Source organism: Macaca fascicularis, chromosome 5 (genome assembly GCF_037993035.2).
Source record: "Macaca fascicularis isolate 582-1 chromosome 5, T2T-MFA8v1.1".
In the NCBI taxonomy this organism is placed as follows: domain Eukaryota; kingdom Metazoa; phylum Chordata; class Mammalia; order Primates; family Cercopithecidae; genus Macaca; species Macaca fascicularis.
Window position 1 is genome coordinate 4,425,027 of NC_088379.1, and position 69,825 is coordinate 4,494,851.

At 55.2% G+C, this 69,825-nt stretch overlaps 2 protein-coding genes across 8 annotated transcripts; both read right to left on the reverse strand.

Moving 5' to 3' along the window:
• Positions 1 to 14,194: 14,194 nt before the first annotated feature.
• Positions 14,195 to 43,750, reverse strand: CPZ (carboxypeptidase Z). 5 transcript variants are annotated; one of them, XR_012435302.1, is made up of 11 exons: positions 43,593 to 43,750; positions 37,210 to 37,242; positions 35,165 to 35,539; positions 32,475 to 32,687; positions 29,223 to 29,419; positions 28,498 to 28,682; positions 27,964 to 28,122; positions 21,943 to 22,078; positions 19,703 to 19,842; positions 15,412 to 15,511; positions 14,195 to 14,686 (listed from the first exon to the last, which is right to left on the reverse strand). XR_012435302.1 is itself a non-coding variant. In XM_005554378.4 (11 exons), the coding sequence occupies exons 1-11, from the start codon at positions 43,678 to 43,680 to the stop codon at positions 14,331 to 14,333; spliced, it is 1,959 nt and encodes a 652-aa protein (XP_005554435.3). In that variant the 5' UTR covers positions 43,681 to 43,750; the 3' UTR covers positions 14,195 to 14,330. The 5 variants fall into 5 exon arrangements, 4 of the variants coding, with proteins under 4 accessions (XP_005554435.3, XP_073897026.1, XP_073897025.1 ...); XM_005554378.4 differs by having other exon boundaries at positions 28,498 to 28,659; XM_074040925.1 differs by having other exon boundaries at positions 28,498 to 28,659; positions 37,113 to 37,242.
• A 2,723-nt stretch (positions 43,751 to 46,473) lies between these two features.
• GPR78 (G protein-coupled receptor 78) lies at positions 46,474 to 55,367 on the reverse strand. 3 transcript variants are annotated; one of them, XM_045392064.3, is made up of 4 exons: positions 54,136 to 55,367; positions 53,137 to 53,250; positions 48,513 to 48,735; positions 46,474 to 47,215 (listed from the first exon to the last, which is right to left on the reverse strand). In XM_045392064.3, the coding sequence occupies exons 1-4, from the start codon at positions 54,801 to 54,803 to the stop codon at positions 47,189 to 47,191; spliced, it is 1,032 nt and encodes a 343-aa protein (XP_045247999.2). In that variant the 5' UTR covers positions 54,804 to 55,367; the 3' UTR covers positions 46,474 to 47,188. The 3 variants fall into 3 exon arrangements, with proteins under 3 accessions (XP_045247999.2, XP_045248000.1, XP_005554437.3); XM_045392065.3 differs by lacking the exon at positions 48,513 to 48,735; XM_005554380.5 differs by having other exon boundaries at positions 46,474 to 48,735.
• Between the last annotated feature and the right edge of the window lie 14,458 nt (positions 55,368 to 69,825).

Sequence of the window (69,825 nt, forward strand, 5' to 3'; positions counted from 1 at the left end):
AAAAGGCCATTTCAGCCGCGGGCCCGCCTCGCAGGCCACTTAGCAAAGCCCGGCTGGTGTCCTCTGCGGGGCTGGGCTGCAAAATGCCCTTTTGGATTTTTCTTAAGCTAACGTTAGTAAATTGCATATAAATTGAATCTCAGCTAAAAGGTAAAGATAGCCCACGGCCAAAGGGCAGGGCCACCACCCACAGCAATGGCTGTGCTTTATAACCAGTCAGACACAAACTAAGAGGGGAAATACGGTTCCCTCGACTAATCAATTACATTTGGGTAATTGATCGTATATTATTATTGATGAAAGCCCATAATATGTGAGTTAGAAGGGAGAGGGTTCTCCAAAGATTAGATTTGTATACGAAAATGGAAGAGAAAAAACGACTCTCATAAAATCATTTGCGAGTGCTTTTTGGTGTCATGCCTGGCGGAACACGGGGCCTGGCCCCGATCATTCGTGAGTGTTTTATGGTGTCATGCTTGGTGGAACACGGGACCCGGCCCTACACGGCTTCTGTCTGCTCCCTGTGCCCTGTCCACCTGGGAGAAGAGAACGGGACATTTAGCAGAGAGGAAAGTTGTAAGGCCACAGGATATGCCCAGCGGTCAAAACATTGTCACAGGGAAGAGAGAGGATGTGGCCAGTGCAGCTGCCGAGGGCCACATTCCGTGGACGGTTCAAAGAAGAAATGGGTTCCATGTAAGGAAGTGCTTTTTCACAACGAGAAAAATCCAGTAGCAACAGCTTCCCAAGGGGCTGATCACCCCATTTCACCCCATCCCTGAAGGCAGCCGGCAAGGGTGGTGAGAGTGGCCCCCAGGGACGCTGGAGAGGGCATCGGGCTGTGTGCAGGTGCATCTGGGTGAAGGCAGCTGGCAAAGGTGGTTAGAGAGCTCCCTCCCACCCCCCGGGACTCTGGAGAGGACATCCAACTGGGTGCAGGTGCATCTAGGTGAAGACAGCTGGGAAGGGTGGTGAGAGCGGCCCCCGGGTCTCTGGAGAGGGCATTCAACTGGGTGCAGGTGCATCTAGGTGAAGGCAATTGGGAAGGGTGGTGAGAGCGGCCCCCGGGACTCTGGAGAGGACATCCAGCTGGGTGGAGGTGCGTCTAGGTGAAGGCAGCTGGCAAGGGTGGTTAGAGAGGCTCCCTGCCTGAGACGCCAGAGAGGATATCAAGCTGGGTGAAGGTTTCTCTAGGTGCCCTTCAAGACCGCTTCAAAATCAAGACTCCAGGCGTCTCGAGACTGCCAAGCCCGCGCTGGGGCGGGGGACTGGAGGGGCCTGAGATGGGACTCAGTGAAGCCTCTGGCCCTGCAAGGCCCCCAGGTCTTGTTCAGCTGCTGCCCATATCCAGGGGTAGTTCCCCCGACCCCCACTCTCCCACCTCCCCTCACTCTCCCACCTCCTCTCATTCTCCCACCTCCACTCACTCTCCCATCAACTCCCACACTCTCCCACCACCTCCCTCACTCGCCCACCACCTCCCTCACTCGCCCACCACCTCCCTCACTCTCCCATCTCCCCTCACTCTCCCACCACCTCCCTCACTCTCCCACCACCTCCCTCACTCGCCCACCACCTCCCTCACTCGCCCACCACCTCCCTCACTCTCCCATCTCCCCTCACTTTCCCACCACCTCCCTCACTCTCCCACCACCTCCCTCACTCGCCCACCACCTCCCTCACTCTCCCATCTCCCCTCACTCTCCCACCGCCTCCCTCACTCTCCCACCACCTCCCTCACTCTCCCACCACCTCCCTCACTCTCCCACCACCTCCCTCACTCTCCCACCACCTCCCTCACTCGCCCACCACCTCCCTCACTCTCCCATCTCCCCTCACTCTCCCACCACCTCCCTCACTCTCCCACCACCTCCCTCACTCTCCCACCACCTCCCTCACTCTCCCACCACCTCCCTCACTCTCCCACCACCTCCCTCACTCACCCACCACCTCCCTCACTCTCCCACCACCTCCCTCACTCTCCCATCTCCCCTCACTCGCCCACCACCTCCCCTCACTCGCCCACCACCTCCCCTCACTCTCCCACCACCTCCCTCACTCTCCCACCACCTCCCTCACTCTCCCACCACCTCCCTCACTCTCCCACCACCTCCCTCACTCTCCCATCTCCCCTCACTCGCCCACCACCTCCCCTCACTCGCCCACCACCTCCCTCACTCTCCCACCACCTCCCTCACTCTCCCACCACCCCCCTCACTCGCCCACCACCTCCCCTCACTCGCCCACCACCTCCCCTCACTCGCCCACCACCTCCCCTCACTCGCCCACCACCTCCCTCACTCTCCCACCACCTCCCTCACTCTCCCACCACCTCCCTCACTCTCCCACCACCCCCCTCACTCTCCCACCACCCCCTCACTCTCCCACCACCTCCCTCACTCTCCCACCACCTCCCTCACTCTCCCACCACCCCCCTCACTCTCCCACCACCTCCCTCACTCACCCACCACCTCCCTCACTCTCCCACCACCTCCCTCACTCTCCCACCACCCCCCTCACTCTCCCACCACCTCCCCTCACTCGCCCACCACCTCCCCTCACTCGCCCACCACCTCCCCTCACTCGCCCACCACCTCCCCTCACTCGCCCACCACCTCCCTCACTCGCCCACCACCTCCCTCACTCTCCCATCTCCCCTCACTCTCCCATCTCCCCTCACTCGCCCATCTCCCCTCACTCGCCCACCACCCCCCTCACTCTCCCACCTCCCTCACTCTCCCACCACCTCCCTCACTCTCCCACCACCTCCCTCACTCGCCCACCACCTCCCTCACTCTCCCACCACCCCCCTCACTCTCCCACCTCCCTCACTCTCCCACCACCTCCCTCACTCTCCCACCACCTCCCTCACTCTCCCACCACCTCCCTCACTCTCCCACCACCCCCCTCACTCTCCCACCACCTCCCTCACTCTCCCACCACCTCCCTCACTCTCCCACCACCTCCCTCACTCTCCCACCACCCCCCTCACTCTCCCACCACCTCCCTCACTCTCCCACCACCTCCCTCACTCTCCCACCACCTCCCTCACTCGCCCACCACCTCCCTCACTCGCCCACCACCCCCCTCACTCTCCCACCTCCCTCACTCTCCCACCACCTCCCTCACTCTCCCACCACCTCCCTCACTCTCCCACCACCCCCTCACTCTCCCACCTCCCTCACTCTCCCACCACCTCCCCTCACTCTCCCACCACCTCCCTCACTCTCCCACCACCTCCCTCACTCTCCCACCACCTCCCTCACTCTCCCACCACCTCCCTCACTCTCCCACCACCCCCCTCACTCTCCCACCACCTCCCTCACTCTCCCACCACCTCCCTCACTCTCCCACCACCTCCCTCACTCGCCCACCACCTCCCTCACTCTCCCACCACCCCCCTCACTCTCCCACCTCCCTCACTCTCCCACCACCTCCCTCACTCTCCCACCACCTCCCTCACTCTCCCACCACCTCCCTCACTCTCCCACCACCTCCCTCACTCTCCCACCACCTCCCTCACTCGCCCACCACCTCCCTCACTCGCCCACCACCTCCCTCACTCGCCCACCACCTCCCTCACTCTCCCACCACCTCCCTCACTCTCCCACCACCTCCCTCACTCTCCCACCACCTCCCTCACTCTCCCACCACCTCCCTCACTCTCCCACCTCCCTCACTCTCCCACCACCTCCCTCACTCTCCCATCTCCCCTCACTCGCCCACCACCTCCCTCACTCTCCCACCACCCCCCTCACTCTCCCACCACCTCCCCTCACTCTCCCACCTCCCTCACTCTCCCACCACCTCCCCTCACTCTCCCACCACCTCCCTCACTCTCCCACCACCTCCCTCACTCTCCCACCACCTCCCTCACTCTCCCACCACCTCCCTCACTCGCCCACCACCTCCCTCACTCTCCCACCACCCCCCTCACTCTCCCACCTCCCTCACTCTCCCACCACCTCCCTCACTCTCCCACCACCTCCCTCACTCTCCCACCACCTCCCTCACTCTCCCACCACCTCCCTCACTCTCCCACCACCTCCCTCACTCGCCCACCACCTCCCTCACTCTCCCACCACCTCCCTCACTCTCCCACCACCTCCCTCACTCGCCCACCACCTCCCTCACTCTCCCACCACCTCCCTCACTCTCCCACCGCCTCCCTCACTCTCCCACCACCTCCCTCACTCTCCCACCACCTCCCTCACTCTCCCACCACCTCCCTCACTCTCCCACCACCTCCCTCACTCTCCCACCTCCCTCACTCTCCCACCACCTCCCTCACTCTCCCATCTCCCCTCACTCGCCCACCACCTCCCTCACTCTCCCACCACCCCCCTCACTCTCCCACCACCCCCCTCACTCTCCCACCTCCCTCACTCTCCCACCACCTCCCCTCACTCTCCCACCACCTCCCTCACTCTCCCACCACCTCCCTCACTCTCCCACCACCTCCCTCACTCTCCCACCACCTCCCTCACTCGCCCACCACCTCCCTCACTCTCCCACCACCCCCTCACTCTCCCACCTCCCTCACTCTCCCACCACCTCCCTCACTCTCCCACCACCTCCCTCACTCTCCCACCACCCCCCTCACTCTCCCACCTCCCTCACTCTCCCACCACCTCCCCTCACTCTCCCACCACCTCCCTCACTCTCCCACCACCTCCCTCACTCTCCCACCACCTCCCCTCACTCTCCCACCACCTCCCTCACTCTCCCACCACCTCCCTCACTCTCCCACCACCTCCCTCACTCTCCCACCACCTCCCCTCACTCTCCCACCACCTCCCTCACTCTCCCACCACCTCCCTCACTCTCCCACCACCTCCCTCACTCTCCCACCACCTCCCTCACTCTCCCACCACCTCCCTCACTCTCCCACCACCTCCCTCACTCTCCCACCACCTCCCTCACTCTCCCACCACCTCCCCTCACTCTCCCACCACCTCCCTCACTCTCCCACCACCTCCCTCACTCTCCCACCACCTCCCTCACTCTCCCACCACCTCCCTCACTCTCCCACCACCTCCCTCACTCTCCCACCACCTCCCTCACTCTCCCACCACCTCCCTCACTCTCCCACCACCTCCCCTCACTCTCCCACCTCCCTCACTCTCCCACCACCTCCCTCACTCTCCCACCACCCCCTCACTCTCCCACCACCTCCCTCACTCTCCCACCACCTCCCTCACTCTCCCACCACCTCCCTCACTCTCCCACCACCTCCCTCACTCTCCCATCTCCCCTCACTCGCCCACCACCCCCCTCACTCTCCCACCACCCCCCTCACTCTCCCACCACCCCCCTCACTCTCCCACCACCTCCCTCACTCTCCCACCACCTCCCTCACTCTCCCACCACCTCCCTCACTCACCCACCACCTCCCTCACTCTCCCACCACCTCCCTCACTCTCCCATCTCCCCTCACTCGCCCACCACCTCCCTCACTCTCCCACCACCCCCCTCACTCTCCCACCACCTCCCCTCACTCTCCCACTACCTCCCTCACTCACCCACCACCTCCCTCACTCTCCCACCACCTCCCTCACTCTCCCATCTCCCCTCACTCTCCCACCACCTCCCTCACTCTCCCACCACCCCCCTCACTCTCCCACCACCCCCCTCACTCTCCCACCACCTCCCTCACTCTCCCACCACCTCCCTCACTCTCCCACCACCTCCCTCACTCACCCACCACCCCCCTCACTCTCCCACCACCTCCCTCACTCTCCCACCACCTCCCTCACTCTCCCACCACCCCCTCACTCTCCCACCACCCCCCTCACTCTCCCACCACCTCCCTTACTCTCCCACCACCTCCCTCACTCGCCTACCACCTCCCTCACTCGCCCACCACCTCCCTCACTCTCCCACCACCTCCCTCACTCTCCCACCACCCCCCTCACTCTCCCACCACCCCCCTCACTCTCCCACCACCCCCCTCACTCTCCCACCACCTCCCTCACTCTCCCACCTCCCTCACTCTCTGAGAACAGCTGTTTTCTTGCTGCTCAGAGAAAACAGAGGCCAGGAGGTGGCCAGGGTCTCCACTTCCAGCCTCCAGTCACCACACCCATTTCACCTTCCTTTCTGCTGCTCCAGCCCCCATGGCCCGGAGCCCCTGCAGGCGCTGAGGCCCACCCCTTCCCACCCCCTTACCCCCACCCCCCACCTCCCTTTCCCAATTCAGACTTCGGGCTGACAGCACGCGTGATTTAGAATCGTTTTGACCCCCCTTCCAGAAGATAAGCACCCTCCCTTGGCCTCCCCCACACCCCAGTGAGGGCCGGTACCCTGTTTCCCTCGCAGATGGCTCAGTCCACCCTCCACCATGCCCCAGAGACGCCTTTGACAAGTCTCTGTGACATCCACACCAGCAACGTCAACGGCCCATTTCCAGTTTTCATCCTGTTGCTTGTTCATTTATTCATTCATTTCATTCGTCGTCTCTTCTCTGCCCAGTGAGCATCAGGGTGGCCAGCTCTCTGCTCGGACCTGGATGCAGAGGGGGTCAGAAGGACACGGCTCGCTGCTCCCTCCCGCACAGCCTTACAGGTCAGCAGGGACCTCAGACAAGGCAAGCCAAGCACCCGGTGAGCCAAGCACCCGTGAGCCAAGCCGAGCACCCGGTGATGGGGACGATGGGAAGCCCTGGGTGCACACCAGACCCCACACGCGTGCTCTCTCAAATCCCCTCGCCCTAAACACTCCCACCAACACTGTTGCCTGGTTTCACTTCCTCCTCTCTGGTCTCTTCACAGAGCCTTCTCCCTGACTCCTTTTTATAAATTGAGACAAAATTCACGTAACTTAGTATTCACCATTTTAAAGTGCTATTCTTTGGGTTTTTGTATTTTACATTTGTACAACCTTCACCACTCTCTAACTTCAGAACTTTTTCGTCATCCCCCTAAAAACTGCGTCCCCATCACAGTCACACACACCCCAGCCCGGGCGGCCACATTCTCACCTCTTCTATGGTACACGAGCTGTTCACATCATCTACTTCATCTTAGGTCAATTTTACCCACTTCTATTTATATTTTAGTATATGTTACATATTTAATTCATATTGTTCTAGGAAGTCGTCTCTTTTTTTCTTGGTGTTCAACTTTAGTGAAGAGTTATATAAAGAGTTCTATGAAGTTTTTTAAAAAATATATTTTAAATCTCTTCCCATGTTTTAGTCACAACTCTTTTCTTGGTTTTCATTGTGTCTCTTTTGCTTTCTTTATTTCTTAATCAGGTTCATGACAGATGTGTCTGTTTTGTTGTGTCTTTAAAGAACCAATTCAGGGGCTTCTGAGTATTTTCTACCATTTTCGTTTGCTGTTTGCTTTCTATTTGTTTTGTCATTTTCATCTCTTTTTCTAATACTTTCTCTTTTTTTTTTTTTTTTTTTTTTTTTTTTTTTTTTTGAGACTGAGTCTCGCTTTGTTGCCCAGGCTGGAGTACAGTGGCATGATCTTGGCTCACTGCAACCTCCACCTCCGGGGTTCAAGAGATTCTCGTGTCCCAGCCTCCCAAGTAGCTGGGATTACAGGCACCCGCCATCACGCCCAGCTAATTTTTGTATTTTTGGTAGAGATGGGGTTTCACCATGTTGGCCAGGCTGGTCTCAAACTCCTGACCTCAAGTGATCCGCCTACCTCAGCCTCTCCAAGTGCTAAGATTACAGGCGTGAGCCACCGCGCCCTGCCTCTAATACTTTCTTAAAGTGATAGATCGATTCCTTTCTTACAGTCTTTCTTCTTCAATACCGAATGTATTTAAGGCTTTCTTGTTTCTCACTGAGGAGCTTCCCTTTTCGTGGCTGTCAGAATAGTTTCTAATTCCAGCTTTCATTCTCTTTTAATTCCAAGAATGTCATACAGAGTGATTCCTTTCCCAAATCTCCTCTCCCCTCTCCCTGTAGTGACAACACCCTTGGTGTTTACTGGGTCCACATTCACCCAGGATAAAAGGTGCATCTCCCAGCATCCCCTGAGTCAGCTGTGGCCATGTGACTATGTCTGGCCAATAGGGTATGAGCAGAAGTGATGGCGCCCTCCATGTCTGTCTGCTGGGGTACAGGTGTGACAGTGAGCCAGTTGGGACCATGTGGAGGAGGGCACCCCCTGAGATTGTGGACCAGCAGCATGATGAAGCCTAGGTACTCGGAGAGCACTTACTTTCCATATACTGAGAGTTTCTGGGGGGAGAGGAGCAAAAATTTATTATTTCTAATTTTTCTAGAATACAACTAGAAAAAAAAATCGACCTTTTTAACTTTCTTATGGTTTTCTTTGCAACTACAAACATCATCAATGTTTATAAATGATCAATGGGTCTTTGACAAACTGTATAATCTCTATGTGAAGCAGGGGATGTTTTACACATTTATTAAATCAAGTTTACTGGTTATGTGGCTCAATTCTCTAAAATATAATTTATTTATTTGTCATCTATTAAATTGGTCTGATTCTGAAGATGGTACCTAGCATGGGACCATCTGGGATCCTGCTTTTATTAAGTTCTTATATTTCTAAATAACTTGGCTTTTATAGAGTTAGCTGCTGAATTGATTCATGTATAATACAGATTTATTTTTTATCTTACTCACTACTTATTCACAATGTCTTTCCCACTTCATGCTTTGCTCTTCACCTCGCCTCCTCTGTACTAAAGCGTGCCTTGCTGTCCGGCCTGCGGCTGCTTGGCACTTTTTTTTTTTTTTTTTTTTTGACAGAGTCTCGCTCTGTTGCCAGGGTGGAGTGCAGTGGCGTGATCTCGGCTCACTGCAACCTCTGCCTCCCGGGTTCAAGCAATTCTCCTGCCTCAGCCTCCCAAGTAGTTGGGATTACAGGCACCACCACGCCCAGCTAATTTTTGTATTTTTAGTGGAGACATGGGTTCTCCAAGCTGACCAGGCTGGTCTCGAACTCCTGACCTCGTGATCCACCAGCCTCGGCCTCCCAGAGTGCTGGGATTACAGGCGTGAACCACCGCACCCGGCCGGCACCACTTTATTTGAAGCCTTGTTTATCACTGGCCCATAATCACGCTTCTTTAAAACGCGTGCAACGTGTTTTCAGCCCAGTCGGATGGTCTTTTTGCAGTTCCCTGGGTTTGCAGCGGGCTCAGGCTTCTCTCCTGGTTTACCCCGAGGGCTCTCCCCTGCTCAGGGTCCCTGCGTGGTCCCGGCGCTCCCGTGCCACCAGGCGGCGCTGTTCCCTTCCATCCTCAGCGTCAGACTCCCAGTCCTGCAGGACAGGAACCCAAACACCACCTCCACCAGCAACTGGGAGTCCCTTCTCCCCCATCATGCCTGAGCCCCCCGGGGGCTTCCGGCCACTTACACCCCCAGGCCCGGGAGGTCGGCCGTGGGATGCCTCTCGATCGCATGCTCCTCATTCCACATTCAAACCTCACTTTCCCGGGGCTCTCACGTGGCCTTGAATCTCTCAGGGAGCTGGGCAGCCCCTGCTTCCTCTTCCTCCTGCTGGCCCTGTGCTAAGTCCATGCTTGTCTGCTCAGAGGAGGGTCCGGGGGTCGCCTTCCCTTTATCCTTGCCAATCTGGACATGGCTTTCTTTCTCTGTGACCCACGAATTCTATCTGAAGAGGCAGTGAGAGAGTGACAGAGAACACAGTCCCAGCCCAAAGGCAGGTTTTCTGGTTTTTAACCCTGGCTGTGTGATGGTGCACAAGTCACTTGACCTGTCCGTGCCTGTGAGATGGGGATAATTCTAATGTGTCTCTCCTTAAGGAGAGGAAACAAGTTGAACAAGTTCAGACAACATTTAAGTTGTGCCTGGATAGGGAAAACAGTCCAAGGGTATCAGCTATTATTATATCATTTATTGTTAGTAGTAGTATTCATGCTGGGGTATAGAGTGTCAGGGCAGAGCCCTTTCCTCTGAACGCTTTGTAAACATCCATCAGTCTTCTTTTATTTGTTTGTTTATTTATTTTGGAGACAGGGTCTCGCTCTGTCACCCAGGGTGGAGTGCAGTGGCACAATCTCGGCTCACTGCAACCTCTGCCTCCTGGGTTCAAGCAATTCTCCTGCCTCAGCATCCTGAGTATAGCTGGGATTACAGGTGCCTGCCACCACACCCAGCTAATTTTTTGTATTTTTTTAGTAGAGATGGAGTGTCTCCATATTAGCCAGGCTGGTCTCGAACTCCTGACCTCAAGTGATCTGCCTGCCTCGGCCTCCCAAAGTGTAGGGATTACAGGCGTGAGCCATTGTGCCAGGTCTTTTTTCTATTACATTTTATTTCCCTGTTATTTGCATATGGGGCTACTGGATCTGTTCTCAAAATCTCTTTTCCCTCATAACTTCTTCAAGGCGATATTTTTGCTTTATATTTCAGTCAGGTAATTCCTCCATTTGTTCCTCCCCAACATGAATTTAGAACTCAGAGACAGGAGTCGCTCCTCTGATTCAACTCATAAATGGGTTTTTCTTTTACAAATAATGATTTCTAGTTCCAGAAATTGTTCATGCTACTGTTGAACGTATCACCTGTCTGTCCATTGTTGTAAGAGGCAGCACCTCTCCCTGAGACCAGTCCCCTGGGGACCCACTCCTCGGGGTCTCAGCTCTAGACACATGGCCTCCTGGCCAGGCGTGGTTTCTGGAGGGGCTGTGGCTCTCCATGGCACCTTGGTCTTCTCAGCTGCTAGGAATATTTAAAGTCAATCATCAGAGCTTATATGTAGCCCTAGTGGGTTATATCCCAGAACGAAAGGAACTTGAAGAAACAACTGGAGCTGTTTGCAGTGATTGCACTGTGGGTACGGGCTGGCCCTGGGCTGTGTGACTATCCTGTGTGCTTCGGATAAAGCAGGCACAGTTGTGTGACTTTCTACTCTGTCCCTCCCCTGCTTTGCCCTGAATCTGGAATTCTCTACACAGGAGAAGGTCATTCTGGTTTGGAATTGGAAGTAGCAACATGAACCCTCTGTGTTTTTTATTTTTGTTTCTGTTTTTGAGATGGAGTCTTGCTCTGTTGCCCAGGCTGTGGTCCAATGGCACAATCTCAGCTCACTGCAACCCCTGCCTCCCGGGTTCAAGCAATTCTTCTGCCTCAGCCTCCAAATTAGCCTGCCACCATGCCTAGCTAATTTTTTTTTCTTTTTTCTTTTTTTTTTTTTTTTTTGCATTTTTAGTAGAGACGGGGTTTCACCATGTTGGCCGGGCTGGTCTTGAACTCCTGACCTCAGGTGATCCACCGGCCTCAGCCTCCCAAAGTGCTGGGATTACAGGCATGAGCCACCACTCCCGGCCTTATGTGTTTTCCCTTTAAAAACAATTGGATATCTAGCTCTGTCCACGGACAGGCCTGGAAGCGGTGAGCACGCCTAGAGCAATAGGCAGCCCTGGTGTACGGCTCCGTTTTCCCGATGCCGCGTCCACACTAGCGTCCACCCGAACCACTGCCAGAGAGGCTCTCCAAATGAAAATGAGGTTCGCTCAGGAGTCGGGCGTTGCAGTGGAAATACGTATGCTGGAGTCTGCTGTGCGTATTCAGGGAGGTACAAGCACAGAGGCTTTCATGGGAAAGTGGGGAGAATCACATCATTGTTTTGGGATAATTATCCTTGCCACAGGAATCGATAACACGGGTGGTAACAGTCTGAGGCTGGGCAGGCGTCCTCGCAGAAGTGTTTTTGGTGTGAGGTTGTCATGGACTTTGCTCACGAGTGTGCTGTTTGCCGTCTTCTGTGATCGATTCATGGGGAATACCATCAGGGTTGTTCCCAGCTTTATTGGTTGGGGTTCTGGTTTGCTTTGTTTTTTAACACAGTGTCTCCATTTTGATTCTGACAGCTTTCACACTGGAAACCAGGGGACTGCGGAAAGTGAGAGGGGGCAGCAGGGCCCTGCCAGGGCGTCCTGCCAGAGGCAAGGATGTCACTACGGACTGCGCAGATTCTAGCAACAGGACACAGAGCCAGGCGTGGTGGCTCACTCCTGTAATCCCAGCATTTTGGGAGGCCGAGGTGGGTGGATCGCCTGAGGTCAGGGGTTCAAGACCAGCCTAGCCAACATGTTGAAACCCCATTTGTACTTAAAAAAATACAAAAATCAGCCGGCGTAGTGGCAGGCACCGGTAATCCCAGCTACTTGGGAGGCTGAGGCACGAGAATCACTTGAACTCAGGAGGTGGAGGTTGCAGTGAACCAAGATCGTGCCACTGCACTCCAGCCTGGGCAACAGAGTGAGACTCTGTCTCAAAACAAACAAAAAAGGACATGGAAGTGCCGAACGGTCCCCACTGGCTGGATCTGGGGTGGTGTGTGGAGAGAACGCCATCTCCTCGTCTCCCCCTCCCCAGCTCCCACTCTTGCCACGGCCCTCCTGCACAGCCTTCCCCAAGGCTCCCTGACCAACTCCTCATCCCAGTTTCTATGATGGGGACCTGGTCCTTGGCCCCTGACATGAACTGGGCTCTGGAATGAGTCCTCCCACCCCACACACCCACTGATTAGGCTTTTCCCTAGACAATGTGAATGGGTGGGACAGAATGAAGTGCAGGGAAGGCCTCGTGCAGGTGCCCCACGGGGGCACTGAGACTGAACGGCCACCTGCACACCCTGAGTCCTGGGCAACTCGTGCCCGCTGTCTCCACACCCATGTCAGCAAAGCAGGAAGCAGAGGTCTGCTCCACAGGCCTCCTGGGGTTTCAGAGGACCCCTGCATGGTGCCCTGTATGCAGTGGAACCAAATAAATGTAGACCTTCAAGTCACTAGGCGCATGGGTGAATATAGGGTGCAGGGGCTCGGGAGGCTGTGAGATGTTCCCCAAACACTCCAGATCATTACCCGTGCCTTGCTCAGCAAACCAAGCTCTGCTGTGCCAGTGCAAGACTTGAGGGCTGTAGGCTGCCTGAGCCCTCCCCGTGCCTTCCCCTCAGAGCACACCGCCCAGCGCCGGGGGTGTGCCTGCTCCTCCAGGCTTCAGCTGGGAACCCCGAGGCCTTTGTGTCAGGGCATAGCTGCCAGGAGGCAATGGAATGAGGCTGAGGGTGCTGGCGGGGACCATGCTGTCATTCAGTTGAGGTCGAGGCACTGCTCAGAGTAGATGCCCATTTCCACGGAGGGGCCTGCCCGGGCCTGGAGCTCTGGAACTAGGATAGCTGATGGGCACAGCCGGGAGCACGTGAGGAGCCATTGCGTGGCATATGTTACCCTCTCCTAGGGGCTGAACCATGTCCCTCCCACAAAATTCATCTGCTGAAGTCCTAACCCCACGTCCTCAGTGTGATCTTATTTGGAGGTAGCATCTTTGTAAAGGTAACTAAATTAAAGTGAGGGTCACTAGGGTCTTATATTAGGCCCTAGACCAGTATAAGAAGAGGAAATGTGGACAGAGACACACGTAGTGGGACGATGATGGGAAGAGGGGTGAAGGATGACCGCCAACGAGCCGGGGAGTGGCGCCAGGAGCCTGCCCTGCCGACAGGGCTCTGACGTCAGCCCCCAGGGCTGCGGGAGGACACACTTGTGCTGTTGAAGCGCCAGGTCTCTGCTGCTTTTTGACGCAGCCCTGGCCGGCTCAGGCACCTTCTCTGCCGCATTCTCTGTTCAGGCTATGGGACCCCTTCCTGGAGGATCCTGGGGCTGACAGACTTTCTGGATGGTGAGAGAGGGGACAGGAGAGGGTCCCTGGACCCAAGTAGCATGATCGGGATGAGGGAGGACCCAGGAATATCCACCCCCATGGAGCCAGGCCCCCCTGGAAGCCTGTGAGCCTGAGTGTGGTCCCCTCCACCATGCCATGAGGCCCCAGGCTCTGGTCAGCTCTCCTGCCCTCGAGGTCTTGACCCTACCTTGGGGTCACCTGCCCACCCCCATCCTCCCATTCAGCGCCCCCGCTTCTCCTCTGCACTCCAGGACACATGAGCTTCAGCTGCAGGATCCAGAGCTCAGCTCCTACAGAGGCTCACGCCCTTGGCCCACCTCAGTTTCCCATTTGAAGTCAGTTCAAGGCCTGGTGATCTGAGAAAAGCCAGCTAGTCCACCTGGCCCAGCACAGATGGGCTGGAGTCTCAGGCCTGCAATCGGGACCTGTGGGCAGCAGGATAGCTGCCTGGGGTTGCCCCACGGGGCCCAGGCCACAGCTGTCCTCAGGCAACAAGGGTCAGTCCCCAGCCTTCCCTGGAAAGCGCCTTACACACAGCCTCTCATTCCAGTGGAAAGTGGATATAAACACTTTAATAAAACGGCAGCGGCTTTGTGGGATGTCCGTGGCAGACAAAATCAAGAGCCAGGGGCCCGGGACGCAGAGATGGGCCTGGGTCTCCACATCCGGGCGGGTGCTGGGGCTGCGGCTAGTACTTGAGCAGCCAGCGTGGCCTGTGCGTGCTCAGCGACGTGAAGTAGGACCACCACCAGGGCTTGCTCCCGTCGGCCGAGGGCTGCCTGCGTGCCCGGAGTGGGTCGGGCTCCGTGGCCTCCCCCAAAGAGCTGGCACCTCCCAGCGGGTCGTGGGGCCCAGTCCTCCGCAGCCCATGAAGAAAGTTCCTGGGTCCCACCCCCAGAGGCTGCAGAATGAAGTCGACACGGCCAGCCCTCTTCATCCGGGCAGGGAGGATGACTTTCTTGATGACCTTGGTGTAGCCAGGGGCTTGGGCAATGACAATGTGGGTACCTGGGGGCAGCAATCTCCAGTAGTCGCCATCAGGGGCTATGGACAAATAGATTACAAATGATTCTCAGGAGGACTGCAGACCCAGCCGCAGGGTGACGGGTGATGGGTGTGAGTAGGGAGAGGTTGGCAGACGCCAAATGTGCACTTGCCTCTGTGTGAGCCTGGAATGTCCTTCCCACCTCTTTTCTCTGTCCTCAAAACCCTGCTTAGGCACCCCCTCTTCTCTGAAACCTTCGATGACCACTCCCATCCCCCATACCCAACCACAGTTAGCAAAAGTCCTGCTCTTCTCTGGACCACATCTCTGGCAGGTAACACACATCACAGCATACTGTCATTTTTCATCAGCTGTGAAATCCCTTTAAGGGCAGCCAGAGCCTGCACGGGGCTGGACACCCCGGCTTGTCAATGGGGTATGAGCTTTGGGATCGAAACCAATAGGTTTATGGGTGGAGTCAGCTCTCCCCAGCACTCTTGGAGAAGGAGGCATTTTCGTAGGAATACAGAGCACGCATCCACCCGTCATTCAGTAGCCATGGCCGGACAAGCTCTTCCCTCACCAAAGGCTGCAAGGAGACGCAGCCTGCAGCAGGCGCAGACCCTGCTTCCTGCCCACCCTCCCCGACCCAGCCAGCCTGGGAAGGAATGGAGCATCCTGCCAAGGGCTGGGCACACTGTGAGTGCGTGAGGATGCCGGCTGCCACTGTGTGGCATTCCCTTGGCAGACGTGGGCCCCAGGGAACCGCCAGGGACGTGCTCACCTGTGGTGATGTCGTGGCGAATGCCTTTGACTAAGATCCGGGCGTTTTTGACGGGCTTGCCGAATTTGTCCATCACCACACCTTTGATGCCCCGGTGCACCTAAAGAGACCAAGGAGAGACCACAGAGATGGCGTGAGCTCTCCCAGTGAGCATGGAGGCCGTCAGCTGCTTCCCCACATGCTCCTCAGAGCTCAGTATCTCGGGGGAACCACCCCACAGAGCCCCACTCCGCCAGCCCTCGCTCTGCCATCTTTAATCAGTCAGTCACGCCCCTCTCTGAGCCTCAGTTTCCTCCCTGGCAATTGACCTGAGCATGTTCCGGGCTTTTGGATGACCCTGCATCTTGCCCGAGGCCAGGCTGACTCCATCTCAACGGGCATTGAGCAGAGAGCCCTTTCCTGCCACTCTTCCGACGGATCGGCCTTCCTTCCCTGCCTTCCCAGCCACAACGGGACTCACTGGTTCCCTCTGAGCTGAGGCTCCTGAAGGCAGCGTGGGCGTCGGAGAGGACGAGGGCTGAGTGCCTGGACCCTGGCTAGAGCAGCGCGGTTTCTTCATCATACATGAGGATAACACGCCCTGCCTTGGTACCGCTCGCCTGGCCTTGGCACGAACTGATCCTCAGCACACAAGCTCCCTGCATGCCCACAGCGCCAACGTTTTCACCCTGGAAAGCCCCTCCCAGAGCTGCCTGATCCCGTCCGCATTTCTTCTAGAACAATCAATGACAGGACACCACAGGGCCCCTGCTGTAGTCAGCAGAAAACAGCTTGGGGTCCAAGGATGCTGAAGGTCATGCTGAGCGGGACCAGGATGCCCGTGGGGAGAGGAGTCAGTCCAGCAAGGCTGCCCCGTGCCCACGCCCTGCGCGGGGCTCAGCAGCAACAGGTTCCCCAGGGAAAGGGCTCCCCGCCAGGCCCTGCTGTGCTTCCGGAAACTGTGAAAATGAGCTTGCTCCTCTTAAAATCAGGATAAAAGCAAAACTTTTCAGTTTGGAGAGACTGTTTTCCTATATATTCATCTTTACATCGACAGTCATAAAAGTGCAATTTTAAATACTTCCTAGAGGGAGGAGTCCACAGAAGCAAAGGGCCTGGGCCCACAGGGTCAGGACCCAGCCCTGGCAACAGGAGCGTCCTCCTTCCCTGGCCCAGGGACATGAGCCTGAGAGGGGCCGGTTTTTCTCTGGGCCAGAGAACCAGCTCCGCCCCAGTGACTCCTCACTTCAGACAAACCTTTGCTTCTGGGTGCCTCAGTTTCCTCAGCTGTAAAATGTTCCTGAGGCCAAAGCAGCTCTGGCTTCTGCAGGACCGAAGATTTTAGCAACCAGCGCATGAACTCTAATCCCACCGTGGCTGACCCCCACAGTGACCCACGAGGAAACCAACTCGCCTGACACGCCGCCGGCGAGCTCAGACCCCGCGGCTCCTAACTGCCGTTCCAGGCTCGCGCCCAGCCCTCAGTGGCGCGGGTGACTTAAACAGGGGATGGGCACCCAGTCCAGCTCCACCAAGCACATGCTATCACTTGTCTCTGGGCCGCAGGAATTTGGGGAAGCCAGAGCACATGGAATCCTGATGAGCACATCACGGGGTCCCAGCCCTCCTGACACAGTGGAGAGGGAGTGACGGCCACTGCTCGCTGCCCTCTGGGGCTTGTGACCCCCACCCTGGATGCTCTTGTCCACACTTCACTGCTTAATCGCATTGCACTCCTGAAACGATGTCTCGTGGACTCGCATTTAGCGGGAGGGAGAGCATAAAAAGTAAGGCTTTCCTGCGTGAGAGGTGATGGGGAGAAACTGGACGGCTTGAGAAGCCACTGTGCCCCTCAGCCACCCCGCCCCGTGGATCCTCCTCACCCCCAGACAGCATCTGAGCCCTCTCTGCTTAGAATATCCTCACCAGCCCCTCACCGGGACAATTCCTTCCCTCCCTTCAAAACACAGATCACACTCCTCCTCCTCCAGGAAGCCCTCCCTGATGCCAGCCACACTGGGGGCCTACCCCAGGGTCCCACAGCCCCAGGCTTCCTCTCTGCCAGCCCTCACTTCTGCCTCCCCCAGCCCCACCTGAGAGCAGGAGCTCCCCCAGGAGGGTGTCCTACAGGAGGCCCTCACTCAACATCGGCCTGCACTGGATGGATTTTTTTCTGTCCCTGCTCTTGGGCCCAAGGGTCACCTTCACGAAACACGGGGCACATGCAGTTCTCTGGCGGGGAAGCAGAGCTGCCATGCCGCCCCTCCCCGAGCCCCGGGTTATGTAGACTCCCACCCGAGGCCTGGCCAGGATCACTATGAAAAAAGCCTCAATTGGCCACGACAGGCTTGATCCTTATCAAGAGGCCGCACCCAGCTCTCCGCCAGCCAGCAAACTGCCCGGCCTTCCAAGGTCCAGGCTTGCTGTAAATCTTCATATCCCAAGACTTCACGTGTAATATCCAGGAGCAATGCCAGCCATATTCGAGGCTCCTTCAACCTCATGTTCACCAGACAGCTGCAAAATGCAGTGTGCACAGGCCTGGCACGAGAGCTTATAGAAGAGTGAGACTCACTGCAGGTGGCACAACGCTGTGGCACAGCCATCAGAAAGAAACTCAAATGGAAGAATGTTCTATTATGACTTTGTTTGGGTCTTTGTTCATTTCCTTCCTCGGCGGCTGCTGCCCTAAGGAGTTCGCTCAATTCTTACTTGGAGGCAGGTTCCTGATTTTTCTAGAAAGGAGGGGGCTCATGGACAGAAGGCTTGGGAACAAGCAGATCTGGGTGACACCAGACATGCCATGTGACTCTCTGACCCTCTGTCTCCTCCTCTAGCTGTCTCACAGACACTGGGAGCCTGGAGCATGAGCCTGTGTGTGGCCCAGAGACTCCAGGCCAGAACCTCAACTCCATCTATAAAATGGGATGGCCCCATCTGCCGCCCGGCCTGGTGTCAAAACCGGCCGCCCTGTGTGGGTGGGCGCCAACTGTATGGTGCTGTGCCCTCACCCCTCCTTGCTGCTGCAGCTCAACCCTCCTTCTGAGGTCTGCTTCTCACTGGGCATCTGTGCTCGTATGCAATTCATGTGATTCTTGAAAATGCTTGGGAAAAAAATAGCAGAAGTGTCTTCAGAACCCAGGCTCTCTTCCGTGTGACATCCCGGGTCCTTCTTGGGGTCCCCAGCACCCTCGGTGTGAGCTGTGCTGCAAGGGGAGCAGACACGGGCACAGGGTCCCCACTCTGACACTGAGTGCTAGGGAGACCTTGGCTCTCTGGGGCAGCGAGGGGGGCATTTAGACACGTTCTCAGCCATCCCTACTCACCTCCCACCTGCCTGCTTCTGGGTGACCTCAGCCTCACGATAGTAGTCACCCCTTAGGCCGCCGTGCCCTGCCCCCAGCCTCTGCCAGCCACTCCCTGCCTGTACCCTCCCCTCTGAGGCCCCAAAGCCCTGCCTGAGCCACACAGCTACCCCACTGCCCAGAGCCCTCACTCCCGCACCTCCTGGAGCGCAGTGCCCGCCCCATCCCACGGCTCCAGTCCTCACCACAGCCCCATCCCACGACTCCAGTCCCCACCACAGCCCCATCCCACGGCTCCAGTCCCCACCACAGCCCCATCCCACGGCTCCAGTCCTCACCACAGCCCCATCCCACGGCTCCAGTCCTCACCACGGCCCCAGTCCTCACCACAGCCCCATCCCACGGCTCCAGTCCTCACCACAGCCCCATCCCACGGCTCCCGTCCTCACCACAGCCCCAGTCCTCACCACAGCCCCATCCCACCACTCGAGTCCTCACCACAGCCCCATCCCACGGCTCCAGTCCTTACCACAGCCCCAGCGGCCCTCGAGGGTTTCAAAGGCCCCATGGGGTTCTAGTATGCTCCCCTCTGCTGCCAGCTCTCCCTGTCCTGTGGTTTGATGTCTCCTACCCTTCTTCAAGATGAAGCCGTGCGGCCGCCTCCAGGAAGCCCCCCGGCCTCCGAGGCTGGGTCAGACGCCTCACCGGGCTGCCCAGGCCCGTGCTCCCTTGTTTAACTGTGCTGCTTTAGATCGTGACACCCTTGCTACAGGGACTCCAACACATGGCACTGCCGCCCCAGCACCCACAGGGCACGCAGAGGAGCGCCGGCTGCTGCATCTCAAGTTGCACATGGTGGACAGTGAACCCCAAACAAGTGGCGGCGAGAGGAGCATGCAGTGAGCATGCAGGGGCAGTGAGCTGCTGGGGCCGCCCTGGGGGCCCGAATCTGACCCACCCCACCCAGGCCCCAGCTGGGCCAGAGCCTGGAGACCGTCAGAACTCACCGTCTCCACGAAATTCAGGAGTGACTCCTTGTTGTGCTGCCAGAGCGTGTACAGGGCCTCCTCGGGGGGGAACTTCACACAGCCCAGCTCCACTGTGATCTCAAAGCAGTTGGTGTGCAGATAGTTGAAGTCGGACATGCCTGTGGCACAGAGACAGCCGGGAGGTCGGGGGCATCGGCCGAGCGCCCAGCAGGCAGGTGAGTGCAGCGGGTGCTTGGCAACAGATGCCCCTCCTACGGCTGAGGGGCTGAACAACTGTGAGGTGGGCCATATGATCCCCACTTCGCAGATGTGCAGATGGAGGCCTGGGATATTACAGGAAGGGGCAGAGCGGTATCTTGAGCCCAGGCAGCTTGGCGGCAAAGTTCACAGGCTTCCCCACCCCCGTGCTGTCTCTGGTGAGGTCGGGGATGAAGCGGTTTCTAACAGAGAAGCCCACAGCACGAGGCAGCCACACAGGCCCCTGCCATCCCAGCTGCTGGCCTGGAGGCCCCATGGTGACAATGTCCATTGACCCAGACGCTGTCCTGACAAGAGTCTAGGAGGGCGATCCTATTAGCTCCATCTCCCAGAGAGACCACAGGCCTGGGCTAGGGTGGACAACTAGCCACCTGGCCAGCCGAGAAGGCCTCAGAGCAAGTTGGGCCTACCCCGGTTGCACCCGCTTCTGCCCTCTGTGCCACCTGCTTTTGGAGTTTCTTGTTCAGCAGAAGCCATGACCATCTCCAAGGCAGGCCTAGGGCGATGGCACCCACAGGGAGTCGCAGGGAGCCCTTCCTGAGTTCAAGGCTCCTGAGCCGCAGACCCTGCAGCTGCTGTTGACAGTCCCTGCCCAGATCCCAGTGTAGCCACAGTCACTGTCCCTGTGGTCCAGCTAGCTCTGGTCCCTGGCCTCATGCTTTCCCAGGGCCGTGTCAGGTGCAAGAGGGGACAGAGGCCACGCACAGTGGCTCACGCTTATAATCCCAGCACTCTGGGAGGCCGAGGCGGGATGATCAGGAGGTCAGGAGATCGAGACCATCCTGGCCAACATGGTGAAACCCCGTCTCTGCTAAAAATACAAAAATTAGCTGGGTGTGGTGGTGCACACCTATAATCCCAGCTACTCGGGAGGCTGAGGCAGGAGAATCGCTTGAACCCAGGAGGCAGAGATTGCAGTGAGCCGAGATCGCACCACTGCACTCCAGCCTGGGTGATAGAGTGAGACTTCATCTCAAAAAAAAAAAAAAGGGACAGAGAGGGGCCTCTCCCAGCTCAGCTCCTGGGTGTCTGTTGCAGACCCCAGTCACAGGGCTATGACCGGGGTTCAGGGCCCTCTGTCTGGGTTCTGGAAGGGAAAGAGGCTGCTCCGCACCAGGGAAAGATCACAGGTGCCAATCATTGAGCAGGAGAGAAAGGTTTTCAGACCAGGCTGTGAAGGTGGCTTCAGAGTGTGCAAGAAGTGCCACCTTCTCTGCCCGCCTGCATGGGAGGAAGGGGCAGAAGGGGATGCCACATGGGTCCCAGCTCTGCCACCTGTGGTCCTGGGCCTCCAGCAAGTCCTTCTCTTAGCTGAGCCCAGTGCTCTCATCTGTGTTGTGCTGGCAAGGAGGGGTGCAGGCAGGGCCCAGAGCGTGTGTGCCTAGTCTGGCGGGTGCCCCTCAGGACACACAGTGGCATGTGCCCATTATATTGCTCTCGTGCAGCCTCCCCCAGGGCAAATTTAGCAGATAAAAATGCACACGCTGAAAGTCAGGCTCCAGAGGAACCACAGATACAATTGTAGTATGAGTCCACCCCATGCGGGTTCTCGTAAGCGTATCCCACGCATTGGAACGTCCTTATATTGTCCTAAAAACAATTCCTCACTGTCTCGGGAATTCCAGTTTAACTGGAAGTCCAGCATTTCATGTGGCAGCTCCACTTCCCTAAAAGTCACAAAAGGCTTGGTCATGGGTAGAACTGTCAAATGTAAGTGTTCATAAAATAAACTACGGAAGCCGCGGGCCTGGGGCCTCCACAGCAGTCACACAACAGCTTTTCATCAAGACAGAAACCAAAACTCAAGCCAGCCTCCTCTCCATCAGGCGAGGCACCACCCTGTTTTCCAGGGTCTCCAACTGGATCCCAGCAGCAGACCTTGGAGTTAGGCCCTGCCCCCACCCCACCCAGCCTCCACACCCCCACCCTCCCCAGCCCCGCCCCATCCAGCCTCTGCACTCCCCGACTCCCACCCCAGCCCCTCCCCGCAGAAGTCGCACCTCCTGTGAAGCTGTACCAGTCCGCCCCATTGATGATGCTCCCCCTCTTCAGGAAGTTGCCTCCACACCTGTTCTCCGACCTGTCCATCATCATGGGGTGGACGTCAGCATAGGCTCTGGACAGCAGCTTGAACATCTGGAAAAGAGACCTGGCTCCGATGAGGAAAGGGTCCCCTGCAGGATGTCCTGCGAGCTGGGGTCAGGGAGGGGATCGGAGATAGGAGAGGGGAACGGTGTCCCGCAGAGGACACAGTGTATGTGAAGGCCTGGAGGTGGGTCACAGGCAGTCTGGCACTGCTGGACTTCAGGGCCAGGTCCCCTGGGTATCTGGGGTAATCGCTGAGCCTCTGCCCACCTGGCCGGGTAGTGAGGCCTTTCTCTCCTGAGGTTACACACAAGCATGGTGTCCACAGGGTATGTGTAGGTTGGCCTGACAGTTTATAAAGCCTGGGCTGTTGGCGCAATGAAGGCTGGGGTGGGCTGTATTTCCCCCACTTCATCTCCAAAGCGAACTTCTTCTAAGAATAATAATAGATTCATTCCCCATCCTGCTCCAACTCCAGGCTGACCAGCACCATCAGAGGCTGGGACTCAGCCTGTGGGAAGCCCCTCCCTGATCACCCCACCCTCCAGCTTCCACTGCAGTTGGTAGAAGGATAGAACGCAGCTCATAGGACCTGCCACCCCTGACATGTTTGGATGTGTGGCTGGGATCCTGGGTCCCTCCCCACAGGCCTCCCTCCCCGGCCCAGAGCTTCCCCACATTGTGCTCATCCCCCAGGCTGAATCCACAGGTCCTCCTTTGTGGGGGTTCTCGGCCATCTGTAAGTCCCATGCTGACCCTGGGCAGAGGCTCTTGGTGGGTCAGGCAGGCGAAGGGCTCCCCCTGCATGGGCTCATCAGGGCCCCACCATGGAGGACAAGTCTGTGCTGAGGAGGAGTGGAGGACACTGGAGGGTGGACAGGCCGGGCCCAGTGAGAGAGTGAGTGAGTGAGTGAGTGAGTGAGTGAATGAGTGAATGAGTGAGTGGGTGAAGGAATGAGTGACTGAGTGAGTAAATAAGTGAGTGAATGAGAGAGTGAGTGAATGAATGGGTAAGTGAATGAATGAACGAGTGAGTGAATGAGTGAGTGAATGAGTGAGTGAATGGGTGAGTGAATAAGTGAGTGAAGAGTGAGTGAATAAGTGAGTGAATGAATGAGTGACTGAGCGAATGATTGAATGAGTGAGTGAATGAGTGAATGAGTGGTTGAGTGAATGAGTGGTTGAGTGAGTGAGTGAATGAGTGAATGAGTGAATGAGTGAGTGGTTGAGTGAATGAGTGAGTGAATGAGTGAGTGAGTGAGTGAATGAGTGAGTGAATGAGTGACTGAGTAAGTGAATGAGTGAATAAGTGAGTGAACAGTGAGTGAATAAGTGAGTGAATGAATGAGTGACTGAGCGAATGATTGAATGAGTGAGTGAATGAGTGAATGAGTGAGTGGTTGAGTGAATGAGTGGTTGAGTGAATGAGTGAATGAGTGAGTGGTTGAGTGAATGAGTGAGTGAATGAGTGAGTGAATGAGTGAGTAAGTGAATGAGTGAATAAATGAGTAAATGAGTGAATGAGTGAGTGAATGAGCAGGTGAAACAGTGAGTGAATGACTGAGTGAATAAGTGAATGAGTGAGTGAATGAATGAGTGAATGAGTGAGTGACTGAATAAGTGAGTGAAGGAGTGAGTGACTGAATGAGTGAATAAGTGAGTGAGTGAGTGAGCGAATGAGTGAATGAGTGAGTGCTCCAGGTCAGAGTGAAGATCTCTCCCTGGTGGGGGTCATGCGACTCGGACTCCCAGACATGGGATTTGGAGGAGGCAGGGAATGGGTTCAGCTCCTCAGAAGTGAGGCTGTGCCATCTGGACTCAGTCCCACAGATACAAACCAAGGGCCCAAACACAACCCCACTCAGGCCCTATGGTTCCAGGGTAGCAGACCATGGACCACTATCCTACCAGCAGCCCCTGCACCTGTGGGTGGGACCAGCATCAGCTCGGGAGTTGCCTGCCCCGCCTTATAGCGGGAAGCCTCACTGGACTTTCCCATCAAGAACGAATCACGCCCAACAAAGGGTCCATCTGCCCAGGACACGCCTGCTACATTCTATCTGCCCACCATGTCACCCTTTCTCCCCACAAGGCCTCCTGCCCTACAGTCCCTCCTCCCCACCCTTGCCTGGGGCCTCCCTCCCATCACTAGTCAGTCTCTAGGGCTAAGGCATGGAGGGTGGCTGCCGACCACCAGTCCCCAAAACCCTGGGGTGCCGGAGCTGAGGTCTGGCTAAGACAGGCCTGACCTGGGAGGGCAGGTGCAGGACAAGGACATCAGAAGAGCTGTCGGTCCAGAGGCTGGGCACACATGGGCAAGGAAGACACACAGATAAATGAAACCAGGTAGGAGCGGGGAAGCCTCGACTGAATGGGGACGCAGGAACACAGGCTGAGGACCATGGGAAACCCAGCCCACCCAGCTCCTGCCCCTAGGAAGCCCTTGGGAAACTGGCTATGCTGATTCCCACAGTGATCATAGGCAGAGCCAAAAAGGGCTTGGCAGGCAGGATAGAGTGTGAGCAGGATTTGGGCAGGGGGCAGGTGTGGAGCGGTGAGAAGCAGCCATGGCCAGCCTGCAGGGCCTTGAACACTGCCCCCAGGCGCTGGCTCTCGTCTGTAGGGCACCATGGAAGTTTGGCGAAAGCGTACCTTGGCATACCCCAGCCAGCCCATCTCATGCTCCTCGGCCAACCCCAGGCCCCTCCTGGGACCCTGGTTTCCAGAGATCACTGCTGGCTGCAGGACTGTATGATCACTGCCCGATGACTGATGGCTTGGGAACAGTCTCATTTTCTCTGGCTCTGATGGGACTCTTTGGGGTGAACATTCCCCCTGGGGACATCTTCTCACATCTGGTTCTAAGGCTGAGAGACACTGGGCCTGTGCAGAGGGGGATACCTGCCCTACCCAGCCATTGCCCCCAAGAACATAGGGGCGCAAGGCCAGGCCAGAAGTGGAGGCCACCCAGTCACCCCTGGGGGCACTTGCAGAGGTCCAAGCAGAGAACCAGACACCTCACCCCTTGCACCCTTGGTGTGCACTGCCTGCAAGCGTCAATGAATGAATGAGTGAGGGAGGGAGTGTGGGAATAAACAAATGAGTGAAAGAATAAGAGTGAGTGAATGACTGTGTGAGTGAATGAATGAGTGAGAGAATGAGTGAGCGATGAGTAAATGAGTGAGCGATGAGTAAATGAGTGAATGAGTGATGAGTAAATGAGTGAGTGAATGAGTGAGTGAATAAGTGAGTAAATGAGTGCATGAGTGAATGACTGAATGAATGAGTGAATGAGTGACAGAATGAGTGAATGAATGAATGAGAAAATGAGTATGTGAATGAGTGAATGAATAAGAGAATGAGTGAGTGATGAGTAAATGAGTGAGTTAATAAGTGAATAGGTGAGTGACTGAATGAATGAATGAATGAGTGAATGAGTAAGTGAATGAGTGAGTGAATGAGTGAATGAATGAATGAGTGAATGAGTAAATGAGTGAGGGAATGAGTGAGGGAATGAGTGAGGGAGTGAGTGAGGGAGTGAGTGAATGAGTGGGTTAATGAGTGAATGAGTGAGTGAATAAGTAAGTGAATGAGTGAGGGAGTGAGTGAATGCGTGAGTGAATGGGTGAGTGAATGAGTGAGTGACGGAGTGAGAGAATGGGTGAGTGAGTGAATGGGTGAGTGAATGAGTGAGTGAATGAGGGAGTGAATGAGTGAGTGGGTGAGTAAATGAATGAGTGAATGGATGAGTGAATGAGTGAGGGAATGAGTGAGTGAATGGGTGAATGAGTGAGTGAGTGGTTGAGTGAGTGGTTGAATGAGTGGTTGAGTGAGTGAATGAGTGAATGAATGAGTGGTTGAGTAAATGAGTGAATGAGTGAGTGAGTGAATGAGTGAGTGTGAGTGAGTGAATGAGTGTGAGCAAGTGAGTGAATGAGTGAGTGAATGAGTGAGTGAATGAGTGAGTGAGTGAATGGGTGAGTGAATGGGTGAGTGAATGAGTGAGTGAATGGGTGAGTGAATGTGAGTGAATGGGTGAGTGAATGAGTAAGTGAATGAGTGAGTGAGTGAATGGGTGAGTGAATGAGTGAGTGAATGGGTGAATGAATGAGTGAGTGAATGAGTGAGTGAATGGGTGAGTGACTGAGTGAGTGAGTGAATGGGTGGTGAGTGAGTGATTGAATGGGTGAATGAATGAGTGAGGGAGTGAGGGAGGGAGTGAGTGCATGAATGAATGGGTGAGTCAGTGAGTGAATGGGTGAGTGACTGAATGGGTGAGTGAATGAGCGAGTGAGGGAGTGAGTGAATGGGTGAGTGAGGGAGTGAGTGAATGGGTGAGTGAGGGAGTGAGTTAGTGAATGATAAACCAGTGAAGGCGTGAATGGGTGGGAGAATGCAGGACAAATGTGCCAGTAGCCCAGGTGTTGCTGTCACCGCCCCTGGTCCGCAGGGTGCTCAGCTTGCTCTCCCCATTCCCGCTGGGCCACAGCATTCCCTGCACCCGGCTCCCTGGGGCTCCCCTGGGTCTCTGCACCAGGCCTGTGCCTCCAGTTCCTCTCCCTGCCCCGCAGCTGGAAATCTCCACCTCATCTGTGGGGTCCTTTTGGGAAACCACCGCCTCAGGGAAGCCCTCCTGAAGTCCCAGACTAGGCTGGGGGTTCCCCCTGTGACACATGCAGGTGTGCACATGCACGCACACGCACACACAGGCATCCATGCACACATGTGCACTCACAGCCCTCCTGCAGCCCTGGCAATCTTCTCCTTGCCAGTTTCAGGCTCCATCTCCCACCCTAGGCTGAGGACCCCCAGCGCAGGGACCAGTACCATTGCATTTCCAATGATGGCCCCAGGACAGGGAGGGGCCGGGTGAGGCAGGGTTGATATCTGAGTGCCAACCGCGGGCCCAGCTATGTGCCCAGCCAGATGGCCTCAGAAAGGAGAACAAACGACATGTGAATGCCACTATCGGGGCCTGGCACCTGGCACTTGCCCACCCAGGGCCAGTCCCTCTCTCCCTGTCCCTTCCCCCAAACACCAAGGGAAAGTGCCCGAGGGAGGTGGAGGGCAGGCCTGGCTCTCCACGGGAGGCCTGGGGAGTGACTCTGGGCCATCAAGGGACCAGGTGGAGGGCAGGCCCGGCCTCCGGTGGAGTGGGCAGTGCCCCCTAGTGAGGGGCAGTGCAGGCAGCTAAGCTCCAGGATCCGCAGCTGGGGGCTGGAAGCTGGAGACTGGGGCCCACCTCAGATCACAACCCTTCCCTCAGCCTCCGTTTTTTCATCCACAGCGTGGGAAGGGACCAAGTCCACGCCCTCCCCCTGCAAGTCGTCCCAAGGTTAGGGTGGGTGGGGAGGGTCCCAGCATCATCACGGGTCTCATCGCTGGCTGCTCTACGAACAGTAGGAGAAACCGAGGCCCAGAAAAGGGAGGGCCTCACCTAAGGGCCCAGTGGACGGTGGGACCAGAACTCCTTCCCCATCCGGAGGAGCCCAGCGCGAGAGAAGCAAGCAGGACCCCCGGAAGCAGGACGGGCGGGCACCATGCGCGCTGCAGCACTGCCCTCTGCCGGCGCTTCCCGGAAACGCACCCCCTGCGGTGGAAGGCACTGGGGACCCCTCCAGGTGCAGGGCGCAGCTCAGAGCAACAGCGGCACTGAGCCAGGGCCCCCACCCCAGGAGCTCCCAGATAGGGACATGTGAAAGGCAGTGCAGCCAGCCTTGGAGAGACCAGGGGAGCGACGGCTCCTGAGATCGCAGATTTCCAGGAGGAGGGGGCTTCTCTGCAGAGCTGGGCCTAGAGCGGGTGGTGCTGACGGGCTCTGAGCGGAGTTTCCTAGGAGCTTTGTCCTCACTGAGCTCAGGACTGGAGGGGCACCAGCTCCAAGGGGACCGCGCACACCGTCTCCCTCCCCTGCACACACCCCGCAGCCCTCTCACCTTCTCATCGGGCGTGGGAGAAAACATCTTCTCCTCCTGGGGGTGCTTGGAGAAGTCGAAGGGGTAGGACACCACCAGGTCGCCCCCATGAAGGCTGGCGGAGAGCACGAAGGGTATGGTCTGCATCCACTTCATGATTGCCTTCGTCTCCGGGGCCACCTGCCCAGGACAGAGGAGGCCGCCCTCAGGTCTGGGTTTCCCTGCCGGCCCCTAGCCATGCCCCGGGCTTCTGCAGCCCTCTGGGCTCCAATGGTGCAGACCATTAACGACCGGTCTCTACACCGATGCTCCAGCTGGACTTGGCCCCCATCACTGGGCCCCTGCGGGGATCTCGGCATTTCCAACATGAATCTCTGCAATCTCACCAACACCCCAGCAAGGAGGTGTTCCCATTTCACTGACAGGTAACTGAGGCAGGGAGGGAGCACCAGGCTCTCCTTTTCCCCGGGGAAGGACAACTCCGGAGAGCCTGGAATAACCAGGGACCCTTGGATGCCTTTGGTGGTGACAGGCATGGGCAGCGGCGGCTCCTACCTTACCCCACCAGTAGTGCTGGGGGATGGGGATGTGGTCGCTGCGCGCGCCGCGGGTCTCCGCCAGCCGGTAGTACTCCGAGGTCAGGTCCGGGAAATTTCGGTTCAGATCCAGGTTCTGCGCGTTCTGCCTCCCGCTCGTCCACCCATTGTAGCCAGCACCCTGAAAACACGGCCAACCCCCGACTGGGTGGGGTCAGCACACCCCACCCTCCTCCTTCCAGATGGGTCTCACACTGGGCTGAGGGTCAAGGCCAGGGGCTTCGTTTTTCGCCGCTTTATGTGATGAGCTCGGGGGTGCGCCTGACCCTTGACCTCCTCTCTACCCTGGGGCTCCCTCCCTGGGGTTCCTTGCTGATGCCATAGTCTTGGGGCCCTTCCTGGCTGCTCCCCCTGAGTGGGACACCCCCGCCAGTGACCTGCTCTGCTTGTTACCCACCTCCCCGAGAGCTCCCCTGGCCACCGCTGACGCACACAGGCACCATCCACTCCCTATCCACCATTTTCCTCTATCACACGCATCACCTTTTTAATACACCTAGAATTCTCAGTGGCTTCCCTCTCACCAGCCCCTGAAGCAGGGGTTTTCCAGTGTCCCTATCTACTGAATGCTCCTCTCCTAGAGAGGCGGGAGCTAAGCACTGCTAAGATAAACTACTTGTACATGAATGAACGAGGGGGTGGTTCAGGTGGTGGCCCACAGGAGCCAGGCATCTGGGTGCTCACCTCGGCGGCTGCCACCTCGTAGCCATCGGGATTCATGGAGGGCAGCAGGTGGATGCGGGTGGTGTTGAGCAGGCGCTGGATGCGGGGGTTGCCCAGCAGGTACTCAGAGCACAGGTACTGGGCTAGGTAGATGAGCATCTCCCGGCCTGCCACCTCGTTGCCGTGAATGTTGCCAATGAGCTTCACCTCGGGCTCCACTGGGGACAAATACAGAGACTTGGGGCATCATCTCAAAGCCTGGGGTCCCCAAAGGCATGAGGCCCCCCACTCAGCAAGGATGACCAGATGGGCTGGGACCAATTCACACTTGTTTTAACTCAGGAATCTCTGTATATAATGAGGTCTCATCAAGGTCATCACTTTTGTTAAGCTCGTTTTTTACACCTAGCCATAATTATTAGTTAGCATAACTCACGAATATGAATAATATATGTTATCATTGATCCATGCAAATTTCATTGATGGTCTCTCTTCATGTTTGTGTAATAAATCAAGGTATACATTGGTGCTTAGCTGGAAAGGTGGTTGGCCCTTGAGTGGATGAATGGATGGATGAATGGATGAATCAATGATGGATGGATGGATGGATGGATGGATAGATATATCAATGATGGATGGATGGATAGATGAATAATGACTGGATGGATGGATGGATGAATAGATGATGGATGGATGGGTGGATGGATAGATATATCAATGATGGATGAATGGATAGATGGATAGATCAATGATGGATGAATGGATAGATGGATAGATCAATGATGGATGGATGGATGAGTAATGGCTGGATGAAATAATGGCTAAGTTGATGCATGAATGAATAGATGAATGGATGTATGTGAAATGGCTGAATAAATAAATGGATGGATGGATGATGAGTGGATAGATGCATGGATGTATGAATGAATGGGTGGATGATGGATGGATGTGTAATAGCTGAATGAATAAATGGATGGATCGATGAATGGACAGATGCATAAATGGATGGATGAATGGATGAATAGATGATGGATGGATGGATGGATGGATAGATATATCAATGATGGATGAATGGATAGATGGATAAATCAGTGATGGATGGATGAGTGAATAATGGCTGGATGAAATAATGGATAAATTGATGCATGAATGAATAGATGAATGGATGGATGTGAAATGGCTGAATAAATACATGGATGGATGGATGGATGATGAGTGGATGGATGCATGGATGTATGAGTGAATGGGTGGATGATGGATGGATGTGTAATGGCTGAATGAATAAATGGATGGATGGGTGGATGGATTCATGGACGGATGCATAAATGGATGGATGGATGGATGGATGGATGGATGGATGGATGGATGGATGGATGAATGGACTATAGGAAGAAGAGTGGACCAGGTCCCATGGCCTTACTAGTTGTGTGACTACAGGCAAGTCACTTCTCTCTAAGCCTCGCATTGCTCCCCTGGAAAAGGACGTCTCCCTCCCCAGCTGTGTGTGGCCCAAGGATGTCCAGGGATGAGAGGAAACACCCACATTCCTCAGATGCCACATGTCGGGGTGTAAATGACCTGGGAGCCTTCTGAGCTGGTCACCTCCCTTGGCCTTCTGCACAGGGGCACCTCTTGCCCTCAAATTCCAGTGCTGTAGGGAGAGCCTCTGCCTCCTGCCCAGAGCATGTTACAGTTGGAGGGGGAACATAGTGAGCCTTGGGGGCCAGGGTGTGGCCAGGTGGCCACTGGTCCCTGGTAAGAGATAGAGCCCTTGGGTTCATGGTGTCCGTGCTGCCCAGGCCAGTAGGATGAAGACTGGCTGAGGCTGCCAGCCCTGAAAAGGCCCCTGAGTCCACAAACAAAGAGCAGGTGCATTTTTTAGTAACTGCTGGGGACGAAGGGTCAAATGGAGGCTGCTTCTAAAATAATCGATTCTGTTTGAGTAATGTGCTCGTGAGACAGGTGTGGCTGGGGGCTGAGGCCCAGGCAGGACTCAGACTCACTGACCCCTAGGAAGCCCTGGACTCCAACCCTGAATGTCCTCAGTGCCCTGGGAGAGGGGGACCTCCACACGCAGGAAAGAGAGGCCACCCATCCAGAAGGTCTGGGTGTTTGCTAGAACATCCTAGATTCTTAGACACCACCAGCCTGAGTGACTCTTTGCAACTTAGGGTAGCAAATCACAACAGCAATAAAATTTGATTTCCTAATTTGCCCTGCAGGAAGACCCCCTGAAGGAACAGAAATGCCTAGCATTTTCCATGCTGCCCGCTCCCGCTTCAGAACAGGATCCAAAGCCTGATGGAATGAAAACGGACTTGGATTTTTAAAATAGAAAAATCTCTTTATTCGTAGCATTCTGTGGTGTCACACTCCTGGAGCGGTTTGGAAAAGGAGAGGCCGGTGCCCAGGGACAAGGGTTGTACAGACCTGCCTGGGGTCCAGTGTGCCAGGACAAGGTCTTCAAATGGCAAAAATGCAGCGCATGGCCACAGACGCCTAAGTGCAGAAGGGCCCGGCACTCCTATAGGCTTTGTTTTGCTCCTCCCTGACTTATGCCTGTGACATGCCAGAATGGTGCCCTCCTCCCTCCAGCCTCCCAGGCGACTCCCAGACAACCTTACTATCTCCCTGCAAGCCCACATCCCAACATCATCTTTTCTGTCTAAAAGTTATTGTTTGGCCAGGCACAGTGGCTCACGTCTATAATCCCAGCACTTTGGGAGGCCGAGGTGGGTGGATCACTTGAGGTCAGGAGTTCAAGACCAGCCTGGCCAACATGGTGAAATCCCATCTCTACTAAAAATACAAAAATTGGCCTGGTGTGGTGGCCCGTACCTGGAGTCCCAGCTACTCAGGAGGCTGAGGCAGGAGAATTACTTGAACCCAGAAGGCAGAGGTTGCAGTGAGCCGAGATCGCGCCACTGCCCTCCAGCCTGGGCAACAAGAGTGAAACTCTGTCTCTAAAAAATAAAATAAAATTTCTTGTTTGTTTTATGTCTTTTCAGCCACTGGATCAATGTCTCCATTATTATCAAATAACCTAGTCTGCCACCCTAAATTTTGAAGTAAGGTGGATATCTGGAGAAATTCTCCTTTATACATACAGTGGTTGCACATGCCCAGTGGGACGTGGCCTGCACCAAGCAGCTCCCTGAGGCCCCCAGCTGTGCCCAGACCTCAAACACCCAGTCAACTTGTGCGCCCCAAAGTGGAGCAGCCCGAGCCCTTTCCCGAAGCGGGGCCAGGCCAGGCCCTCCCAAGGGCACTCACTCAGCTCGTGCTGGCCAGGGCGGCTGGAGAACTCGATGACCAGCAGCTCCCTGCCGTCGAAGCTGCGCCCGATGCTGTAGGTCCTGGCCACGTGGGCGCAGCGGAAGGCCGTCCGCCTCAGCACACGTACCATCTGGGCGTAGGAGTGGTGGCTGAAGCGGATGAAGGTGGGCGGCAGCCCCGAGGGCAGCGCCTCGTCAGCCTCCAGGCCTCCTGGGGGAGCAGTGGGAGGGCTCGGTCAGTGTCAGGCCCCGAGGCTTCCTACCGCTGCCTGGGAACACTGACCACGCACGGCACCCTTAGCCCCCTCTGCATGACAGCCATGCTTGGACACCTCTGTCTTTAATTCGAGTTCCCTCTGCAGTGCCTACAGCGATATCCAAGCCAAATGGCACCCGAGGTATGTACACAGCACAGCGTCATGGTTCCTGACCGAATAATGTGACTGAATACACGTACTGTGGGGCCACTGTGGGAAGTTCCTAAAATACAGAGCAGGACAACAGAAAGGAAAAGAGATCTATGGGGTCCTGGACCCCCCAGGGCAAACCCCTGCTGGGTGTGCAGAGGGGCTTCTCCTGGGTGTGTTTTCCAGGACAGTGGCACTCGGGCAGCTCAGTATTCTGCTCCGTTTGCTTGGCCAATGGTGGAAACAGGAAGCCGCCTTGTGGTGCCCCCTCCGGCTGCTGTAAGGCTTCCCAGTGTTTCTGTTACAGCCTCACCAGCACAGCAGTGAGCACCAGCCCGGGAAGGAAACAGAAAGGGAGGTTCTGGGAAGGACGTCGGGGAGGAAGAAAAAAGGGGGTGGGGGGAAGAGGGAGTGGTTCTGGATCCAGAATACGAATGTCTCTATGTCACATATGCACGAGCTTCCCCACCATCCTGTCATCCACTAGAATAGAGGCATCCCGAAGACCACCCTGGTGACCCTCAACTCCCTGCATCCCGCCAGGGGCTTTGCAGCAGCCAGGCCCACAGGAGCAGGACGCAGGTGCCGCAGGCTGTTCCTGGGTCCACAAAGAGTTAATGTGCTTCTGTAAGTTTCTCCTCACCCTGTGGTTTTGCTTCTGCTCAAAACGGTTCTCCAGGGGAGAGACTAGCAGAGGAAGCCGGCAATTTGGCGGCAGAGATGCCCAAAATAATCCCAAACTGACTCCTTGGGCTTTCCCAGGGCTGTGGGCTTGGCTTCCTTCCTCGCCTCCCTGGCCTCCCACAGGCACCTCCACCGCCTCTGCAGGGACTGAGCTCTGCAGACAGACGGCTCCCACCTGCTGGCAAAGGGCACCCTGCCACCGCATCTGCATGGAAGCCCAGGGTGGACAGAGTCCGCCCTTCTCAGACTGGGAACCAGAGGATGCAAGACGTGCCAGGATCAGCCCTGAGCACCTGACACAGCCCACAACCCAGGGCTTGCTGCAGCCTGGCCCAGGTGTGTGTCTGCTTTGCTTCTCCTGCACTCCTCAATGTCCCAGCACAGAGCCATATGTACAGTGGGTGCTCGGTAGCTGTTTGATGAATGGCCAAATCCATCCCTCCATCTGCAATGGGCTTGGGCCACTCCAGCTAAGGACCCCACCGCTGTCACCCTTCCCGAGGCTCTGCTTCCTCTTCCATGGAGCAAGGCTGCCGTGAGACTCGCATGAGCCAGCACATGTGTGGCGCCCACAGTCAGATCCTGTGAATCTAACCACGAGTGGACGCTGCCCTGCGCAGCTGAAAGTGGCACACACTGGCCCTGGGCTCTTCAAAGGCATGTTCAGACTCATTCAAATGCGATGAGATGCCCATGTCCAGGCCTCAGTGGCAAGAGCCACATCCCAAGCCTTGGGGACCACATGCGGCCAGTGGTGACCGTCTTGGACAGCACAGAATAGAACATTTCTTTCACACAGGAAGGTCTAATGGGCCAAGGCTGCTGCGGACCATGCAAGGTCTCTGGTGGACACCGACTCGTGAGACAACAGACATAGGGGGCTCCATGCAGGGCCCCCACCAGCCCCACCGCCAAGTGGCCCTCTGGGACAGCCTTGCACACCTCAGAGACAAGTGGCCCATGGTGGCCCAGGCTTGCCCACTCCCCCTCCACTGTTTTATCTGCAAGAGACACCAAAGCCTTTCTCCACAGCTCCTCTCCGTCCTTGAGCACAGACCTGCTGGAGGAGTCACTCCAGGCCAAACCCTCTGTGTGATCTTCCAGGCCCAGCAATGGGCAATCATGAAGCTTTGCCCGCCAGGTCTCCCGGGGGAAGTAAATGTCCTGCCCACCCTCGACCAGGGGTAAGTACTGCTGTTCTGGAGGGTCTGTGGCCAAGAACTGGACCCCCGGGGCCAGCCCTGCACTCTGAGCCCAGGCTCCCTGACATGAGGCCTCCTGATTGCACCCTGGGCAGGGGCACTGCCACCACTTGGACTCAGCACCCTTCCACCCCAGCCTGCCCCTAAGGGCTGGAGGCTTCTGCTGGGGGGCCCTAGGTGGCGAGAGGATCCTCCATCTGCACTGAGTCCCCAACCCTGCCTGGCATCCCTTTGTGGGGAACGTGCTGCCCTGGGGAGCAGCCCCGCCCTCTACCAATGCCTGCACTGTCGCCATTGATGGAAAAGACTTCAAGTTCCTTCCAGTGTGGCTCTTGGTCCTCCATGACCACCTGGACCCTGTGAACACATGGATAGCCCCCGCCGCCTTCCCTTACCCCGAAGCTTCTCCAGTGGGTCGTAGCAGCCCTCGTCCTCACTCGTGAAGTAGAGGTGGCAGTCGAGAAAGTAGGGCCAGGCCATGTCGATGGCGTCGAAGGCGGGCTGGCAGGCCTCCCGCAGGCCCTCGCAGATGTGCCGGCAGGGTCTGCGCACCTGGCCGCCCTCACACCGGGGGGCCAGCACAGCACAGCCCAGCAGCCGCAGGTCTGGGTTGCACTGGCCCTCCAGGAGCTGGTGTAGAACGCTCAGCAGGATGTACTCGGAGCTGGCCTCCACCACCTCCCACGACCGGTGCTGTAGCAGGGTGGGGAAGGTGGTGTGGTTGTAGGCGGCATCGCTGCAGGTCCTGAGCTGCAGGTCCACGCAGGTGACTGGGGAAGCAGGGCCGGCATGTCAGTCCCTCCTGCAATGGCCCTGACCGTCACGCGTCAGACATTTACGAAGGGGACCCCACGCAGGGCCAGGGCCTGCAGGGAAGGGGCACCCATAGTCTGGTAGGGGAGGACCAGGACAACAGTTACTGTGCAGGAATCAGAGACTGTGAGAGACCAGAGAAGGCGCCTGAGACCAACCAGATTCAACTACCCACTAGCAAGCGAGCTGCAGCAGAGGCTGCCCTGAGCCTCAGCATCTCCATCTGCAAAGCAGCTGTGCCACACAAGGGCCCGTGAAGGCAGCCAGCCGATGCTGCGTTAGGCAGGGACGGGCACAAACCACCCGGGAGGCACAGCCGCAGTACAAAGATGCCCCAAAAGACGCACCCTGCTTTAGGCGTCTTGTGTCTTTGGGGACCCTAATGGGTCAGGTGGGCCTCAGGACTTGGATGAGAAGCGGATAATGACAGACGCGGCTCAGCCGGGCTCATCTCTGCTCTGCAGCTCGCAGGGATGCCTTAAGCCCAGGCGGGGGGTAGGGTCCTCACTGTCGCTGGGCACCTTCCTGCTTCCTCATCACAGCTGTTTGTTTAGCTCCAAATGCCCCATCTCTAAGGCCCTCCTTGGCCTAGCAGGGCCCTCCAGCCCCTCGGGAGCAGACTGTGTCCCTGCAGCCGCTGGCTCCAGGCTCACAGCCCCAGACGGCCTTCTCCTCTTTTCCTCAGCTGGACTTTCCAGATGTGGCATTGCATGGGACAAGTCGTGACATTTTGCCACTTCTCATGTCAAAGTCTAGAAAGGACAGGATTTCTGCCTCACATTGCCCTGCTCACCACATTTTACAGCCGGGCAAGGTAGCTCACACCTGTAATCCCAGCACTTTGGGAGGCCAAGATGGGAGGATCGCTTGAAGCCAGGAGTTTGAGACCAGCCTGGGTAACATAGCAAGACCTCCATCTCTAAAAATAAAAACAAATAAAATAAATAAAATATAAAATAGACATGTTACATATGTCATTGACTTTGTACCCAGAATTTTTTTTTTTTTTTCTGATTTTTTAAAAGCCTCCACTTAGAATACACCAGATGCCCAAATCTGTCAGGAGGCGACGATGAAATGTTCGCCCCTTTCAGGGAACGAGCCCGGTCCTCAGCCCTGACCTGAGCACTCCACATTGGTTGGATCCCATGCCACTTTTGAAGCCATCTCACAAGATTCATTTGGCATTTCTCCTATCACAAGGAGGAAATCGGGGCCCGGCAGGGGAGGTGACTCACCGAACCCCAGACTCAGCAGGGGCCCGGCACAGAGCCAGTGACCATGAAATGCATGTGGGCAAGATCCAAATTCAGGATGTGTGACTGCAGCAGGGACTGGAGTGGGGACGGGGGCAGGCAGGCATGGGGAGGGATGGAGAGGACATCTCTGCAGGGGCTGTGGTGGGCAAAGCCCAGTGGGAAGCCGGTGCACCTTTTCCTGGCTGGTCTTTTTTTGTTGTGTCTAATTTTTCTCTGGCTGTTTACGAGGGGGTTCTGGTTTGATTGATGGGCTGTGTTATCCATTACCCACTTCTGAAATCACAGGCTCAGCTGCCTAAAGTGCTCTGACAGTGTGGGGGCCGCAGCCCTCCTACAGAACAGAAGCCAGGGAGGTCCCGGTACTGTACCGCTGTCTGCAGCCGGTGGCCTGTGGCATTCACCTGGAAAGAGAGACATGGCACTGTTAGGGACCTGCCTCGCCATCCGTCACTCACCGGGCAACACACGCCCAGGGCCCTGAGTGCAGGCGGGGACCAGCCCGGGCCACCCTCCGCCAGCTCCTTCTCATGGAGTCTTCACAGCAGCCCCTGAGGCAGATGCTGCAGTCTCCCCCATTTCCCAGGTGCGAAGGCTGCGTCTGAGAGGTCACATGACCTGCCTAAGGACAGACAGTTGGACAGCAGTGGGGGTCAGTGGCATCCTTCTGGCTCGAAGCCCAGGCCACAGTGCCTGCAAGCCTGATGTCCAGGACAGAAGAGTCCTGAGGTGGCATCTGTGAGTGCCGTGGCACAAGCACCTCCACCGTAGCCAACCTCAAGCTTCCCACCATAAGCCGCTGAGTCCTCAGAAGATTCCAGAAGTTTTAATAGTTAGCCTCTGGACCCCTCACCAGCAGGTACTGCCGTACTCAGACCCAGGCCCCTCCCAGAGTCAGCCATGCAGGCTCCGTGCCCCCAAGGACACCGCCAGGGTGTGGCCTCTCCCCGTTTCCTGCGTCAAGGGCCCTCTTTCAAGAAAAAAGGACCAACATACAAAACTATCCTGGCAGTCGTGGGGTTTCAAGGGCCCTTTCCGAAGCCCAGACACATGAACCCAACAGTAAGGCCTCTGGGAAGGCCAAACATAGCCAACCCTAAGTAATGCCGGCCGCTAAGCGCCCTGTATGAAGCGGGACCCAAGGCTCTGTGCGCTTCAAGCGGGGAGAACGCATTCGAGGAGGGGAATCCGGCATCAGATTTAAAACCTGGCTAGTGCTGGGACGGGCCCATGTCGGAGACCACCTGGCCAGAGTGGGGGCAGGCTGGGCGGTGGGAGCAGCAGGACCCTGGAGAAGGGGACGTGACTCACAGGCAGGACATGTAGAGTGGGTGCAGGGGGCCAAGGAGAGGGGGCAAGCAGGCTGGAGCAGAGGAAAAGGCCTGGCTGTGACTCTGCACCTCCAGTCAAAACCGGGGACAGAACCTGGAGGCTGGGAGGGTGCAGGCCGCTTTTTGGAGCTCACCCTAGGATCTGGGGGCTGTGAAAGCTTGGCTGAGCACATGGCAACTCTCCAAATGGTCAGAGAGACCTGGGCTGCTCTGTGGCCAGGCAGCTCCCACTCTAGGGAACCACTTGGGACTCGGTTTCCCCACTGAGGACTGGGCAACCATAGTCCCGGATCCCTACACCATTCAGCTCACAAAGCTCTTGTGGGATGGTAACGTTTAGGGCACCCGTCCGCCTCCAGGCACTCCTAGGGGAGTTTCCGTGTCCATCCTCACAACAGACGACAAGAGAGGTCCACGCGGTGCTCTCCGGGTGTGGAACAGGCGTGTGCGGGCAGCCCTGGGGAAGACGCGGCTGCCTCGGGGTATGGAACAGGCATGTGCAGGAGGCCCTGGGGAAGACGCGGCTGCCTCGGGGTATGGAACAGGCATGTGCAGGAGGCCCTGGGGAAGATGCGGCTGTCCTTGGGTTCGCCCTTCCTCCCTGTCCAAGCTGGCAGGGAACATGGACCATGAACCACAAGGGTTGTGGAGGACAGGGAATATGCCCAGCCCGCACCCTCCCCCTCCCCCCGCCCCACCACATCACAGCAGGGGGCCCCAGGCAAGTGGCTCTTTTGTGTCTCAATGTCCCCCATTTCACATGGGTTCATTATAATCACTTTGCAGGGATGCCGTGAGATGAGATGACCCATGGTCCGAGCCCAGCACAAGATCTGCCGGGGGGAACAGTCTCCGTCAGCCACAGTGTGCATCATTCCTGCAACGGTTTCAGAACAACCCGGAGACGAGCTGCAGGAGCCCGTGCTGTGCTAAGTATGGGAGAGCAACAGGCAAGGGCACTGGTTTCCTAAAGCATCTGGGACTGGAGCGGCCCTAACTGGAGAGAGGGGGCTGCAGTGTGACCACCCGCCTGTGCCCGCCCATCCATGCCCACGGATGCCCACAACGTGCACTGGGATGAGCACAGAGGAGCTTGAGTCCCCCTGGACGGCTGTCATGGGCCTGTGGGCGTGAGGCTCTCCGGGCACCCTCCCTGGCACCCTCACGTGACTCCCAGGCCTTCATGGTCCAGAGCATCCCCAGACTCCACCAATCTGCAGCATAAAGGAGGCATGACAGCTTGAACTTTAGGAAAAAAGGAACGAAAAAAAAGCTGGTCCGGGATTCCGCTTGGAACACTGTGCTCTCACCCGCCTGTCTGTGTGGCTAAAGACAACTGGGTGATATTGGGAAGAACAGATGAAAGGCTTGCATCCACACAGGGCCCCGTGTGAGCACCCATCCCGTGCAGGGCCCTGAGTGAGCACTGGTATGCAAAGCCGGCCGCTGACAGGGCCACTCTGGCAGCAGGGTTTGCACTCAGCTGACCCACGGTCTCATCCTGCACTGAGCTTGAACCGAGGCAGATGCTGCAGCACAGTGAGCTCAAGGATCAAGGTGATCTCAGCCCAGTGCCCTTGTCCCCACTCCCTGGGTACCCATCACAGGGCTCTGATGGTGCCCGGCTGGCACTGAGCTTGGCCTGGCCCTGAGCTGGCGAGCCTGGGTGAACCTGGAACTTTGTCTATTCACTCAGCAGGCGTGAGCGAGTGGAAGAACTAACTTTGACTTGACCCTGGGGCTTCTGCTGGCCTCAGGGAGCTGCAAGGTGAGGTGTCCATCCCTGCACCTGCTCCTCTAAAGCCACCAAGAGCCCACACGAGTGACTGGACCATCACACAGGGACTGGACAGGCAATCCCTCTGGCTTCCTGTGGCTTCGAGTCTCCCTTGTTCACAGATGATGGCACTAAGGCTCCAGGATGAACCACTGCCCGTGCCTCAGTTTCCTCATGTGTAAATTGGGATAATGATCACGCCTACCTCATAGGGCTGTTGGAGGATCCATCAAGATTATTACGACAGCAGGGTGAGGTGCCCAGTGAATGCTCAACACACAGAGGCTCGGGGCGCACGGTGGGCAGGAGCAGGACTGTCTGCTGTGACCCCCCAACCAGCCATGCAGCCCCATTGGGGTTTCCCAAGGGGCAGGAAGAGCATCTGCCAGCTGGGTTGCCCTGGCTTCCACTGCCCGCCATGTGCAAGGCACAGAGAGGGGTGGGTTTGTTTGCCAGGGCTGCCCCAGCAAAGTGCCCATCATGCTTGAGTTAAAGCAACAACAGCTGGGTGTGGTTGCTCACACCCGTAATCCCAGCACTTTGGGAGGCTGAGGCAGGCCAGGCGGATCACGAGGTCAGGAGTTCAAGACCAGCCTGGCCAACACAGCAACCCTGTCTCTACTAAAAATACAAAAATTAGTTGGGCATGGTGGCGCACACCTGTAGTCCCAGCTACTCAGGAGGCTGAGGCAGGCTAAGTGAGATGAGCTCCATCTCACTTGGACCTGGGAGAGGGAGGTTACAGTGAGCAGAGATTGCACTACTGCACTCCAGCCTGGGTGACAGACTCTGTCTCAAAAAAAGGAAGAAGCAACAACAGTTCAGAGTGCTGGAGGCTGGAAGTCTGCAGTCAGGGGTCTGCAGGGCTGCACTCCCTCTGAAGGCTCTAAGGGAAGAACCCTCCCGCCCCCCTGGCTCCTTGTGGCCCCAGGTGCTCCTTGGTTCGTGGCCACAGCACTCCGGTCCCTGCCTCTGTTGTCATGTGTGAAATTTGTCCCTGTTTCTGTCTCTGCCCAAATTCTCCCTCTTCTTCTAGGGATACCAGTTATTGGCTTAGGGCCTGCCCTAATCCCTCGTGGCCTCATCTGAATCAGATTTCATCCACAAAGGCCCTGTTTCCAAGTAAGCTCCCATTCACAGGTGCCAGGGATTACATCATCAGTATGTCTCTTCTGGAAGATACAATTCTTCCCCCAACAATCACCAAGCCCCAGTGGGTGCTGCTGTGGCCACAAGAGAGTCAGGATGGTCTGGGAGGAGCCCCCAGGGGCTGCAACTGTCCCAAGACCACACAGCTAGTCCCATGATGTGGCTGGGCCTTTGCCAGCTGGCTTGGCCTCCATAGACCTCTAGTTTTGCCACTTATTGCATGGGGGCAGGCCTGCTGACCCAAAGCCCACTCTCTGCCTTCCTAGGCCCCGCCTGCCCTGGCAGCCACAGAGCAAAGCCAGCGAGACTGTGGGTGGTTAGACTATTCACCATTGCTTCCCCACCCCAACCACTGTGGGGCACCGACACCCCTGGATCCCCCTGCAGACTTGCAAATGCACAGCGGGGTGAAAGCCTGTGCCCCTAGAAGGTTCTCAAGCCATACTCTCCAGTACAGCAGCCACGAGCCACACGTGGCCACTGAGCCCTTCACATGTGGCAAGTTCAAACCAATGTGTGCGGTGTGTAAAATGCACACCAAATTTCAGACGTAGTACTAAAAACAGTGTAAATGTTTCATTAATAATTTTTATATGAACGCCAATATACTGGAATTTTTTGGACATATTGGATCAAATAGAATTTGTTACTAAAATCAATTTCACCTGTTTCTGTTACCTCTTTAGTGTGGCTACTAGAAAATATAAAATTCTGCGTGTGAATGGCTTTGTGTTTCTGTTGGACGGCGCTGGTCTGAAAGCTGCTTTTGAAATGGTTCTAAGCCTTTTAACCACGAGGTGGCAGCATTTCTTCAGCAGGGGAGTGAGATCCCGGCTGGCTTTCCCATCCTGAACTGACCAGTGGCTGTGCCTGGGTCAGGGATGAGACCTGAATGAGGTCAGAGAGGTCAGGCCATCTGCCCAGGTCACACAGCAGAGTCAAGGGGTCAGAATCTGAATCCCAGACCCTAGGACACGAAAATCCCTTCCGCCCCCAGGCTCTGGTGAGGACAGGGAATCAGAGGGGAGAGAGCACCAGGCTTGCTCGGAGCAAGACCCAGATGGCGAGACAGGGACATGGCAGCCTGGGGTGTGGGGGCCTGCACTGCAGCTGACCGGCTCTGCCCACTTCTGCCTGTGGGCTGGAAAGGTCCTTGACTTCCACGCTCATCCGTAAGACGGGAGACTGGACTGGAGGATGTGATTCCTCCTAGAAACACTTGCCGATGCCATGGCTGTGCTCAGCACCTGCCAGGGACAGAGATCAGCCTGTGCATCCTGCTGGGTGAGGACAGGACGATCTGTGCATCCTGCTGGGTGAGGTCAGGGTGGTCTGTGCTGCCTGCCTGCAGAGGAGGAGGCTACGCTTCTTCCTGGGAAAGGGCAGGTCAGGAGAGCTTCCTGGAGGAGGGGGCTGTGGTCTCCAACAAGCCTATGATTCTAGATACTGTCTGGGCTCTCAGGGGCTGAGGGGAGGCCCACCCACGACACGGCACAAGCTCCAGAGCACCCCACCCGCACACGTGCATGAGCACACACCCAGGGGGTAGAAAAGAGCTGAGGTAAGGCGAGGAGTAGAGGTGGGGGGCAAATCCAGGCATAACAGGACGGAAAGGAAAAGCATCGACATCATGCCCCAGGGTGGGGTATCGTGGTCCTGGCACATCCACTCGCAGGGCTCAGGCAGTTCTCAGGTATCCACAAACCCCACACAACAAGCGATTGAGAACATGACACCCTACACCCTTGAACCCACACAGGGCCCTACTCCTGAGGAGCCCAGATGTCTGTTCCTGATGAGAGTCCTGAGCACGGTTTGCTAGATGCACCCCCATACCTGGAGAGGCTGTGAGGCCAGGTGGGAGCCCAGGATCCAGCCCCCAGCCTCTACCTACCTGCTCCCCACCCCCGCTGCACATCCCTTGGGTGAGGTTGTGCAGGCACACACCTCCCAGAGGGTCCCTGCATCCCTCCCTTCTCCCGGCCCCAGATCCCTCCAGGGGGCCCACGCCCCCTCCCAGCCCTCAGGGCCACTTCCGGAGACTTGCTGTCCACATCACAGCTCTAGCTGGGAGGGAGGGGTCGAGAGTTTGCCATAGCCCAGAGAGACCGCCCCCTTCCTGGAAGGACCCGGGGACCTTGGATGGCCTCTCACTCGGCAAAGTCCTGGCACCTGCTCCCTCGGACCCACCAGCAGGGCGCCCCTGCTGCTGTACCGACAGGAGAAAGATCTCGCCCCTGGCCCAGGCATGGTGACCCTCTGCTGCCTGGGGTCCCGGCCTGGAGGCCGTAGAGAGGTTCCCCGGTGTCCCCGTCCAGGGGAGAGGTTACCCTACCAGTCCCAGGTCACATGCTGCCCACTTTGGAGACGTTCTCGCGGGGGCCATAGGCGCCTAACCTACTGGAAGAAAGTTCCCGGGCCCCTGGGAAGCGACGGGTCACACTCCCCGGAGGTTGCAGGGTGGAGGGTGGAGGGTGGGGGCAGGGGACGGCCTTACCGGCGGGGTTCCGCTCAAACTCGCACCCCGGCCGGGCAGCGGCGAAGACCAGGACTGTGAGGAGCAGCAGCGGCGGCGGGGGCGGCATGGTGGGGCGGCGGGCCTTGGACGGCCGGCGCAGTGATGTGGCACTCGGGCCGCGCGGGCCGGGGATCTGCGCTTGCTGGGCTCCCGCCCCCGGCGCAGGGAGGGCGCCCCAAACGCAAATGCCGGAGTCGGGTTACAGTGGGCAGCGCCAGAAGCCAGAGGGAGGATGCCGCTGGGGGAGGAGGAGGGGCAGGACAGCAGATAAAGGCCCTGCCTGCCCTGGGTGGGGTGCTCCGCCCCCTCCAAAGGTCTCCCTGCCCCTCCTTGGGACTCAGTTTCCCCATCTACCACCTGAGCGCACTGTGGAGCTGATCCGCAGATTCCCTGCTGATCCTGCCTAAAACCCCTGGTCCCGGACACAGTCTGCATCTGCAGGTGGAGGGGCTCTGGCTGCAGCCCTGACCCCAGCTGACCAGGGCCTGTCAGGTGAGGAAAGTGAAGGCATGTCCCCACCTGCTAACCCTTGTCCCCGGTGTGGATGCCGGGGAGGGGGCTTTGCTGGGCGGCTGGACCTTTAGGAGCCATGTACTTCATGGATCCTTTACCAGCTATGCCAGTGCACCAGTACCAGGCCCCGGAGCCAGCTGCCACTCAGCCCTGAGACTTAGGACAAGCCCCTTTGCCCAGAGGCTGGTGTAATGGAGACAGTATTCACAGTGGCCCAAATCATCGCTGGCACCCAGCAGGTGCTGCTTCCTGCGGGTCATCTGCTTGAAGATGCCCATTTCAACACCCCCGGGGATCTGGGGCGTCTGGTGCTCAACGCCGCCCTGTCTGCCTGGACTTGGCTGGGTCCTTCCGGAAGCACCTCTGACTGCCCTGGCCGGCCCATGGGGCTGCCCTGCAGGACAAGCTTCTAGGAGAGAAGCCAGTTCGTGTCGTCAAAAGAGCACGGACTCACTGTTCACAGGATCTTGAGCCGGTGGCCTGGCCTCCTCCAGGCTGGGAGCTCTCCACTGAGAAACAGCGACGTGCTCACCTTGGGGCTCATGAGGATGGGGTGGGGGCAGCATGGCAGCCGGGAGGAGTCCATCAGTGGTTGGAAGCCAGCTCCACAGCTGGACATGATGCGTGCGTGCCGGCATCCTCAGCACTTGCTGCGCAGCGGGTGCGGGCGATAAAAGTAGGTCTGACGCCTCTCCTACCCACCCCACGGCTGGACCCTTGAGAGGGGTGCTGGGGCTGTGAGAGCCTGAAGAGGGAGGGTTGTGTCAGCCTCGGTCAGGTGGAAGGACTTGGCTAAGCAGAGGAGGAGGAAGTACTAAGAGAAGGCCCAGAAAGGATGCAGGCTCCCCAGGGAGGGGCCAGTAGACTAGAGCACCCAGCACTTTAGCCCAAGACCGTGTGGATAGGAGTGAGGAGCAGTGGGGACAGAGAACAGAAAGGGCCAGCAATGCCAGGCTCAGGAGCAGAGACCACAGGCTCTGGCAGGAGCACAACCTGCTCTTGGCTGCATTTCCAGGAGCTCGCTCTGCTTGGTGGAGGGTGGGTGAGAGGAGGGGCTGCTTCGCCAGGGACCAGGAAGGGCTCTGGAGGCTTGGCCATGGATGGGTGTCCAGGTGAGGCAGGAGGAGGGTGAGGGTCAGCAAGCGCAGAGGGGATGGAGAGAGGGCTCCTGGCTCAGAACCCCTTCTGGCCCAGGTTTGCACCCCGTGTGAGCAGGAGGGAGGCTGGGGTGAACGAGATCATGGTCTCAAAAGGACAAGAAGGCAAGCTGAGTGAGAGGACTGTCACTCTGGGCTCCCATAGGGCCTCCCTCTGCCTCACCCGTCATGGAATGCTGCAGCCCTCTGACAGATGGAATCAATAAAAAACTCCTGGTCCCCCAAATAAAATAAATGAGCGGTTATGTCCTTCAAGTTGCCTGCCAGCCTCACAGCCTCCATGGCTCTCTGCTTCCCGCCCACCCATGGGAAAGCCTCCCAAGCTTGTAGCTCCACCGTCAAAACAACAGGAGAAGCCTCCCTCACTCGGCCTCACACAGGGCGCAGGGCCTAGCCTGGAGGTCTTGGAAGCCCAGCAAGGGATTGCATGCAAGCCCAGGCATCTAGAAAGCTCTGCTCTCCTGGTAATTGAATGGTGGCTAATGCGAGGCAGAATTCCCCCCTTTCCATGGAAATGAGACACCCTCTGAATAAGATGTTTATTGATTCATAGCATTCGTGAGACCCAGCATCATTCTGCAACACATTTAAGTGCACATGAAAAGTATCTTTCAAATTACAAAAAAAAAAAAAAAAAAAAGGCCCCATGCCTAAAGCAAGGGACAGCCCAGCGTGGGAGCCACATGGGCTGACGGAGAAGGGCGGAGGAAATGCCTTAAGATGCCTGTTCCAGAACATCCCATGGAGCTTCCGAGGAAGGCGAAACATGACAGCAAGCAGTCCCCGTCTCTAATAAACAGCGTGCCTCCCTCTAACCGTGGTGCCTTCCAGCAGGGCAGGGTGCACGCGTTTCCTTGAGTGGCGCTAAAGCAGTGACAAAGCATTTTAGCCTGGCGGAGACGCAATAACACGGAGGGTAGGCCCCGCTGGCTGCCAGGCTCCTTGCACCTGGGGAGCTCCCAGGGACGGGAGAGGGCTCAGCCAAGGAGCTCACAGCCTGGGCTCTGGAGCTTTAGACAGCGGGGACCAACCTGCTTCTGTTGTGCGAGTGCCCTCCCTTGTAAGCACAGGGGCACCGGGGTGCAGCAGGGTCTCGAGTTCACGTGCCCTCTGCGAACCAGGGCCTGACGCCCACCTGCCCCACCTCCTGCCTGGAACCCCTGGGTTCAATTGAACTGGCCAGGTCTGTGTTTTAATGTTTTTAACTGTTTAATGGTTAGTTGCTATTATTCCAAACAATAATTTGTTTTATTTGAATTACACTTCATGATTTACAAACATTTTTAAATTTATCCTTTTGAGGAAGGCATTGGCAAGTCAGCAAATAACACCTGGTTTTGGCTGGGCGCAGTGGCTCATGCCTGTAAGCCCAGCACTTTGGGAGGCTGAGGTGGGCGGATCACTTAAGCTCAGGAATTCAAGACCAGCCTGGGCAACAAAGTGAGACCTCCATCTCTACAAAAAAAAAAATACAAAAATTATCCAGGAATAGTGGCCCATGCCTGTGGTCCCAGCTACTCAGGAGGCTGAGGTGGGAGGATGGCTTGAGCATGGGAGGCGGAGGTTGCAGTGAGCTGAGACTGCACCACTGCACTCTAGCCTAGGCAACAGAGTCAGACCCTGTCTCAAAAAGTTGTTTTAAAGTACAATAATAACACCTGTTTTTTGGAAAAGACTCTGTGAAGCCACCTCAGCTGGGTTCTGCACTGTTAATGCCAAGAGCAAGTGACAGCCGCATGTGTCTTTGAAGAATTCGGCCTCTGGAAGGAAATAATTTGATGTCTCCCTGCATTGCTGGCCTTGGGTGTAGGGTGTCATGATACAGGCTCCACGCCTGCAAGAGCCCACGGGTGAAGCCCATCAGAGAGTCCCATGAGGCAGGGGCCTGAGGTCTTGCAGTCCACCCTACCTCTGCAGGGGATGGCTCTGGGCCTTGAAGAAAACAGCAATGACAGAAGCTGAAGAGAGAATCGTGTCCATTCATTCACTCGCTCACTCATTTATACACACACCTCTCCACTGGGGGCCCATGTGCACTGTGTACTATTCTTTCCCTGAGCTGTGAAATAGGACAGATGTGCACAAAAGTCCTCAACACTGTCCCATGGGGACATTCAATGTCATTGATGGTGGGTGCCCCCACCGAGGAATGGCACCCTGTGATTACTAAACTGGGGGTGATGCACACGGCTACTCAGGGACACTCCACCTTCTCTTGGCTCCCCCAGCACTGCTGCTGGGGAACAAGGGCCCTCCCCATCCTGGGCCACCCTCTCTGGACACCTGGGCCCTGGCTACTACTTCAATCTCTTGACCATCTCAAGTCTAGGATCCAGAGGCCCAGAGGTGGCCTTCAGGGGCAGGAAGCAGAGGTCATGTGCTCTGATGATATCGTCACCAGAAAAGGCTCTGAGCACACAGACTCCACATCCTCCCCAGTCAAGATGCCAAAGCCCTGGCAAACCACGGAAAAGGAGGCAGGAGACAGGCTCCATCTGCTTGCCCACACAGGCAGTCACAGAGGACAGGCCTGGAGCTGGGGACCTCTAGGCTTCCAGAGATGGGCACGTCCCAGGGACCGCCTGTGCCTGCCGGGCCCTGACCACAGACTATCAGATGTGAGCTCTGGGAGCCCCCAACCAGACTCTGTCCCCGCATTTATCTCCCAAACCTGGGCAATGCTGAGAACAAATCAGAACAATGCTAATAACCAGGTGGGAGTAACAGGTGTCCACCGGGGCTGCAGAAGAGACTCTGAGCAACCGTGACCACCTCACCCACATGAACAGCAGTCACTCATAGGACGCCCACAGGTACCACGTGCCACACAAGACGCTTCCCTACCCACCATCTGCAAGCATCGCCACGACCCCAGAACAAGGGCGAGGAAGCTGTGGCTCAGAAAGTAAGAACCGCTGTCCCGGGTCGACCAGCAGCCAGGTGGCCGAGCCTGGAGCTCTCCTCCCCTGCTCCTGCTGTCCACACCCACATCTGGCCCTCTTCTCTTCCTCCTGTACTTCAGCCTCAGCTCAAAGTCAAGCCGCTGGTGTCTGGGGGTTCCCCAGTGGCGTTTCTGTGGCAGGGCCAGTGCCCTTTCCACAGGGTTTCTTAGAAGGTGGGGCGGATGAGCCCTGCCAGGCCCTCAGTGTGTCTGCTGCAGGCAGGAATCATTCTCTGCGTCCAGGGAGCTGTTGTGGGTGGACGCCGGGTGCGGGGTTCTCTTCAGCACCTGCTGCACCATGCTGGCCAGGTCCAGGGAGCTGTTGTGGGTGGACGCCGGGCGCGGGGTTCTCTTCAGCAGCCGGCGCGCCATGCGGGCCAGGACTTGGCGGAACGACCGGCGGAGCAGAGAGTACGTGAACGGGTCGGCCGCCGCCTTGCTGTAGGTCAGGCACTTGCTGAGGATGCCCCAGTGGGCGTTCACGGTGACGAAGGGCGCGAGCTCCGCCAGCCTGTTGGGGAAGTGGAGCAGCTGACTCAGCCACAGTGACAGCACCCACCACACACTCATGCTCCGGGACAAGGCTTCTGACCAGCGGCAGCACAGCCTGAGGTGGGGGCCACAGAGTCAGGACAAGTCACACCGCAGCCCTGACGCTCACTAGCCAGGGGGCTCTGCGCCAGCACCCTGAGCCTCGGTCTCCTCTTCCTAAAACGGGATTACAAGGCCAGGTCCTGGGACTGCGGAGCAAGCCGACATCAGCCTGCATACAGCAGGTACTCAGTAGTTGGCAGCACCGCCACCGTCACCCAGGCCTTCTCCCACCATCCTCACTCTCAGCTCAGTCCACCCACCTGCGTGCACACCTGCCGCGGACGCCTGCACACAGAACCAGCTACCGAGGGAGCCATTACCACTACCATGCTGCAGACCGAGACACCCCAAATGTGAGCACTGGGAGCCCCCAACCAGACTGGCATTCATCTCCCAAACCTGGGCAATGTTGAGAACAAATCGGAACAACACTAATAACCAGGCTGGAGTAACAGGTGTCAACCTGGGCTGCAGAACAGACCCTGAGCAAGCGTGACCACCTCACCCACATGAATCGCAGTCACTCACGGGATGTCCTCGGGCACCATGCACCACGCAGGGTGCTTCCCTACCCACCCTCTCGAAGCATCACTCAGAGAGGCTTGATGGCGTCTCTAGGACCATCAGGCATACAACTCCCAGAGTAAAGGCTCAGTCCCACATTCTGAGTTTGAGCCCAGTGCTTTTCTGAAATCAGACTAGAATTCAGAGTGGAAGGGACTGGGCTCTGCGTGGGGGAAAGCAGCAGGGGGCTGGGCCTCTGGGGACTTGGATGGACCCCTTCGCTCTCAGTACAGCCTGGGCTAGGGGCCACAGAGTCAGGACAAGGCTTCTGACAGCTGTCACAAGTGCATGTGCTGACCAGTGGCAGCCGTTCCGCTTCCCAGGTCCTGGCTTTGAACCAAGGCCCCCAAAAGCCAGGGCTTTCCCCATCAGCCTGATGACCCCCCAGGCGGTGAATTTCTGTCCCAGAATGTCCCACCCCCCACTCAGAAGGACTGCAGCCCTGTGATTTACAAGTTTGGTTGGGTCACTCATTAGTTTGGAGACCACCTGCTAACCACCCACAAACACAGCAGCTGCTGGGGTGCAGCAAGGATCAGACTGACTCCCTCCCTCCAGGGCACCCAGTCCAGCGGGGTGGGGATGAGGAGGCGGGCAAGCAGGCAGGCAGCCACCTCAAGCTGAGAAGCAGGGCCACAATGTGAGGACAGGGAGAACTGAGGGGTGTGGCCAGAGGAGAGGCATCCAGAATCCAAAAATCAGAGCAGGGACACAGATCCAAGGCAGTCATGGCCCTAATCACCTACCCCAGGCTGAGGTGAGAATCCAGTTACAGTAAGCAACAGTCCGCAAAGGACTTTGCCACCGGCCAGCATATGCACATCAGGTACACTGTCACCCCCACGTCCACGAAGCCCACCATCAGGCATGGACTGGAGACTGCTCACAGCCAACCATCAGGCAAGTGGGAAGGAGGGTCCTATCGAAGGATCTGAGAAGCATGGCATTTCTTTCAGTCACTAGGGGACTGAGCTGCAGGTGAGTAAGAAAGCCATACATGGCAGAGTGTCTATCCCCTAGTTAAGCCACGGTGCAGGTGGAAGTCATAGAAACACCCAGCTGAGGCTGTGTCTGGAGTCACACTGGGACCAGAAGTCGTGTGTCAACCACCAGCATTCCAACCAGCCACAACCCTGCGGAGAAGGGGGCTCGCTCACGTGTCCACTGATGCTCAGCACCTGGTGACCGTATCCATCTGCCCTCCCCGGACCCCCACAGTAGACCACAGACTCCACAAGGGAGGCTCTGTATCCCCAGCCTCCTGGTCTCATGCACACCCCAGGGACTTCATCTGCACCATGGATTAAGTCAGTAAAACTCAAGAGTGACAACCAAGAAACAAAAGAAAAATCCTATATTCTGCATCTCCTTTACCTACTTTATCCACATGAACTGGCTCAAGGTGACTTTGAGTTATTTCTAAGCAGATTAAATTCACCTTCAAGATGTCCACAGAAGAGTCTAACAATGCATCCCAGTTCTGAAAACAATTCCCAGGAGAAGAGCTCTGAAATATTTTTAGCAATTGCAGAACAATTGGAACGACTGCACTACCTTCTAAGGGGCAGCAGGGACAACATGCTCCTGGATCTCTGACTCCCTGTGGGTTAAGCCAACTGCATTAGAACCTCGTCCACACACTGGGTGGAAGCTCCGGCTGGAGCCTCAGGGCAATAACGGAGTGAGGTTCTGATTCGGTTCATTCCTATGATGTGAGAGGCGCCTATCAGGCAAACCCTCCAAACTCTGATCCAGCTGTGCTGCTCCCAGGCTCCATCCCCCAAGGCCCCTCCCCCACTGAAACACCTGCCTGGTCTTGCTGACTTGCATCTTCCGCCATCAGAACCAAGAGGAGCCTGTGTTCCATTTGATTTTGTAACTGCAGGACCAGGCACAAAGCCCAGCACAGAGTAGGTGCTCATTAAATGTTTAGCGAGTGCGTGAAGAAATATGTATCCTCATTAATGCTATATTGTACCCACGTTTTTCACGGAGAAGAAAGCCTGAGCTGCCCAGATCCCAGAGTTGGTAACAGCATTGTGGAAACAATGCTGCAAAGGCAGGCTTCATGACTTTGTTTGGGATTCTTCCTTTTAACACTTGCGTGCACGCTCATCGCTATGCATGCTTACACACACGGTCAGGGCCTTGTACACATGCGGGAAAATAATGGTTACACCCATTAATCAACATAATATCATGGCTGAGTGAGCCAGTCTCACTCATCATTCACTTAAAATTTCAAAACGAAATGCTGGAGCTCCGGAAATGTTAGCACTCACCTTCTACATGTATGTGCATACATGTGCATGTATGAATACACACATGAAACCTCCCAACATACACCTGCATGCATGAGCAGGCACATGGGCACACATACACACAAGCACAATAATCAGATAAATAGCTAGTTCCCAAGAGAAGGACGCCACAGTTTCTCCATCCACACTTGTGCCCATGAAGTTTCCTAAGAACCGGAGGCCTTTGCCAGGTTTTATGTGAGCAAGGAGGGTGCCTGTGATCCACAAGAAACCTGGCTGTCTGTCCCTAAGCCAGATGGGATCGGTGGCCAAGAGCTCCTGTCCCAAGTGCTGATTCCAAAGAGCTCAGAGGGAGCCTAGTAGGCAGGACAGAGCTGGTGCCACTCATCATGGGCACTCTGGGACCTCCCAGGTTCCTGGGACACAATTGTTGCCCCCCACACACACAACATACCTAAGCACCCCAGTGACCTGGAAAGACAGGCGGGCATCCTGGACAGACCGGCAGACCTTGTGAGGCATTAGATAGCAACCCCGGGAGGACCCTACACAAACAGAGCCAGAATCCTGGTACCATACTCTCTGCTGGCTCCCTCCCCTGGGGTGGGGACCTGGGCCCCTTGAGGATGAGGGCCACGGACCCCTCCCAGGAGCTTCTTCCTTCAGGGCAGCCTCCTGCGGTGGCTCAACACGTAGGGTGGAGACCTCCCAGCCAGCCTGAGTGCTGCAGAGGCCTGGCCAAAAATTCCATGGAGCTTCCAAGAAAGGCAAAACATGATAGCAAGCAGTCACCCTCTCTAACGAACAACGTGCCTCCCTCTAACCATGTTGCCTTCCAGCAAGGCAGGGTGCACACATTTGCTTGAGTGGAGCTAAGGTAGTGACCAAGTGGCCAAGTGGGTGACCCAGGAACCCCGGAGGCAGAGACTGCAGACTCCCCTGCCCCTCAGCACCGCACTGGGACAATGGTACCAGCAGAACCTTTACCCACAATCTTTCCCAAATTACCTGTGACTCCAGGTAATTCTGACCTGACAAGCACTCAGGCCAAGGTCTCCAGGAAAGAGAGGAGCAAAAAGAACACTCACCTGGCAGCGTTATCGCCCTGAGGCTCCAGCGGGAGCTTCCACCCAGATTCCCGACTCCACACCCAGGAGATGCGGAGTCTAAGGTCTGGGTTAGTCCCAGGTTGCCTGATTTTGAAAGCTTCCTCGGTTTAAAGAGCCAGGTGCTGATTCACAGACCCCATATCTGCCTGTGCCTGGACAAGGCGAGTCTCCTCATTTATAGGACAGGATGGGGGCCAGTGCCAGCTCTCTCCAAGGGTCTTTCCCAGGAGCTGCCAGCACAGCCCCCAGCCTGTCAGGTGTGGAGGAGGGTCCTGTGGTGATGGCCACCCTCCCAATACCCGGCTGGGAGACCTCAGAGTCCTACTCAACTGAGGCCAAGCCCTCCCAGCTGTTCCCACGACAGGAGCCGGACTCGGGACCCACCTGGTCACGACATACGGGGCAAAGCAGATGAGGAAGCTCGCAATAGAGATGCCAATCTTCCTGGTGGCCCGGTGGCGGCGCCGCTTCTGCTGGATGAGGCAGCGCTGCCGCACACTGTGGGGACAAAGGACAGTGGTCGGGATGATGGCAGGGTGGGGACAGAGCCCAGGCCCAGAGCCCAGGGGCCGAAGTGAGGGCAGACAGGAGGGTTTCAGGATGTTTAGCCTGGAACCTCAAGAGGACAGAGGGATGGGGGAGAGAGAAAGAACAATGAAATGAGGTAGGCTTGCTTTTTTGTAGGTGAAATAAAGGAAGACTGGAAAGAAGGGCCAGCTCCTCCTCCTTTCCCTCCGGCTCATCCTTCTCCACACAGAGGGAACTGAGGCAGGCCTGCTGATGGAGGGGCAAGGCTGGGGCCCTCAGGGAGGGAGAAGTTACCTGGTCTGCCCACCCTGGGAGGAGAGCCTCTTGGGGGTTCTGTGGGGGGCCGAGGGCAAAAGGGGAACACCCTACGGGAGGTAATTTGGAACAATGGCAACACTAGCTAGAGATTCAGGAGACAAATCCTGCCAACTAGTGAGCAGAAAGCATGGGGGATGGACCGTGCTCAAGACGTGAAGCCCAGGGCCATGCAAGGGTACTGGGTCAGCAGCAGGCAGAAACAAGCAGATGCCTCAGACCCACAGCTACTCCATAGAAGGGGTGTGTCTGGCCGTCCACAGCAGAGCCCGCGGAACCCCTCCCGGAGATGCACACCCCACCACTCTGCGCAAAGTTCCCTGTGCGCTGTGAGCACATATCCCAGGAGGCAGAGGCCCCCACGGTGTCTGCACCAATGAACCAACTGGAAACCCCCGCGAGCAGCATGCAGGGGCAGTGCTATGGCTGGTGAACTCTGGGCGGAGTAAAGGTGATGATGCCCACAGGCTACTCGAGCCAACTGCCCAGGGAGCACCTGAGTCCCTGGCCTGAGCCGGTCGGCATGCACTGGGCCAATACCTGGGGTGCAGGTCGGCAAGCAGCATGAGCGCCTTCATGGTAACGATATCCATGCGCTGGCAGTGGCTGCGCGCCACCCGGTGCACCCGGAGCGAGGTGAGGCAGAGCACCGCCAGCGGCAGTGCGAAGCCCATGGCATGGAGTGTGGCGGTGAAGGCTGCGAAGCGCGGGCGCTCAGGCTCGGGTGGCAGGCGCAGAGAGCAGGACGCGAAGGCGCTGCTGTAGCCGAGCCACGAGCAACCAAGAGCAGCGACCGAGAAGACCAGCGACTGTCCCCAGGCACAGCCCAGCAGCAGGCCGGCATCGCGCGGTCGCAGGCGTCCAGCGTAGCGCAGCGGGAAGCCAACGGCCAGCCACTGGTCTGCGCTGAGCGCCGCCACGCTCAGCGCCGCGTTGGACGCCAGGAAGGTGTCCAGGAAGCCGATGGCTTGGCACGCGCCGGGCGCCGACGGTGGCCGCCCGCGCATCACACCAAGCAGCGTGAAGGGCATGTCCAGCGCGGCCAGCAGCAGGTGGCCCAGCGACAGATTCACCAAGAGGACGCCCGAGGCGCGAGTGCGGAGCTTAGAGCTGTAGGCGCAACAAAGCAGCACCAGTGCGTTGGATAGCAGCGCCACAGCCAGCACCATCACCAGCAGCCCCGCCAGCAGGGTCTCGCCGAGGCCCATGGCGCTAGCGTCTCTGCAGGCACCCTGAGGTTCTCATGGCTCTTCTTCTGGCGCGGGCCTGAGAAAGTGCGGCGATGGAGTGGCTGAGCGGCACGCCCACAGCTTCTGGGAGGTGCAGACCCGGCCAGCAAGGCCCAGAGCGGCGCGAGGAAAGCTGCGGCAAGTGCGCTGTCCGGGCTACCCGGGCGGAGGGCGTTGCTCTTCCGAGCGGGAGCAGCCCGGGGCCGCCCTGGAGGCAGCGCAACCGCGGTGCTGTCCAGGGTGCTGAATGCGCTCACCGTCCCTGCAGGACTGTCCTGAGGCTGAAGCGAGGCTTGGGGGCGCGGGGCGTAGGAGCGAGGGAGGTCTCTTTGCTGACACTGTATCTTTCCTTCTTCCCTCCTTGTAGCGTGGCAGGATGGGACTCTGGGCTCTTCTGCTCTGGGCCAGGTCTGTCCCTGCCCCGTCACACCTCCAGCCGAGCCTTCCAGCGCTGGTTCATGCGCAGTTGAGACGCCAGCGAGAGCCACTAGGTGGATCCTAGGCTGCACAGCCCTCACCACGCCTCTGCCCCCAGGCTCTGGCACCAAACTGGAGCGACCTGGTGGCTTATAGGGGCGGTAGGGGCGGTGGGGGCAGGAATGAAGTGGTGAGAAGCTGTGCAGGCGGGGCAGAGGGAGTGACGGGGGCGGGGGCGGGGGCGGGGGCGGGAGTTGCCCTCAGGACTTCCCTCCCATCCCCCAGCCTCAGCCCAGGAATTGTGACTGCATTGACGTTTGTTGAAGCAAGAAGGGCGACAAGAAGTGGAAACAAGGTTGAGAGAGGCATGGGGGAAGGAGAGAGAGGAAGGAGAAAAAGCAAAGAGGAGAAGAGGAAGTGGGGGGAAGAGGGAAGAGCAGAGAAAAGCAACAGAGGGAGAGACAAAGAAGGGGGCCCCTTGAGAGGACCCACCCAGAACGGGGTGCCGTCCAGAAATGCCTGTCCTTCGTCTGGCTCCTGGAGCCCCGCGGGGCGAGGTGCGTACCCCTCCCACCTCTGCCATCCCCTGTGATGGCTTCTGAGCCTTCTCACCCGGTGGGAGTCTTCCAGTCCATTCGTGGCCAGTTGGCAGGACAAGGATATGGTGAAGGCTCCTGGAAGCTGCTTCTTCCAGGAAGCTTTTTGACATTTTCTCCCCAGTGGCAGCCACAACATGACAGAAATGAAGGGCAGACCATTGCCCACCCCTCCCCACACCCACCCTCACCTGCAGGCTCTGCCAGCCCTTTCTGAGGGACAAAGGGTGGCTGTGGGGTGGGGGTTCACCCGTGGGCCTCTCTTGTACCAGTGCTGCAAAGTGGCCAGGGGAAAAGCCACAAGTACACAACTGGCCTCCTGCAGCACCCCCGGCTGTGTGCCTTGGGCACATTACTCAAACCCCTTGGGCCTCACTGTCAGATTCTCATCTGTCAGGTGGGGATATTAATAGCTAGCAATAGCATCTGCCTGTGGTGGTTGCTGTTAGGGTTAAATTGGCCAACATGCACAAAATGCTGAGAACATCCCAACAGGCAGTGAAGGATCAGAACAAAGTCAGCCTTTATTAAGGGGCCCATCTTATAGCTGTGCAAAAGAAGTTTCATTCAAGCGTCTGTGCCAAGTCCCCATAACTGCAAACCAGGAGTGCCGAGATTCATACCTCAGTCCTTCTGGCTCTAACTCCAATGTCCTTGTCATCCAGAGGCCATCACACCAGCTCCAAGCCATTGCCATCCATCAAATGCAGTGGCTTTCTCTCTCCCCATTTCTCCCTGGCACCCCCACCAAACTGCTTTCAATTTTCACCAAATTAGACCTTGCCTGAAGCCAGAGCAGCCATGTCAAAGTTTTCCTGACATGCCCAGGAAGAGTGGGCCACTCTGAAGCTTCTGCAGGTCAGGCAAGGTTGCAGGGGAATAGCTTGGACAAAGTGACTGTGATGGTGGCGGCTTGACAGCAGGGGCCTCCCCCAACCCCTCCAAGGCTTCTGAGTGACCGTGTGCAGCTCTGGGGAGCAGTGGAGGTGCCAGGTGACTTCATGGGGAGACTGGTCTAGCCACTCACCGAAGCCTCTGTTATCTCCCAGCTACTCCAAAGGCAGACAATTCCACTTGCAGGGGAGCAGAGAGCATCTCTTCTGAGACATGAGTGTGGGGAAGCGCCACCAGCCTGTATTATGAAAGGCAGGCCATTCGCTCATCTGCAAGGATGTACTGGGCACCAGCATGAATGAGAAAATGTGTGCGGTGAGATCTCTGGACTCTGGTGGGAGCACCTTGATAGGTCTAGGTCTGTTCTGTTTGCCGCTCTCCCCAAAGCCCCAGCACTCCTGGCCTCAGATCTTGCCAGCCTGGCTGCCCCCCTTCCCTGGGTTGTAGGGGGTGGTTTTGAACCCTGTGGTCTTCTCAGTATACTATCATTTAATCTTCTTACACTCAAATCTCATTCCTGATGAAAAATTTAAATCCTCTGTAGGGTGAAATGCTGGACCTAATCCATTTATCTTCCAAAAAGAAAAAGTATATTAAAATATTAAATATTTTCACCACTTCTTTAAAACATAAGGCAGTACTCCTGACTATGCCATCCTGCCCATTCTTGCTGAGATACACATTGCAACGATGAAGTTCAGGATTGGTTCCCAAAGGCTCCTCCCCTGCCTAGTGATAGTTAATGGTTCCCCATTGCCTATGAAATTCCTTAGTGACCCCTCCAAGTCTACTTAATCTGGTCTCCGCCACTCATGCTGGGCCCTTTGCTGTTGCTGTCACTCACACAAAGACACACACACACACACAGGCAGGCACACGCATGCGCGCACACACACGCACACAGCATTTAGCCACATCTCCATTACTCATCACCCATGCACTTAACCCACACGACCTGACTTTGTCTGTGTCGCTGACTTGGCCTGAATGCCCTCTCTGCACTTTCCTTCTCATCTACTCCTCCTCTAAGACAAAGCTCTGCTAAGCCTTCCCCTGTCAGCCAGGGAGAGCCACACCTCCTCAGAACACCTGCCGAGATTTTCATCTCAGCCCCAGTAGAAGTGCTGGGCTGAGATGAAGTGCAGAGGCTGAGATGCCTCTGCTGCTTAATTAACGCAAATGGCTTAATTGTTACCTCATCTGAAAAACAGGGGCAGGAAGACCCATCTTCGAGGGGTGCAGTAAGAATTAAATAAGGTTACATTCAATAAAAGAAATAAGCTTAGTACTAAAATAAGTTCAAATAAAATCAAATGAGCTCAGTTAGCCATTATTCTTTTCTCTTCTTTCTCATTTTTCCTCCCCAGTTGCATGTAACAAGCTGTCGGTGTATATCTGTGGAAATGAAGTTGTCATTAGTGACAGCACTCCAACATGATGTAATTGATACAATTCACTTGTCTCACAAAATAAGCTTGTTATTTCTCTTGGGGGGCCAGGGTGGTTGTGTTGATCAGATCTGACTTTGTCCACATCTTCTCTCTGCTTAACAAAGTGAAGGAATCAAGCCTTGTGTGATCCGTACAGTCTGCTGTGTCCAGCACGTTCTCTTGTACATGCTGGGTACCCAGTACATCCTTGCAGATGAGTGAATGGCCTGCCTTTCCATAATACAGGCTGGCAAAGCTTCCCTGCGCTCATGTCTCAGAAGAGATGCTCTCTGCTCCCCTGCAAGTGGAATCGTCTCCCCGTGGAGTCATTGAGAGGTGACGGAGCTGCTGTGAGTGGCTACACCAAAGTCTCCTTCTGAAGCCACCTGACACCTCCACCACTCCCCAGACCTGCACACACATGGTCACTTAGAAGTCTTGGAGGGACTGGGGGAGCCCACTGCTATCAAGCCCCGACTGCAGGAAAGCATCTGGAAGGAACAATCTGGCATATTAACAAAAATGATTGCTCATAGACAGGCAGAAAAGGGAAAGGAGGAAGATGGAAAGACAGGGAAATGAATGAAACTCCCAACAACAGGAAGGCGGCAAGTGCGTGATTCTATTCCCCTAGAGCATAGCACTGCACCACCATTAAAAAGCAGGTGCCGGCCGGGCACAGTGGCTCGTGCCTGTAATCCCAGCACTTTGGGAGGCCAAGGCAGGTGGATCAGGAGTTTGAGACCAGCCTCACCAACATGGTGAAACCCTGTCTCTACTACTAAAAAAAAAAAAAAAAAAAGTACAAAAATTAGCCGGGCATGGTGGTGTGCACCTGTAGTCTCAGTTACTCAGGAGGCTGAGACAGGAGAATCGCTTGAACCGGGGAGGCGGAAGTTGCAGTGAGCTGAGATTGTGCCACTGTATTCCAGCCTGGGTGACAGAGCAAGATTCCATTTAAGAAAGAAAACGAAAGGAAAGGAAAGGAGAGGAGAGGAGAGGAGAGGAGAGGGGAGGGGAGGGGAGGGGAGGGGAGGGGAGGGGAGGGGAGGGGAGGGGAGGGGAGGAGAGGGGAGGGGAGGGGAGGGGAGGGGAGGGGAGGGAGGAGGGAGGAAAGGGAAGGGAGGAGGGAGGGAAGGGAAGGGAAGGGAGGAGGGAGGGGGGAGGGAGAGAAGGAGAAAGTGAGAGGGAGGGAGGGAGAGAGAGAGAGGGAGGGAAGGAGGGAAAGAAAGAAGGAAGGAAGGAAGGAAGGAAGGGAGGGAGGGAGGAAGGGAGGAAGGGAGGAAGGAAGGAAGGAAGGGAGGAAGGAAGGAATGAGAAAGAAAGAGAGAAAAGCAGATGTCCCAAGGACAAATCCCACTGTGGACTGTTTAGTGGAAACCACTGAGAACTCTGGGACCTTGACTCTCTAAACAAGGCGCGGAAGCACCGGAAGCTGATGCCAGGCTGCCAGTCACAGTCGACAACGGCTGATGGAGCTAGGAGTGGTTGGTTGTTTCTCTGTGTCTTTACACTTTCCTGTCACTTTTACATTTTCTGTGAGAGCATTTCGAAAAGCAGAAAATCACTCAGGAAGAAGAGCCTAGGTCAAGCGCTCCATTTGGAGGCCTCACCATCATTACTGGATTTAATTTTTGTTTTCCTGCCTTGGAGCATCTTAGTTTTGTAAAATCCCAGTAGAAATTATCTTCCCAGGAGAAGGGAGGAACAGTGGAGGGGGGAAGAGCGAGAGAGAGAAAAGGAGGGAGGGAGGGAGGGAGGGAGGGAGGGAGGGAGAGAGAGAGAGAGAGATCACGAGCATGGAATTCCTTAGAATAGCAGAGAGGTAGGAAAGTATTATAGCTGGCAATATTATCCACACACATAGAAATCACACATGCCCTCAGCAGCAACACATTCCCGCTCATTCCTCAATGAAACACGGAAGAGCCCCTCAGTGCCTTGGAGCCGGGACCTGTGACTCCAGGGCAAGGCAGATCTGTCCCTGTCTTCTGGGAGTTCATGGGCCGGGGGCCGAGGGCAGGTCAGAAACTGGGCATGACTCCCCCAGGTATGACTGAGGCTGGAGCAGGGGGAGGCTCCGGACTCTGGGGGACCCTCGGGTGGCACCTGACCCAGCCTGAGCAAGAGAATTTTGAAGGACAGCAGAGTCCGACAAGAAGGGATGAGTAAGAGACAATCAGATGGTAAGGAGGAGGAAGGGGTCGGTGGGAAGCAAAGTTCAAGGTTATGGACTATGGCCAGGGCAACTCCTAAAAAACCTGGAATGTCAGGTGAAGTGAGTTGGGATTCGTCCCAGAGGTTGTGGGATGTCAGCAAAGGCTCCTGGCAGGGGCTGTGTCCCAATCTTTCAGTCTGGCAGCCCTGGAGGCCTTTGGGGTCTTGGTTAGTACAGCCTGAACTCCTGCTGCTAAGAAGCTCTTAGCTGGGAAGGACCAGCTCTGCACTGGCCCCGCCCTGTGTGAAGAACCTCCAGAGGAGGAAGGGGTTGGCGGGGGATGGTCCTAGAGTCTCAACTGAAGATCACCAAACAGCCTGGAACCCTGCCTGCCTGACCACCTGCACGGGGTCCCTTTATCCTCAGAGACAACCCCGCAGCCCGGGCATCATGCTGGGCCACTCACCTGGCCTCCTCTCCTCCTGAAGCACCTGCAACTCTGGAAACTTGTTCCCGGAGGCAGCCCCAGTACAGGGAGCCAGCCAGGCCCCTCGGGCTGCTCTGACCCAGGGGTGACCCACCCTGGCAAGCCTCCTGCAACAGGAGGCTGAGGAGGGAGGCCCCAGCCTCAGTCAGATGGAAGACATTGGGATGGAAAGAATCCGCAGTCAAGGTGAGAGCGTCTCCCGATACTTGGAAGAAAGCTCCGGCACTAGGAAGGAAAAGGGTTCCGGCTGAGGAGACATTCGGGCCTGGGTTCAGATTCTATACCTTCTCTTCTGAGCAGTATGGCCTCATCCTCCCTGAGCCTCAGTTTCCTCATCTACAGCATGGGAACTCAGGAGCTTCCCCACAGGGTTGGTATGAGGATTAAAAGGGGCATGAGTTGCTGGGCACAGTGGCTCACGCCTGCAATCCCAGCACTTTGGGAGGCTGAGGTGGGTGGATCACTTGGGCCCAGCAATTTGAGACCAGCCTGGGCAACATGATGAAACTCCATCTCCAGAAAAAAATATAGAACTTAGCCAGGCATGGTGGTGCACAGCTGTGGTCCCAGCTACTCAGGGGAGTGAGGTGGGAGGATCACTTGAGCCCAGGAGGTAGAGGCCACAGTGAGCGGAGATCACACCACTGCACTCCAGCCTGTGCGACTGAGCTAGACCCTGTCTCTTTCACCCAGGCTGGAGTGCAGTGGCATGATCTTGGCTCACTGCAACCTCCGCCTCCTGGGTTCAAGCAATTCTCCTGCCTCAGCCTCCTGAGTAGCTGGGCTTATACACATGCACCACCATGCCTGGCCAATTTTTGTATTTTTAGTAGAGATGGGGTTTTGCCATGTTGGTCAGGCTGGTCTTGAACTCCTGATCTCAGGTGATCCACCCGCCTTGTCCTCCCAAAGTGCTGGGATTACAGGCGTGAGCCACTGCACCTGGCCCCCAAAAAACATTTTTTAATACATAAAAGAGGCATGAGTGTCACAACCACCCCCACGGTGGTCACCCGGAAACGCCGATGCTCAGACGGTGCCACCTGCAGTGCCCTCACAGAGGGGCTGCAGCCAGGACAAAGGAGACCCGTGGGCATCACTTCACCCACTTATTCCGCCAGCGCTTTCTCCTCTTATGTGCCAGGGCTGAGCCAGGAACTGGGAGGTTGGTGGCTGCCTCCACACCCAGGGTGCAGCAGGGGCCTGGAGAGAGGGGTGCAGGTAAGGTGGAGCAGGCCACAGAGGAGAGGCCTTCAGCTCTCACTGGGTGGTCAGAACAGCCTAAGAGATAGGCTCTCCCCTGGGTTCAAATCCCTCCCCTCTTCCCCTCCTCCGCTGCCTCCTGGATGTGAGTGACCTCGGGCAGGGAAGGTGACCATCTTTCTGCCATCTTCTTATCTTTAGTGTGGGAAGAAACTTCTCCTGTCTCTTATGGACCCCTAGGCACAGTAGGTGTGACATTTACCATGAGAACAGTTAGGATTCTCACTCGGTGGAAGGTAAGGGAACCCACGGTGTGTCTTTAAGTAGGAATCAAGAGACAGAGGGGCCCTCCATGGCCACAAGGGCCGACTGCTTGCTTGGGGCTGAGGCTGTGGGTCCCCGCAAGGTGCGCCTCCTCCACCAAGGACATGGCAGGCCCTGTCAGAGCAGAAACCGCCTGCATTGTGGTTCCAGGGAAGAAGCTGGACAGTGGACCTAGGCGGCACACACCTGTGGTCCCAGCTACTCTGGAAGGCGGGAGGATCACTTGAGCCCAAGAGTTCAAGGTTGCAGTGAGCTATGATTGCACCTCTGCACTCCAGCCTGGGAGACAGAGCGAGACTGTGGCTCAAAAATGAAGAAAAAAAGAAAGAAAAGAAAAGAAAATCGGTTGAAAATGTGAAGAAAGAGGTTGGGGGGAGGATGTGTGAAGCTTCCCAGGAAAACTTCAACCTGAGTTTAGTCTTCACGGGAATAAAATTTTAAATAAACAGTCCAGTTGTTCATTTGTTCATTCAGGAAATGTTGGTTGTAGGTCTGAAGACAAGACGGATAAAACCAGGGCTTGTCCTACAAGGTAGGGTCCAAATGGGCCTTGTGATATGAACCTGTGAAATGCACCTCTGAGGAGTCTGGAAGGAGCCCATCACACACCTGGTCTGGACAGGACACACAACCCGGGCACAGGCAGTGCCACCTTTGGCAAAAATGTTTCCAGACATCGCAGGTAATGGTAACACAGTTATGACCTCCACCAGGAATCATTCTCATTATATTGGGAGCAGCCAACACTTATGGGGAGGTCTTCCCATGCGTCACCTCCTCCATCTTCCCAGCAACCCTGTGAGGTGTGGACTCCACCTGCCCAGTTCCTGTGAGCCGCATCTACTCACCACAGCTTACATGCAATGACCAGATGAAGATGCAAGGCAAACATTGTAAACAGCTCTTAGAGAGCACTGGACATTTCACCTGCTTAAGCCCATCTGATAAGCACCCAAACAATGAGGCAGGTATTTTCCCTCTCAACTGGAGAAACTTGCCCACAGAGAGACCAGGGGGCTGGTCTGGGGCCACAGAGCTGAAAGGAGCCTGAACCACCCCCACTGTTGGACTCCAAGCCCTGGACCCTGCCCTCTGGCGCCAGCTGGAATCCAGGCAGTCATTAGGTGGGCCCTGCCCACCCTCCATGCTGGTGGCCAAACTGGGAATTCCAGTTGCTGAATTGCAGTTAAGTTTCTTGGAGAGAACTCAAGGTCTCCCTGTCACTGTGCACAACACCCATTATTTCTGCTTCAGCCACTGTTGGGCGTGTCCCCCACATTTTTTCAATTCTTTGCCAGACAGATACAAGGAGACACCCCAGCCAGAAGGCCTGTCCCATGACCTCCATAACTGGCCCAAAGAGGACACCAGGACGAGGTGGTGGATAATTAAAACCCGTATAATGACTGTGAGTCAGGCCTAATTACACTCTGCACTGTGGCTGGTGACTCAGGGGTGCCTATGGGAGGCAGAGCACCATCTTCTCTAGCCAGCATCTGGCAAAGTGGTCCCAATCCTGGCTCAGACACTGGGTCACTGCATGACCTTGGACAAGTCACTTCATCTCTCTGCATCTCAGTTTCCTCTTCTTCACGACAACAGGAGCCATCTGCTTAGATTGTCGGGGGTGGCAGGAGGAGATAAAACAAGTTGGAAGCAGCCCAGGCTAAGCATACAGCAAGTGTTTACTAAGTGTCCCATGCTATGGAGCTGCAGCTAAGCATACAGCAGGTGCTTACTAAGTGCCCTATGGTATGGAGCTGCAGCTAAGCATACAGGAGGTACTTACTAAGTGTCCCATGTTATGGAGCTGCAGCTAAGCATACAGCAGGTGCTTACTAAGAGTCCCATGGTTATGGAGCTGCAGCTGGGCTGCCTCAGTCACTGAAGGCCAAAGTCACCAGTGGAATTTGGAGATGGGTCACACTGTTGAGTTGGTTCACTGGATGCATAAAGCAACATACTCAGCCCCTTGGTTACTGTTATCTGTAACAGCCAAACTGGAGGTCAAATGAAATGTTGGGCCTGGGGTGGGGAGCCTTGAGGCTGGACCAAACTCAGATGTGGTCTGTCTGGACTCAGATCACCAGCCTCAAAGCTATCCACAAAAGGAAAAATTAAGCCAGGGCAGCAGAAAGTACCTCTGAGACCTGTGGGCACCAAGAAGACAGTCCGTGTGGAGAAAGGGAAAAACCAACTAACTCTGAAACCCAGAGGGTGTGGTGTCAAGGATCTGTTCCATTTTACAGATTGGTGTCATCAGCTTCCTGCACAACTTTTACTAAAATGGTTGTGAGAGTAACTACTTCATGGACAGTATCTTTAATTTTAAATGCTACAGAATGAAAGGGCACGTTTGGGTTGATGCAGGACCCACAGCTCACTCCTGAACACTCCCTGATCAGTATATGTGATCCAGCTGCACAGGAGGTTATGCCTGAGGGAACGGCCGGCCTGGAAGACTGGATGAAAACCACCATAGAGTCTGATTACCCTGAGAAGGGGACTGCCCAACTCTTGCTATAAATGCCAACTGGAGCACCCCAGATGAAGCAACTGATATGCTTCGTATGCAAGCTGCAAGCCATTTACGACTGGCTTTATGATGACCAGGAAATGCACCCATAGGATATGCACCCATATAATATGCCTGTTACCCAGGTCATGGTAAATGCTGTGGTTAAAGGGGTCCCTCCTATGTGGGCACCCCAGGTGACATTACTCCTACAGAATCAAACAACAATTTAAGAAATTCTCTCAAATTTGTTGTTGTAGGGCTGGGCATGGTGGATCACACCTGTTATCCCAGCACTTTGGGAGGCCAAGGCAGTTGGATCATTTGAGGTCAAGAGTTCAAGACCAGCCTGGACAACATGGTGAAACCCTGTCTCCACAAAAGATAATTTTTTTAATTTGTTGCAGCTTTCTTTCATATCCTAAGAAAGCATGAGGATAATTAAGTTTAAAAAAAAATGGGAAAGCCAAAAACATGCCAGGTTTTCTAGTACTCCAGCTGGTTACATATGATGGTCTGTTCTTGTGCAGATTTTAAACTGATAGGCAAATTTCATCAAGAAAAATTCAGAGCTCAAAGTTGGACCTGCAACTATAGGGTGCCTAAGTTCTCTGCCTATTTCTCTATTTTATTTTCTACCTGCTTTAAGTCTGCTATTAACTTTCTACTGGTGTTGAGATAAAAACCAGTTGGCATCTGGTTTGTTTTGTTTTGTTTTGTTTTTTTGCATACTCGTGAGTTTGTATTGATATCTCATGGCTAGAGTTCTGAAGTAAAAGCTGCAGGATCTTTGTATATATGTATGCATATGCTTAAATGTGTTTACATGTGTGTACGTGTGCTATAGTCACAAGTTACCAAATTGGCTTAAAAATAAAAGTACTCATAAATTAAGTAATAAGCCCTAATGCTTTTCAAGTTAATGTGACTTAAGTAAACCTTTTATAAATAAGCTGGCTTTAAAATTATTAGTAAAATAAAATTAGAGATGTCTTCATAATTATCAGCATACCTTAATGTTTAAATTTATTGATCAAACAATTTTATATTTATCTCTGCTAGATATTATAAGGTGTCAAGGTTTAGCATGAAGGTTATAAAACTATAAATCCAGCCTGAAGTCAAATGACCCTTGAATACTTGTTGATAAGTGGAGTATTTAATATTGTTTATTAAATGAAAACAGCTAAATCCTGAGTTATTGGCAAAAATCCCATTTATTTAACCTTAAGGTTCTCACTTAAGTAAATGCCTGATATTCACAGGCTATAAAAATGGTTAAAACAGGAGAATAACTTTAAATAATGACTATCCCAGTTTTCATAAGAAATCTAAGTAAACTATTAAAAATAAAAATACGGTGGCTCACGCCTGTAATCCCAGCACTTTGGGAGGCCGAGGCAGGCATATCACAAGGTCAGGAGATCGAGACCATCCTGGTTAACATGGTGAAACTCCGTCTCTACTGAAAAACTACAAAAAAATTAGCCAGGCGTGGTGGCGGGTGCCTGCAGTCCTAGCTACTCGGGAGACTGAGGCAGGAGAATGGCATGAACCCAGGAGGCGGAGCTTGCAGTGAGCTGAGATCATGCCACTGCACTCCAGCCTGAGTGACAGAGCGAAATTCCATCTTGAAAAAAAATTAAAAAATAAAAAATAATAAAATTAAAATACAAAATATAAATAAAAATAATAACCAATTAGGTAAATGTAATAGAATAAATAACTATAAATAAGCTGGGTGTGGTGGCTCACGCCTATAATCCCAGCACTTTGGGAGGCCAAGGTGGGTGGATCACCTGAGAGCAGGAGTTCAAGACCAGCCTGACCAACATGGTGAAACCCCATGTTTACTAAAAATGCAAAAAATTAGGCATGGTGGTGCATGCCTGTAATCCAGCTACTTGGGAGACTGAGGCAGGAGAATCACTTGAACCAGGGAGGAAGAGGTTGCAGTGAGCCAAGAATGTGCCACTGCACTCCAGCCTGGGCAACAGGGTGAGACTGGGTCTCAAAAAAAAAAAAAACTTATAAATAAATTTACATATAATTAAGAGTCTAAAGTCATATTAAATATTCATTAGTTTAAAAAATATATTACAAAAACATTTTTTGAAAAAATGTGTTATTAAAAGGAAAATAATTTTTGTCTAATTCAAAGGTTATTTATGAAATGAAGTAAAAAGAACCAGTAAATAAGAGAGATGTAAAGACAGTTATACGTATAAGGAGGCATTTTTGGCAAGAAAGATTAAAAGAAAAATAATTTTATGTGAGAAAAAACTCTTGTATGATACATTTTTGTCCTGAAATAAAATGATTGTTTTTTTAAGAAAAAGAATGTTTAGGACAAAGCAGGAAGTTCAAGCATATCATAAATGGTTTGTGCAAGTCCTAATAAGGTTTATAAAAAGAGAATTTATATATATGTGTGTGTGTGTATGTACATATATACATAAACTTTATGTGATTAAATTGCCTATAATTAAAAGGAGATTATGTATAATAGTCTTTCTAAAGATTGGGCCTTGATATTAAAAATGCACTAATGCAGCCTGGCCAATGTGGTGAAACCTCATCTCTACTGAAAATACAAAAATTAGCCGAGTGTGGTGGCAGGCACCTGTAATCCCAGCTACTCAGGAGGCTGAGGCAGGAGAACTGCTTGAACCTGGGAGGCAGAGGTTACAGTGAGCTGAGATCACACCACTGCACTCCAGCCTGGATGCCAAGAGCAAAATTCTGTCTCAAAAAGTAAAAGAATGCACTAATACACTAAAGAATTGGTTAGAACAAATTTTTCCTAAAGTATTTACTTATTATTAATAAAATTGCAAGAGATTTTAATTTTTAACCCAAAAGTTCAACTTTTATTGCATGTTGCTCATAAACCAAAAATAAAATTCTAAGCCTCCAGCTGATGGACCCCCGACCCCTAGTCAGTGAAGGGCATTCCAGCGAAACCTGAAAAACTAGCATAGGCCATGATGAAAAGCGTGTTGGACATGCCTCATTATACTCTCCTCCCTTTGGAATTCAAGCACTGCTAACCAGCATTAACAGTAAAACAGAGACTTAAGAAGGACAGAACGGACTCTTTGTAGCAATAAGACACCAAATTCCAACCTGACGCCAGCCTAGCATCACATGAGAAATAGCAGGCCCTGGAAGAAACTGGAGTATTTTGCCACAAAATACATTCCTTTGACATATTTTGAAATGGCCCTACAAAGCTGTCTCTGGTGGAGAAAATCTGCAACCTGCAGAGAATCCCCTCCCTTCCCAGATCTTTTCCCTGATCCAGGAGAGAATTAGCTAAGAGTCTGGCACCTTTTTATGTCTGATCAGAGCTCTGAAGCCTGTTACCTGGAGGCTTCATCTGCACCATAAAAATACCTTGGTCTCCACAATCCCTTAGCGTAACCCAGACAATCCTTTCTATTGATTCTTGGTCTTTAAATCATAATCCCAACTGTTTAAACCAATTGCCAATCAGAAAATCTCTGAATCCACCTAGGATCTGGAAGCCCCCACTTGCAGAGCTCCTGCCTTTCCAGACTGAGCCAATGTATACCTTCTATGTATTGACTGACATCTGCCTGTAACTTCAGTTCCCCCTGTGAAAGGAAATTAAATTTTGGGATCCCCAAGCTCATTTAGCCAAAGGGTAGAGTCAAGCTGGGAACTGGGTCATGCAAACCTGCCTCCATCATTTGGTTTCTGAATAAGATGGCTACAAGATGAAAAGCTACCTGCCTCCCCTATATTTGGCCCAGAAGTAAATTCCTAGTGAGCTGTTAAAACTTCATCATGGCAATGCAAATTGATAGCTTATCTTTACAGGTGTAGTCATCCTGCCCAACCCCCTGCCACTGCCAGACCAAATGCATATCTGATTGCTCCCCTACTGCTTTTGTCAGTGTTCTCTTATGTAAAATGCACATTTCCCGTGTTTTCCCTTTGCCCCTTTTTTAAATGTGAAAACTGTGTGCTTCTCAATATCCCACCCTTTCTCCTTTAAATTTGGAGCCCTCAAAATCATCTTCAGAGAAAGGCATAGACGTGTCTCCCAGGCACATCCTTAAGATCAGCAAATAAATCTCCTAAAATGATTGAGACTTGTCTCGTCATTTTCTTCGACTGACACCCTAAAATGCATAAAATCAGACTGTAAGCCAGCCACTTCAGGCAGGTGTTCTCAGTGCCTGCTGGGGCTGTGTGAAGGGTCATGATCCTCACATCTGGCTCACAATACACCTCTTTAAATATTTTACAGAGTTTGACTCTTCATTGACATGCTATTTTCAGCTTTCTCTCCCATTTGAGAAGGTCTGAGATAATCTCTCCCCTTCAACTTTTTTCTCAACTCCTCTCACTTTTTTCCTCAGATTCTAACTATTGTTGTGATCTGATGCTAAAGATTTTTATCTTAAAGGTCTAAAGGTAATTTTCTTTCTTTCTTTCTTTCTTTTTTTTTTTTTTTTTTTTTGAGACAAAGTCTCACTCTGTTGCCAGGCTGGAGTGCAGTGGGGCGATCTTGGCTCACTGCAACCTCCGACTCCCTGGTTCAAGCGATTCTCCCGCCTTAGCCTCCCAAGTAGCTGGGATTATAGGCGTGGGCTATCACGCCCAGCTAATTTTTGTATTTTTAATAGAGACAGGGTTTCACCATGTTGGCCAGGATGGTCTCGATATCCTGACCTTGTGATACAATCGGCCCACCTCAGCCTCCCAAAGTGCTGGGATTACAGGTGTGAGCCACAGCGCCCGGCCCTAAAGGGTATTTTCTTCTAATATTCTGTACTCTTTGCTGTTCCTAATATGTCTAAATTGTTCTATGAAACCCAACACCTTCACTTACGACCCAGGACACCCTCTTCCTTTGTCTAATTAGTTCAAGTACCATTTTTGTTAGTTTTGACTTGCAAGGTCATCTAACTGGATTTCCCGTAGGGGAAAAAAATCACACTGCAGAAG

Coding starts and splice junctions, on each gene's coding strand:
- GPR78 (XM_005554380.5), bottom strand. CDS start 54,803: ATGGGCCTCGGCGAGACCCTGCTGGCGGGGCTGCTGGTGATGGTGCTG. Junction 53,251..54,135: donor CTTGCCGACCTGCACCCCAG/GTATTGGCCCAG, acceptor TTGTCCCCACAG/TGTGCGGCAGCGCTGCCTCA. Junction 48,736..53,136: donor GCCCCGTATGTCGTGACCAG/GTGGGTCCCGAG, acceptor CTTCCCCAACAG/GCTGGCGGAGCTCGCGCCCT.
- CPZ (XM_005554378.4), bottom strand. CDS start 43,680: ATGCCGCCCCCGCCGCCGCTGCTGCTCCTCACAGTCCTGGTCTTCGCC. Junction 28,123..28,497: donor AGCACTACTGGTGGGGTAAG/GTAGGAGCCGCC, acceptor TGTCCTGGGCAG/GTGGCCCCGGAGACGAAGGC. Junction 19,843..21,942: donor CTGGTACAGCTTCACAGGAG/GTGCGACTTCTG, acceptor TCTGTGCCACAG/GCATGTCCGACTTCAACTAT.